This window comes from Betta splendens, chromosome 16, assembly GCF_900634795.4.
Source record: "Betta splendens chromosome 16, fBetSpl5.4, whole genome shotgun sequence".
Classification (NCBI taxonomy): Eukaryota; Metazoa; Chordata; class Actinopteri; order Anabantiformes; family Osphronemidae; genus Betta; species Betta splendens.
In genome coordinates, this window is record NC_040896.2 from 301,378 (window position 1) to 371,378 (window position 70,001).

General features: G+C 40.2%; 6 protein-coding genes, 2 long non-coding RNA genes and 1 pseudogene across 12 annotated transcripts in view; 5 read left to right on the forward strand and 4 right to left on the reverse strand.

Moving 5' to 3' along the window:
* Positions 1 to 7,274: 7,274 nt before the first annotated feature.
* Positions 7,275 to 9,652, forward strand: mibp2 (muscle-specific beta 1 integrin binding protein 2). 3 transcript variants are annotated; one of them, XM_029130261.3, is made up of 8 exons: positions 7,283 to 7,566; positions 8,063 to 8,153; positions 8,328 to 8,376; positions 8,568 to 8,754; positions 8,847 to 8,918; positions 9,023 to 9,129; positions 9,235 to 9,325; positions 9,400 to 9,652. In XM_029130261.3, the coding sequence occupies exons 1-7, from the start codon at positions 7,541 to 7,543 to the stop codon at positions 9,318 to 9,320; spliced, it is 618 nt and encodes a 205-aa protein (XP_028986094.1). In that variant the 5' UTR covers positions 7,283 to 7,540; the 3' UTR covers positions 9,321 to 9,325; positions 9,400 to 9,652. The 3 variants fall into 3 exon arrangements, with proteins under 3 accessions (XP_040923824.1, XP_028986095.1, XP_028986094.1); XM_041067890.2 differs by lacking the exon at positions 9,235 to 9,325 and having other exon boundaries at positions 7,275 to 7,566; XM_029130262.3 differs by lacking the exon at positions 8,328 to 8,376 and having other exon boundaries at positions 7,277 to 7,566.
* Positions 9,653 to 15,849: 6,197 nt separating this feature from the next.
* Positions 15,850 to 19,737, reverse strand: bloc1s6 (biogenesis of lysosomal organelles complex-1, subunit 6, pallidin). Of its 2 annotated transcripts, none has more exons than XM_029129442.3 (6): positions 19,600 to 19,737; positions 18,519 to 18,610; positions 17,478 to 17,634; positions 17,144 to 17,231; positions 16,970 to 17,056; positions 15,850 to 16,882 (listed from the first exon to the last, which is right to left on the reverse strand). In XM_029129442.3, the coding sequence occupies exons 2-6, from the start codon at positions 18,577 to 18,579 to the stop codon at positions 16,763 to 16,765; spliced, it is 513 nt and encodes a 170-aa protein (XP_028985275.1). In that variant the 5' UTR covers positions 18,580 to 18,610; positions 19,600 to 19,737; the 3' UTR covers positions 15,850 to 16,762. The 2 variants fall into 2 exon arrangements, with proteins under 2 accessions (XP_028985275.1, XP_028985274.1); XM_029129441.3 differs by lacking the exon at positions 19,600 to 19,737 and adding an exon at positions 18,833 to 18,987.
* On the forward strand, positions 18,980 to 28,148 carry slc30a4 (solute carrier family 30 member 4). Of its 2 annotated transcripts, XM_029129440.3 has the most exons (9): positions 18,980 to 19,134; positions 19,428 to 19,967; positions 20,267 to 20,413; positions 24,080 to 24,233; positions 24,403 to 24,637; positions 24,997 to 25,102; positions 25,189 to 25,323; positions 26,177 to 26,217; positions 26,396 to 26,535. In XM_029129440.3, exons 2-8 carry the CDS (start codon positions 19,577 to 19,579, stop codon positions 26,185 to 26,187), a joined length of 1,179 nt encoding a protein of 392 aa, XP_028985273.1. In that variant the 5' UTR covers positions 18,980 to 19,134; positions 19,428 to 19,576; the 3' UTR covers positions 26,188 to 26,217; positions 26,396 to 26,535. The 2 variants fall into 2 exon arrangements, with proteins under 2 accessions (XP_028985273.1, XP_028985272.1); XM_029129439.3 differs by lacking the exon at positions 26,177 to 26,217 and having other exon boundaries at positions 18,982 to 19,134; positions 26,396 to 28,148.
* A 4,929-nt stretch (positions 28,149 to 33,077) lies between these two features.
* c16h15orf48 (chromosome 16 C15orf48 homolog) lies at positions 33,078 to 34,668 on the reverse strand. The gene is made up of 5 exons (XM_029129785.3): positions 34,341 to 34,668; positions 34,175 to 34,232; positions 33,963 to 34,051; positions 33,812 to 33,872; positions 33,078 to 33,521 (listed from the first exon to the last, which is right to left on the reverse strand). Exons 2-5 carry the CDS (start codon positions 34,211 to 34,213, stop codon positions 33,453 to 33,455), a joined length of 258 nt encoding a protein of 85 aa, XP_028985618.1. The 5' UTR covers positions 34,214 to 34,232; positions 34,341 to 34,668; the 3' UTR covers positions 33,078 to 33,452.
* Positions 34,636 to 38,562, reverse strand: spata5l1 (spermatogenesis associated 5-like 1). The gene is given in 12 exon segments (XM_041067849.2): positions 34,636 to 34,755; positions 34,757 to 34,851; positions 34,950 to 35,075; positions 35,201 to 35,335; positions 35,434 to 35,661; positions 35,736 to 35,945; positions 36,153 to 36,311; positions 36,540 to 36,725; positions 36,811 to 37,095; positions 37,219 to 37,404; positions 37,479 to 38,078; positions 38,412 to 38,562. Coding segments are annotated over 11 exon segments (2,232 nt in total). The 5' UTR covers positions 38,076 to 38,078; positions 38,412 to 38,562; the 3' UTR covers positions 34,636 to 34,730.
* A 134-nt stretch (positions 38,563 to 38,696) lies between these two features.
* LOC129603101 (uncharacterized) lies at positions 38,697 to 40,667 on the forward strand. The gene is made up of 2 exons (XR_008692711.1): positions 38,697 to 39,163; positions 40,282 to 40,667. It is a non-coding gene; the product is annotated as an uncharacterized LOC129603101 (long non-coding RNA).
* Positions 40,668 to 43,147: 2,480 nt separating this feature from the next.
* LOC114842711 (NAD(P) transhydrogenase, mitochondrial-like) lies at positions 43,148 to 54,644 on the forward strand (annotated as a pseudogene).
* On the reverse strand, positions 54,437 to 57,169 carry dtwd1 (DTW domain containing 1). Its single transcript, XM_029128506.3, has 4 exons — positions 56,912 to 57,169; positions 56,591 to 56,728; positions 55,184 to 55,472; positions 54,437 to 55,043 (listed from the first exon to the last, which is right to left on the reverse strand). Exons 1-4 carry the CDS (start codon positions 57,167 to 57,169, stop codon positions 54,814 to 54,816), a joined length of 915 nt encoding a protein of 304 aa, XP_028984339.1. The 3' UTR covers positions 54,437 to 54,813.
* Positions 57,170 to 68,731: 11,562 nt separating this feature from the next.
* LOC129603103 (uncharacterized) overlaps positions 68,732 to 70,001 on the forward strand; it is a 4,581-nt gene continuing 3,311 nt past the window's right edge. The window contains exon 1 of the long non-coding RNA XR_008692713.1: positions 68,732 to 70,001. This exon is cut by the window's right edge and continues 1,585 nt beyond it. This is a non-coding gene — a long non-coding RNA (uncharacterized LOC129603103).

A 70,001-nucleotide genomic window follows, 5' to 3' on the forward strand; every position in this document is an offset into this window, starting at 1 on the left:
AGACGACCATTATAAAAAAACGACGGAAAACGTTAAATAACGTTAAAAGTTGAAAAGCTGAAAACGTTAAAAGTAATAGCCTGCATCGTCTAACGATGACGCACGTTTAGAACGTTGAACGATGATTCTACGATGAAGCGTTGAGAAGTAGATAGCAGCCAAAAAACAGGGCGAAATAATAAGAATAACTAGAAAAAGTAATTTCTCCAGAAATTACGTGGGAGAGCTGATCTGCTGCCGCAACAATGACAAACGCTGATTAAGCTGCTGACGTCAAAAAGTTGACTACGTCCAAAAGTTGACTACGGCAAAACGATGAAAACGATGGCGATCAAAAAGATGATGATTAAAAAGATGACCATGGTCACACTAAGACAAGATTAAAAATATGACAATGATTCAAAAGTTGACCAAGGTAAAAAGATGTCAAATATTAAAAAGTTGACAATCATAAATTAGCTAACTAGCTTTTAGATTTGAAGAAAGTATTTGTAAATAATTACCTGTGGAATAGTTTAATAACTATTAAAAATTTACCAGTCAGAAACAAAAATCTTGCCATTTAGGGTAATAAATTACATTGGTGCTTTTATTTTGAAAGGATTTAGAGGTTGTGTGTGAGTGATTACTAAACTATAAAATAGTCATTAGATAGTCATAATTTATCATTCACTAGCAAGAATAGCCCTATTAAAGCAAAAAATTTAGATTAAGCCCTTTCAGAATAAAAGCACCCTAATAAGTGTGAGTGGTTATTTGCTGAACTCTAAAATAGTCTCATTAAAAATTGATAAGTATTCAGAACCAGAAATTTTCTAATCAATCTTGCCATTAAAAGGTAAAAAATTGTAATTGGTGCTTTTATTTTGAAAGGATTTAGAGGAAATGTGTGGGGGTAATAGCGTACCTGTTAATTCGTCTTTAAATAATCATAATTAACCATTCAAAGGCAAAAACAGTGCAGCTAAAGCTAATAAATTGCATTGGTGCTTTTACTTTGAAAGGACGTATAGGAAGCATGTGTGGGTAATTACTAAACTGTTAATCTATCTTTAAATAGTCATAATTACCCATCTAAAAGCAGAAATATTGCTATTGAAGCTTATTATTTGGCTTGGTGCTTTTATTTTGAAAGGATATAGAGGAAGCGCGTGCTTAATCACTACACAATCCAATAGTGCGGTTGACTAATCAGTAACAAGCATGGAACCGCTCTGTACACTGAGCATCAGGAGTTTGACCTGTCAGTGAAATCTGCAGCTGCGCCGTCGCCATGGAGACGAAAGGCGGGAAAATCAGGCTCACTCTGCTCTGTAAAAGCAGAGTTTCACCCTGTATAAACAAGCTTGTTCCAGCTAAACCATGATAGTTATCACAAAAATTATTTCATTTTACGAGTCCCAAGGCTTCAATGAGCAAATGGTGTGAATTTTATATTTGAGGATAAAAGCTTGTAGCCACAGTGGCAATTTCAAAATATGTCTCCTCTGTTTTTCTCCCCAGACGTCTGCCGAAAATTATCATTAGAGTCTATGGGAGAATTTCGGGATCTCTCTGCGCTTTGAGGTTGATAGCGACTAAAGTATAGGTCTGAGGATATATCCAGACACATCATTAGAAAGAAGACAAGTATGACTACGATTTAGTGAAGTAATTATGTTGATAGAGTAAAAATTGTGGCTGTAGTGACGAGTTAGAGACAGAAGTTCTGTCTTAAAAAAGCGCACCTTCTCACTGTAGCTGTGACATCACGCACTCTAACTGACCCAATACACACTAATGGAAAAGCTGAAAATGTTTCAAAAACCACCCAATGTTTAAACGCTTAAAAGTTGAAAAGTATAGAAGATACGAAGACGCTGATTTACACGAAGAACGTTGAAAGATGAATGACGCTTTTGACGTTGAAATGACGTTTCTACGCCAAAGTATGACGATGACAGAAGCTGACGAAAAGAGGCAAGTTAACAAAAAGTTGAACGATGATTCCCATAGCCGACCATTATAAAAAAACGACGAAAAACGTTGAATAACGTTAAACGTTGAAAAGCAGAAAACGTGAAAAGTAATAGCCCCCATCTCCTAAAGACGACACATGTTTAGAAAGTTGAACGGCGATTCTACGACAAAGCGTTGAGACGATGAAAGCGACCGAAAAACGGGGCGAAATAATAATAAGAAGAAAAATAAAGAGCGAAGATATCAATAGTGTGAGAGCTGTTCAGCTCTCCCACTAATAAAGCTTAGAAAAACAATACAGTGAATACTTTGCAGCATTCACTGTGATAAAGAGCGAAGATATCAATAGTGTGAGAGCTGTTCAGCTCTCCCACTAATAATAAAGCTTAGAAAAACAATACAGTGAATGCTTTGCAGCATTCACTGTGATGATAAAGCTTAGAAAAACAATACAGTGAATGCTTTGCAGCATTCACTGTGATAATAAAGCTTAGAAAAACAATACAGTGAATGCTTTGCAGCATTCACTGTGATAAAGAGCGAAGATATCAATAGTGTGAGAGCTGTTCAGCTCTCCCACTAATAAAGAGCGAAGATATCAATAGTGTGAGAGCTGTTCAGCTCTCCCACTAATAAAGAGCGAAGATATCAATAGTGTGAGAGCTGTTCAGCTCTCCCACTAATAATAATAAAGCTTAGAAAAACAATACAGTGAATGCTTTGCAGCATTCACTGTGATAATAAAGAGCGAAGATCTCAATAGTGTGAGAGCTGTTCAGCTCTCCCACTAATAATAATAAAGAGCGAAGATCTCAATAGTGTAAGAGCTGTTCAGTTCTCCCACTAATAAAGAGCGAAGATATCAATAGTGTGAGAGCTGTTCAGCTCTCCCACTAATAATTACCTAACTGTGTAATAGTTTAATAACTAGTAGAAATTTACCATTCAGAAACAAAAATCTTGCCATTTAGGGTAATAAATTAAATTGGTGCTTTTATTTTGAAAGGGTTTAGAGGTTGTGTGTGGGCGATTACTAAACTATAAAATAGTCATTAGATAGTCATAATTTATCATTCAATAGCAAGAATAGCCCTATTAAAGCAAAACATTTAGATTAAGCTCTTTCAGAATAAAAGCACCCTAATAAGTGTGAGTGGTTATTTACTGAACTCTAAAGTAGTCTCATTAACTATTGGTTAGTATTCAAAACCACAAATTTTCTAATCAATCTTGCCATTAAAGGTAATAAATTGTAATTGGTGCTTTTATTTTGAAAGGATTTAGAGGAAATGTGTGGGGGTAATAGCGTAACTGTCAATTAGTCTTTAAATAATCATAATTACCCATTAAAAGGCAAAAACAGTGCAGTTAAAGCTAATAATTGGCATTGGTGCTTTTATTTTGAAAGGATGTAGAGGAAGCACGTGTGGGTAATTACTAAACTGTTATTCTATCTTTAAATAGTCATAATTACCCATCTAAAAGTTGAGATATTGCTATTAAAGCTAATTATTTGGCTTGGTGCTTTTATTTTGAAAGGATTAAGAGGAAGTGTGTGCCAGGTGTGGTTGACCTGTCGGACTCCTGAGGCAGCTGATGGGTACAGGCAGGCCAAGCGTGCTGCAGCCCGTGCCGTTGCGGAGGCTAAAACTTGGGCCTGGGAGGAGTTCGGGGAGGCCATGGAGGAGGACTATCGCTCGGCCTCAAAGAGATTCTGCCAAACTCTTCGGCGCCTCAGGAGGGGGAAGCAGTTCTTTAACTCTGTTTTCAGTGGAGGTGGGGAGCTGTTGACCTCAACTGGGGATGTTATTGGACGGTGGAAGGAGTACTTTGAGGATCTCCTCAACCCCTTCGACATGCCTTCTGCTGAGGAAGCAGAGGCAGGGGACTCAGAGGCGGACTCGCCCATCACCCAGGCTGAGGTCACTGAGGTAGTTAGTAAGCTCCTCAGTGGCAGAGCAGCGGGGGTGGATGAGATCCGTCCTGAGTACCTCAAGTCTCTGGATGTTGTGGGGCTGTCTTGGGTGACACGCCTCTGCAAAATCGCGTGGACGAGGGGAACAGTTCCTCTGAACTGGACAACCGGGGTGGTTGTCCCTCTTCACAAAAAGGGGGACAGGAGAGTGTGTTCCAACTATAAGGGGATCACACTTCTCAGCCTCCCTGGGAAAGTCTATGCCAGGGTAGTGGAGAGGAGAATTCGGCCGATAGTCGAACCTCGGATACAGGAGGAACAATGTGGTTTTCGGCCTGGTCGTGGAACGCTGGACCAGCTTTATACGCTCAGCAGGGTGCTTAAGGGTTTGTGGGAGTTTGCCCAACCAGTCTACATGTGCTTTGTGGATCTGGAGAAGGCATTCGACCGCGTCCCTCGTGACTTCCTGTGGTGGTGCTCAGGGAGTATGGAGTCCAGGGCTCTTTGCTAAGGGCTGTTCGGTCTCTGTACAACCGGAGCAGGAGCTTGGTTCGCATTGCCAGCAATAAGTCAGACCTGTTCCCGGTGCATGTTGGACTTCGGCAGGGCTGCCCTTTGTCACCGGTTCTGTTCATTATTTTTATGGACAGAATTTCTAGGCGCAGCCAGGGGCCAGAGGGGGTCTGGTTTGGGGACCACAGGATAGCATCTCTGCTTTTTGCAGATAATGTTGTCCTGTTGGCTTCATCAGGCCAGGACCTCCAGCGTGCGCTGGTGCGGTTTGCAGTGTGAAGTGTGAAGCGACTGGGATGAGAATCAGTTCCTCCAAATCTGAGGCCATGGTTCTCGACCGGAAAAAGGTGGTTTGCTCTCTCCAGGTTGGAGGAGAGTTCCTGCCCCAAGTGGAGGAGTTTAAGTATCTTGGGGTCTTGTTCACGAGTGGGGGAAGAGAGGAGCGTAAGTTTGACAGACGGATCGGTGCGGCGGCTGCAGTAACGCGGTCGTGTATCGGTCCATCGTGGTGAAGAGGGAGCTGAGCCAAAAGGCAAAGCTCTCAATTTACCGGTCAATCTACGTTCCTACCCTCACCTATGGTCATGAGCTTTGGGTCATGACCGAAAGGGCAAGGTCACGGATACAAGCGGCTGAAATGAGCTTCCTCCGCAGGGTGGCTGGGCGCTCCCTTAGAGATACGGTGAGGAGCTCTGTAACCCGGGAGGAGCTCGGAGTAGAGTCGCTGCTCCTCCACATCGAGAGGAGCCAGTTGAGGTGGCTCAGGCATCTGGTTCGGATGCCTCCTGGACGCCTCTCTGGGGTGGTGTTCCGGGCATGTCCCACCGGTAGGAGGCCCCGAGGAAGACCCAGGACTCGCTGGAGAGACTACGTCTCTCAGCTGGCCTGGGAACGTCTTGAGGTCCCATCAGAAGAGCTGGAGGAAGTGTCCGGGAGAGGGAAGTCTGGAACTCTCTGCTCAGACTGCTGCCCAAGCGACCCTGCCCCGGATAAGCAGATGACAATGGATGGATGGATGGAATGACTAAATAGCTTATTGAATTGTTAATTGCAAAATGCATTGCCATTTGAATACAAAAACCATGACAATATGAAATGCAACTGATTAAGTTTCTATTTAAACTTTTAATTAATGAAACTGGTTATTGAATTGCCACTTTTAATATTGAATTGCAAAATGTAAAATGCATTTTCAAATTACATGACCAAATTGCATATTAAATTGCCAAATGCACAATGCATTTTCTAATTGAACGATGATATTGCATATTGACAAATGTATTGCGAATTGAATTTGAGTCTGAAAAACTTCCATAGGTTTGGCCATTACCTTTTTCTATTTGTCCTGTAATTATTTATTATTGTGAGTTTTGTGCATTAAGGACATGGCTATTTGTAACGATTTTGTAATGCATTTAAAGGCTGACATTACAAAGTTGTGATAAAGTACTACAGTACTCTATATACAGTCTTGCTTATTGATAATGTTGGAATGATAATAATAATTTAAGCTTTTTTGATCCCAGCAGGGATGTTTATCAATGTTATTCAATCACTAATTCTAAATGTCAATAGATAGTGTTTAATTTAACTTCTCTTCTACTTCTTCAAATTCTAAAAAAAAATACAGGACATTTTTATTGTTCAGCCGTACTTACTTATGTTCAGACATTACAGCAAAGATTTTATGAAGTCACTCAATAACCTACAGTATATACTGTTTATTATTCCAAAAGTGAAATAAAAAATAAAGACAGGAATGAGCTTAAATTATGTCCAGTAGATGGCAGCCAAATGTCAATGTGTATTACGTTGTGTTGCGGTAATATACGTTATTAAAGCGTTGTGAGAGTGTGTGAGTTATTGTATATGTTATTAACCTGCATTAGCCCTCAGTTTTATTACATATATTGTGCTTTAAATGAAACTTTGTTGCATTTGTGTAATGCATTGATAAACAATCATTTATCATCTGCTTCAAGTGAATAACTGCAGTCATGCATCAAAATTGGCATTCATGGTAATACCATCAGATTAAATGTGAAGAATGCCTGTGACTATCTGGAAAGACATCAAGCATCCATAAAACAAATCATCAGCTCATAAACAAGAACAAGATTATTACTTTCTGTGAATGTCTGAAAAGATGTAACGCTAACCATGAGATGAATTATCATATCACAGGCGTAAATTCGCAGAATAGATCTTCTATGTCACATCTAGTACATGCATTAAAGACATAGTTTTACAGTAGTACACTTAGTTTCTCATTAATCTCTCTCACATTTCTAAAATGACAGTGTGACCATTGCATCACATGCTGATCACGGATCATCTCTTTTGAAACAGTAGTGTTACTCAACTTAGTGTATTTTTGAAAGTGTGGCTGTTTGTTACAGTTTGAACCTTAAAAATCTTAGTTCTAGTTCTTTTAACCTGCAAATGTAAGTTTTTGTTGTGGACCATTTTGTGGACTCTGTCAGGCTCCAAATTGGCAGAATGAAGTCAAAATAGAAATCTGAATACAAATAGACCAGAAAACTGGACTGAATTGTACACTTGGCAATTTCCTCTTCATAGCTGAGGTTCTTGAGGGTGTAAGCCCATAAGTATTATTTTGGAAACCTCTGAAAACTGTCATGGATCCAGCTGGGAGGACTTCAGCTATATTTTTGAGTGACATAAACACCACAACAATATATTTTACAACCATGGTATTTTTGTATTGAGGTAAAACTACTTTTGGTTCCAAGTCTGGTTAATTAATTAGTGTAATAAAAAAATGACGTCTCAAGACGACGTCAATGGGTGGGGTGTGAGGGGTCGAGCTGCGCAAACGCTTATGATTCGTGAATGTGGCTTTCCCTACAGCTCGAGGTCTTTAAATAGCCAATCATTGCCGACTCTGTAGGATCTGTAGTAGTGGCTGTGAGGGCACGTTCTCTCTCAGCGGAAGACAGCACGCGAGCGACAACTCGTCTCTGCTCTTTCTCTCTCACTCAACCATAGTACCATGGAGGAATCGAGTAGTTGACGTTTCCTGCTGCAACCTTCTCTTTTTAAGCTTTCTTCCCGTCAGATCATTGTGCTCTTCAACTGGTTTGTCCACGTTCCGAACCCAGCGACTTTCCCGAGCTTTGATTATACGAGAACATGAAGTACATAATTGGCATCGGCGGGTGAGTCCTGTGGGATGAATGGGCTGGGAGCTAAGCTATGCTAACCATGCTATTAGGCCATAAAGGGCCGACACACGTGGGGTAGAGCGCTCATGACATCCGCCAAACCTCCTTCATTTTTGATCTTCCTGAAACGTATTACTATATAAGCTTCTCTCAAGTTGCATTATTCAGTTAATAAAGTGAGCCAAAGCTAGCGATTACAATCATGTTATAAGAAAGAGGAAACTCTACACAGCGTCAGCTAGACCCACACATTTTTGTAAATGATTTGAGAGATCATGTCTGAAAATCTTGGCGTTTCTATATTTTGTGTTTAAAAAGGAGCTGTAATGTGGTTTTATTGTTAAAAAAACTAGGGTTTAGCTTTCATGCGTAGTTTCTGAATACCAATGCACAGTAAACGTTAATAAATAACTAAAACTGGATGTTAATGTCTTTAAGGTTTTATGTGGGTTGCAATATCCGCCATTCATTGCCTTTTATTGATTTACAGCGTTACAAACGGAGGGAAAACCACCCTCACTAACAGACTGATCAAGAACCTACCCAATTGCTGTGTTGTACATCAGGATGATTTCTTTAAGGTGAGTAACATTCACTATGACATTTTTGTGTAGATCACGCACAGACATTGCACAGGGTAACAGAAGCTGGTAGTGCCTTTTTTACAGTATGATTTTGTTTTTAAAAACGCTGTCAGAGCAGAGTTTAGCACTAGTGGAGTGTACCTGGGTACATCTTATCAATGTATGTTTCAGCCCCAAGATCAGATTGAAGTTGGTGAAGATGGCTTTAAGCAGTACGATGGTAAGCCTGGGCTTTTAGAGTTTGTGTGCATCTGTATAAAGGGTTTGTCATGCATGTGAGTTTTTTTCCACCGTAACTGACTTGTTTGTAATCTGCATGCTATATTTTCAAAGTATAATACATGTTGTAATCTTGCTCACTCTCTACCATTCTACATGTTTCTTTTCCTTCCTCCTCACTTTTGTTTCCAGTCATTACTGCGTTGGAAATGGATGCCATGATGAGTACGATCTATGCATGGCTGGAGAACCCAGTGAAGTTTGAGAAGTCTCATGGTGTTAATAACACCCTTGATTCTGAGATTGTGCCAAAGACTGACCATAAGGAAGAGGAAAATCACATCCTTATTGTGGAGGGCTTTCTGCTTTACACCTACAGGTAAACATGTGTTTTTCTGGTGTTTTCCTTTAGGATGAAATACCAACTTGCTGGACTTCAAGCTTTAAAGTAAATTTGTCTCCACCTTGCAGACCTTTGATTGACATCCTGAACCAACGGTATTTTATTTCCATCCCATATGAAGAATGCAAAAAGAGGAGGTGGTAAGTGCTTCTGAGCTAGAATGTGATTTTTAACTAGTGTTTAACGTTTAAACAGCTGTTTTTACTTAAGCATTTGATGTTTTGTGTGTCACTATAAATTGCAGCTCTAGGAACTACACAGTGCCAGACCCCCCCGGCCTGTTTGATGGTCATGTCTGGCCCATGTATTTGAAACACAAAAACATCATGGAGGCATCAGATGTTGACGTTGGTAAGTGTGTGCATATGTTTTAACTGTAGTTGTACTGTACTGTAACACTATCATTCATAATATAAAAACATGAATGTGTCTAGTATGAGGGGTTTGTCATTACAGTGCAGTTAGATGGAACCTTGTCAAAGGAGCAGCTGTTCAACTTTGTCTATGGCAACATCCTGAATAACATCCAAATGTCTCTTTAATAAAGGTACATGCATCACTTGACTGTGCTATTGCTGTTTTATCCATTTGCATGTTTCTTATGTTTTGTCTTCATTGCAGGCACATGATCAGCTGAAAAGAGGATATACTCCACCTGCAAGCAGAAGACCACATTGCCTTAAGTTCTCACCTGGCAGTTCATTTAGCTGACTGCTACGATTTTTTTATATAACTGGCAGCATCAAATGCTGGCATGATTTTATATCTACCATATTTATTGCTTTGTTACAGCATACACTCATGAAAGTTGATGGATATATTCAGAGGATGGTTGCATTCAGTTGCATATCTCAATAAACAATCCTCCTGCCAATTATGCTCATTTGGTTACTTTAAGGAGCAGCAGATCCATTGCTGCTGCTGTTACACTGACTGAAATATGAAAGAAAGTAAAAACGAACAAGATTTGATTGGAAGTGCTATTTTCCATTATTGAATTGCTTGCAGAGCAAGAGCAATATCTACATTTAATATACTCCATATTAGGTTATTGAGTTACTGAAAACCTTATTTCATTTTTTATTTATTTATTTTGTCTAAAAAATAGGACACTGCTAGTAAATCAATGTAGAATTTACAAGAAATACATACCTATTTTAAGGATAAATCAAACTGGGTCAAATTTAGACTTATTGGGCAGTAAGAAAAGCATCACTGAACATACAAAAAAGGCAAATAGAGTGGCCCAGAGGTGTAAAAGACAATGATTTGAATTTTACACATTTTGAAAAGTTAGCTCTTGGAAAAATCAAGTCAATTTATACTTTTCTGTTTGATTTCTTGGTACTTACAAGCCACATATACTGCACATATGATGCAGAAGAAAAACATATAAATGTCAGATATGTGTTAGCTTTTTACTGTAGCTCAGCTTTCTGAGTTACTTATTTAATTTTAACATTTTCTTTTAGCTAATTAAATCAATGGCTGAGAGCAGAATAATGGTAGAATGGCCTTAAAGAGCAATAAAGAAAACACATATCTAAAAAACATCTAATATCTGAGTGAGTAGGATATCTTACTATACTGTAATCCTATCCATCTTTGGGATTTCCAGTAGCCTACCAAATTTTAGGCTTTGAATATGCTCACTGTTTAATTCTTCCTCTAAACCACACATTCTATGCACTAATTACTCAATATTTCAACATCTTTTGAGTGATTATTTTCTAAAACTGTAAGTCATTTTAATAAAACAGGTGTGTTAGTTCACTAACGGCTCAATCATCCCAATCTAAGTTTTATATAACATTACCAGCAATTGCTAAGGCCTCCCTGACTGTCTGAAGCAACACAGGCATATAACATGCTCTGGTGTGGTTCTAAACCTTTTTTCTGACTTTTGTTAATTTAATTTGAAATTAATTTCAGTAATATGATAGCAGGAAACAGAATAAAGTTAACTCTGCCTGAATATGTTCATGTTTCCTGTCATTACTGTTTTACTCTGGCCTCTCTGGATTACAACACACCCTGCATTTTTTCAAACCACACTAACCTTCCCTCTAGACATCAGAAGGTAAACAGAACTGGCAGTGACTTTCTTTTGTATATGCCTGTGTTAGGTCTCCTTGCGCCGGGTCTCTCCAAACCTCTCCACAGTGCATCCAAAAAGCAAAGGAAGCGACAGTCTGCTGTAGTTACCTCAAATAGAGCATATAAACAGCACCATAAATTCACCATCCAGACCGCTAACTTCATACAGTTAAGGTCTGGATTATTGCGTCTCCAGCTTATACAGGTCAGACAGCCATGCAACCACTAACCATCCTGGCACTAGAGGTGACTGCGCCTCTGTGGCCAGGTTGTCTGAAAAAAATTTCATTTTGACAGTTACAGCTTAGCGATGCATCATTTAATACTCTTCTCTTGTTTTCTTCTGTTACCAAACTAAAGATAACAAAGACAGGAAACATTTAAGCAAATCACCACAACTACCCCACCCTGCAAAGCCTTCTTTCTCAGCCTTCTCTTATATTTTCTACTTTTACTACAATCCAGGCGGGGCCCAAGAAAAGAGCCATTCGTGCCATAAAACCATTTGTGATGGTGGTGTTGTTTTGACTGCAACTCCAACATGGCTCCAAGGTCAGCAGAGTTAATGCTGCACCTGTGGGGCTTGTGAAATGCCAAAGTGTGCTTTTCATCCACCCACTTTGTCTGTGTTTACACTGCAGTAGAGCTGGCTGTTGGAAAATTATATCACAATGCAGACACAAGACATTCTGTAAATTATACATGGTATTTGACATTTTTGTACCACTGCTGTTGTTGCAGCACATAGGTAGTAGAAGAAGTATGAAGTTCCGTCTTCCACGGCGCCCACGGAAGCCCCCCCCCCAAACCAGGGCGGGCGGAGGGTGGTCTCAGGAGGAGGGACCGAATCCCTCCCCGACAAGGACATGAGACAGGGCAGGAAGTTGAGTCCATGATGAGTCCGTATTACACGAAAAACAAGGTCCAGACTGTCCCTTCACGGGGGATGATGACGAGGAGAGGGTAGGTTGCGCGGCCGCCAGGCCGAGACGGCACTCCCCAGGCCCAAGAGCCAGGCTGGCGGAGTCCGGGAGGGCGGAGCCAAGTCCATCCTCCTCCCGATGGAGGCGATCCGAGGACCCCAGAATCGCGGTGGACGATGACGGCAGAGACTGTGCCATCGTCGTGGCAGGAGGGGACGTTCCCCAGGTGAGTGGCCCCGACGACAGCGGAGCCGCGGCGCACGGCGCCGCAGGAGGCAGCGCCACCCAACCGGCAGGAGGTGACGAGGGCGAGGCCACCAGTCCGGCAGACGAACCAGAGACGAGGACAAATGTGGAGACGTGGTCAGCGCCGGCCCACCAGGAACCGATGCAGATGCGGTCAGCGCCGGACCGCCAGGAACCGATGCAGATGCGGCCGGAGCCAAGCCGCCAGGATCCGATGCAGGTGCGGCCGGCGCCGCCTCCTCCTGGGGGTCGGCGGGGGCTGCGGCAGAAACTCCGAGGCTGACAGGAGCGGGCGCTAGAACGGCGTCCTCGCGGGAGCCGACAGGAACGGGAGCTAGAACGGCGTCCTCGCGGAAGCCGACAGGAACGGGAGCTAGAACGGCGTCCTCGCGGGAGCCGACAGGAACGGGAGCTAGAACGGCGTCCTCGCAGGAGCCGACAGGAACAGGAACGACCTCTACGTGGCCGACAGGAACGACCTCTACGTGGCCGACAGGAACGACCGTGGAGACACGGGCAGATGGTGCGCGCAGCGCGCGTGCCAAATCCCTCCGCATCAGCTGGAGCCCGTCAAAGAGTGCCTGCACTCCGGGGTACTCACGCCACCAAAACTCGTCCTCCAGGATTTCAATGGCCAAATTTACAATGCCGAGCCGAACCTTGGAACTGCCGGCTTCCGCGTATTCCTTCGCTAGCCTCTGGAAATCGCCGCGGATGTCCTCCGATAAGCTCGATGGAATAAACTCCATCGCTCCGGTGCGTGGATATGCGCGGAGCCGAATAAACAGAGAAAGGGGGAAAAACAAGGAAAAACTGTAACAGACCTGGGTTCAGGCTGGCGCTGGCTGGGTCCAAGTCTGGCCAGATTGTTCTGTCAGGAACACACGACTGAGGACCCATATGCACAGCGCACCGGAGTATTGAATAGTAAAACAGAGTTTATTGCTCAACGTAGTCAGTCAGTCCAGGTCATACACGGAGAAGCGCGGTCTTAAGCACAGGCAAGGAGCAGGCAATATCAGGTCCAGTAGGCAGCCAGAGGTTCGATACACAGGGGAGCACGGTGACGGTACAGATAAGGGCTAGGCAAAACTCACGGTTCAATAGTCAAGCAAGGTTCGTATCCAGGCGAAGGTACAGGCAAGGGTCAGACAGGATTCAGTGGTCAGGATAATCAGGATCAAACACAAGAGATGATACTAGAACGCTGGATAGAAGTACAAGGACTTGACAATCTGGCAGCTAGAGTGTGTGAGAGGTGAAGACTAAATACTGGTGCTTGATTAACTAATTACTGACAGGTGTGCTAAATGAACCGGGGAGTGAACAACTGAAACGAGAACAGGAAGTACTTCAAAGTAAAACCAGGAAGTGACACGAAACGTGACAAATTCAACTGTTTCAGCTTCTTCTGAAAATATTTAGCTCTTAAACAGCGATTAGCGATTAAACAACTCCTAGTTCTGTTCAGATACATTTATGTGCTTAAGCTACTTTCAGATATGTTTTAAATGCTTCAGTTATTATCAGCAATTCTTCCGCAATACATTCAGCATGGAAGCATTCACTATGCATTTTCCTATGGAAATGTTTTTTCTAGGTTCTCTGCTTCTTTTGATTCCTTTAATATATTTACAATAAATGTTATTCTATTAAGCTACATTTTTTTAAGAAGCATTTACTATTATTGTTTTTTTTAAATTTCTATTCGTTTTAAAAAACGGTATGCAAGGCAAATGTGCTTATACTCCTTTTTATTGTTGTAGCCCATGTGTCATTGAATGCAGCACTATAAAAGACCTCTTTTATACACTGAAATGCCCTTTAGATGGCTGCATTCAAAAGCAGTAGTGCTAGTACTGTATATTTGTAGATAAAGTTTGTATATCCAGAATAAGTAGGCTACTGTAAAAAGTAAAACATCCTCAACACTGTTCCTAAGGTTTCAAACAGTGACTGTAAAAATGCAATGCCTTTTGTCTGGAAAAACATGATGGTCATAGAGTAAACTGTTAGACTTAAATAATTTTTGAATCAGAGAAAACTTAATTACTAACGTTGTCCATGCAGATTTGTTCAGACTTGTGTAAGACTTGTGTATTTAAGTTATATAAGACCTGTTCGGAAAAAAATAACCTCCTTTTCTGTCTTTTTGTCTAAAACACCACAGAAAGTTATCCTCTACTTCACTGCTTCTACTTCTACCACTTGGATATTACCACGCCAACCACATGGCAGAACCTAAGGGGAGTAACAACACAATACAACCATAGGACCATATCCTGTTATAATGGGTCTGGGTGAGGCCTGGTGCTGCCAGTCTGAAGCAGACCACAGGCTTCCACCCCTAACCCTTATGAATCACTGTTTACTCAGACAGGAAGGCTTTAACATCATCAACTGCTGCTGCTCCATGACTCGCTTGTGGCTTTGGTGTGGAAGGGGAGTTGTGTTTTCCCTGACAGGCAAGTTTCTAAAAACAGACACAAGTTAAAACCAAATGCTTGGAGGAAAACAGGGAGCCTTGGAAACCACTGCTTCTCTGAGTTGTCTACTTCTGCAGCCTCACCCTTCATCTGGGACAACAGAGTCCTATTTAGCCAAAAAAAAGTCTGATAGGTATCCAGTTTATGAAACATCACAATTTAAAAGCAAGCCTTGTAAAAAATAGTACATAAACCTACTGTATATTGACAGCTGAAAAATGTCAGTAAAAAGAAAATTTTGAATGTTTGAATTATGAATGTTAGGTGTAGACAATTGATATTTGTGCCAGATTAATTAAATAAATAACTGGAGCCTTTTTTATAAACACTTTTATTTTGTTTTCATAATACACTGACCAAGGTCATCCAAAACATTTTACAGTAGCTTCTCATTCATCCATGCACTCTCATTGTCACACACTAATGCCAGCAGCTGCCATGCCAGGCGCTCGCTTGAAACACCAGGAGCAACTTCAGTGTCTTGCCCAAGGACACGCCGACATATTGACTATTGCAGGGCTATTGACTAATAGCAATTAGTATTGGAGAAGATATTTTTTATGTTTAGTTTTATATGGAGCAACAATATTTTGACAAAACAGAAGTCAACATTAAACCCAGAGACAAGGTTCTGAAAACCACTGCGTCAAGTCTGGGCTTCATGGACACACTGTGGTGCAGTTTCAGCTCCAAGACAGACTAGGCAGGGGCGGACATAGATATGTTGGCTTTGACTGCGTTTCCTGCTATAGTAGGGAGTATAAAATTAGAGTTTTAAAAACTAAAGAGAGGTTGGACAGACACATGGTTGTGTTGACTTAAGAAGGAATGTAACCTACTTTTCTGCCAACAAACTCCTGATTGTATAGCTGGTACATTACAATGGCATTTAAAATGTTTGTTACAAGAAACCATGGTTGTCGAAATTATTTGAGAAATGAAGCCTAATGCAAGAGTGGCTGAAAGTGAATCCTGAGCTAAAGGATCAGTAAATCTGCTGGTGCTCTCCAATATTTATCAAGGTAATAGTCAGTAAAACTGTCATATGCAGAATGCAGGCAAGACAAAGTTCAGCAGGTATTTGTTAAAATTTAATTAATTTACAAAAGCTAAAACATTTAACCAAATTGAAATACACTTAAAAGTCAGTGATGAAAGCTTGTTAAAATGAAATGGCTAGCGCTGACACCTGGTGGACCTAGATATCTAAAGCAGATAATTTATCACAAAGCAATAAACAAGCACTGGCCTAAACATTTATTTTAGACTCATCTTTAAAATATATTACTAAAAACAGAAAAATAACAATGAACATGAACTTAGTGCAAACCAGTTTATTTTGATTTTATTAATATTTATAAAAATAGTGGGGCTCCAGATATACGTATTGCAGAAGACATGATCATCATCATGAAGAATCAAATTTACAGTTTTTGAACAGGTTAAGTTTCATACCTTATTCATCAGATTATCTGGACCCCAGAAATATAGTCAGTAATATTTAGTGCATGCCAAATTAAAATGCAATAACATTTAACACTACCAGCCAATACCCAACAATGCACAAATTCACTTACTCTCCTTTCTGTCATTTCCTCATATAAAATTGTTTGTGTGTCTATTGTGTTTTGAGTGTAATGCATTGAGTTTGTGCTATCATGGGTTGACAATGAGAAAAAACAGCATTTCATGATTGTATACATGTCTTTGGTTTGTGGCAATCATAAGACAAAAAGTTTCTTTTAGCCCATTTACTCAATTGTGTACAGTGTGTAGGAAGAGGACTATTTCCCAAAGAATATTAGAACTGTAGCCAGGTAAGCAAGTCATTATAATAAGGAAACAACATAAGTCAAGTTGCTATGAGCTACAATTCAATACAGTACATATAATCAAATATACTGTATGTTTAGAGCCAAACTACTTTTTTTACTCTATTGTATTCAAAGTCTTTTTATAAGCATTTCAGACTGCTTGTAACAACTGCTGACATATATAGATATAAACATTTCTATTTTTGATGGTAATATGGAGATCATGGTGGGCTCTAAGTTGTTTATTATGTAGCAGGACACTCCAGTTTGGCCTCTAGAACAGAAATTTTTAAATACTTGTGCTTCGAAAAATTGTTATCAGTACTAACACATACAGCTGATCTGTAATAAATAGGCTAAAACATGCAGACCCCATTTACAATCTTTTAATGCAGCAGATGTACATTACTTGAGAATCCTACATTCTTTTAGCAGGTTTGGCAGTAAGTTGCCTTTCTCTCTCAAGCTCCTTCTCTCGTTGTTGCTCCTTCTCTAGCGTCTCCTTTTGCTTCTGTTGCTGCAATTTTAAAGCTCTTTTCTGAAAATAACAAAAGTAGGTAAACATTTAATTGGAGACACTTTAAATTAATGATACTGCAGAAAAACACTCCAGGAGGGAAGATACCTTTAGTTTTGTTGTTTTTTCATGGAGCAGGATCATGTCTTTCCTTACATGCACCAGTTTATTCTGGTAAACCTTTGCCTCTGTAAACTACATATAACAAAGTGGCTGGTGTGCTTGGTACAAACTACCAAACATTTGGTCTATATGTGAGAATATAATTCAGTGCATACTCACCAGTGCACTGAGGTCCAGAAAGGCGTTACATTCTCTAAACTTGGTGACTTCTTGGTCCAGTGTGTCCAACAATATCAGATGATTTTTTCTAGTTTATGAATAAATGACATTGAGGGCACTTCCAACAGCATGGTTATCAACAGGTAAAGAAGGAACATAATTTATACCTTTCATTCAGGCACTGAAAGGAAGCTTATGTGTTGTTTATTTAGGTTTTAGTAGCAACAGGCAACTAGTCCAAGTGCATTTTACATAACCATTACTTACTATGTGTTGAACACCTTGAGTCTGGAAAGCAATAACACTAATTGTGACACACTAAGTGAGTACTCACCTGAGCTCCTGAAGTGCTTGTTTAGAGTTCTGCAGATTTGGCAGGTAGTGAGAGAGCAATCCCTCTGTGAATCTGTCTGTAGCCTTTTCATCTAACACATTCTCTAAAGTAGTTGAGCTCTTCAGAGGAAGTGAGCCATGCTTTGACAACTGAGGATCTGTCAAATGTGTAAAAATGTACAAAGCATTAAAAAATGTCTTTTTGTTGATCTTATAATGACAGTAACTAAAACTTTTTTTTCATTTTATTAACATTTCAGTGTTTCTATTCTCTAGTCTCAGAATATTTGATACGAATAAACCCTGAATATTATATTAAAAAAACACCAACTGGACAATGCTGGTGTATTAAGCAAGTAAGCAACATATTTAAACTACCACACTGAATCTTATGCAGTGTTCAATTGTCTGGGATTTGCCACTATATCTTTTATTCTATCTACTCTTTCATCTTACCTCTCCCACTCCAGCCTAACCTGTTTCAGCCACTGGTTTATGGAAAGATCACTATTGCTGTTAGTAGAAACAACCTAAAAAAATAAGCAGTGATGCCATCTCAAAGCCAAATTATTTATATCTTATTATGGTAATTGGGAACAGTTGTATACTGTAAGTTATTCATACCGGACTATAACATATTGCTGATGATCTAGCCATCTCTGATTTCCTGTAACATGTGTTCAAAGTTCAAACTCATAACATATTCTTGCCATTGCAACACTCAACAAGTCTTGTCACATTTCAACAAAAGGGTAAGGAATGTAATATTCATTGTGATACATTGTGACCTTCTAATTAACATCACAACAACGTTTGTACAATGGAAGCTGGTCATAACCCTGTGAATCTGTTGTCATCTGATATGGACAACCCCCCCAAGGTTATGGTAATTTAACATTACTGTCCTACTCTATGAACATGTCTCTCACTGTGGGGATGAAACTGGAGGTACACCAAAGCTGGATTTGAGTAATGTTTTTATTATATTCAAGTACTGGTATTACTAGGTACAGAAAGCAGAGATCGAGTTAAAGATATGCACCTTCACTATGTGGAAGTGCACTTTGGCATATATGTCCTTCTTCCGCCCCCTCTACTTCCATCTGCACCAACTGTCTTTTTGTCTTCAATAACCTGAAAGAAAGGCGCCAAGCAATCTGAAACATGCATCTCACATCTATACCACACAATAAATAGGTAAATCAGTAGGAACTATGTTAGGTACCCAGCGTATCTTAACAGTACGTATTTACAGTACAGGTTAAGGAGTGTTAGGCTAGCGGAATGAGGTGCTCCGTGAAAATATAGCACGACATGCTACAAAGCAGGCAGTCAATCCGGTCAGCACAATCTTACCCGCGTAACAGTCTGTTTATTAGCATTTGCAGAGGTGAAGGGCTCACTTTTGTTGACCGAAGTCAAGAAACACGACGGTGAGATTTTCGATACTCTTTTGTATCCGAATAACGTCATGTGACTTCTGCGTCATCACATGACAATGCCTACGTCACCATGTGTACGAAACAAACCAAACTGTACTGTGGGGAGTGAGTGCGGATATACTTGGGAACCGATATTCTGGTTTTTATGATTTTACTACGACAGTTTCCAATTTTAAGGCCGAACTAACTCCTTACTATTGAAAGGTCAATCTATTGGTAAGTCCGGGTGAAGATAAATTACAATACAGGAGTTGGCTGTCTCAAACTGACATGGCAAGATAGCTAACCTTTATTAGCTAGCTTGTTACTGTTTAGCCAGGGCAGTTTTGTGGGGCTATAATAGCCAAAGTTTATGAACTCGTGTGAATTTGAGTACTTCGGTGACTTTAACGTCAAATGTTCGAACACTATAATGTAAATAGCATGTCTGAATGTAATTAATGTCAGGGCTGTTCTTGTATAAAATATGAGCTCAATGTGTTTTTCTCACGTTTTCCCTTTTCTAATAGATGCCAAGATGGAGTTGAAATGTGAGCTTAAAGTCGGGCCCCGTAACAGACTTGTGAATGATTACCCCGGACGTTAGTAGCCCACACCAAGTACTCACCTAATCATAACCCCATAAACATAGTTAACATATACGTGTTAGCTATTAAAGATGTCAGGAGGAAGTTTCCTTACAAAGATGCGGTCCGCTTTTAGGAGGGAGCCGACGGACTGGGACCTCAGCGACACGGCGACGTTCGACTTCTCCGACGAACTAGTTGAGGATGAGACGCCTAAATTCAACAAGCTGAAAGTGGTGGTGTCCGGAGAGATGTCTGATTATTCTTCCAGGGCTCCGTCTAACGGAGTGGCGGTGAACACGCTAGTTGTGGATGACGATGATGATTCCCTGCTGGACTCCAACATCGGCAGCCCGGGGTTGCATTTTGACCCCTGTGACAGCTGCACCGAGAAGAGGGAGAGCATCAAGCACAAAAGTGTGATGAAAAGGCTGGCCATTGCAGCTTCGCTGTATTTCCTTTTCATGACAGCGGAAATTATTGGTATACGTGTGCCAATTCTTCTCTTATTATAGTCTTATTATAAGATTTTTTTTTTAGTTTTATAAATTTTGAACCTGCTATTAAATGCTTAGTTTATAAAATGTCTTAAAGTAGTTCAAACTGGATGCAATTGGATAAATCAAACAGATGGTAATTAGGTGCCTTAAAATATCTGTTATTGTCTTATCATTATCAAGCTACAAAAGGTACCTAACTTAACAATTAAACCATATATTCATCTTTGTTTAAAGACACAACCATCTAAGCCTGTGTTTGAGAGCTGTTTCTTGTACTTTCAGGTGGTTATGTATCAAACAGCTTAGCCATTATGACTGATGCCGTGCACATCCTAGCAGATGTGGTGGGAATTTTGTTTTCACTCCTGGCTCTCTGGCTCTCTACCAAGCCTCCCACTAAGAGATATACCTTCGGACTGCATCGTCTTGGTATGTCTCTGATTTCAGTGGCATCATACTTCTTACTTTCATTTCCTGTTTTTCACAGACGTTATGAAGAATGTGTGTTTAGCAATGTTCAAGGAAATTCAAATTACTGGTAGTTAAGGTAGTTTATAAATGATGTTGCAAATTATAATTAGAAATACTGATACATGTATTCAGAGCTTTAATACAGTACCACTTCATGTCTTGTTTTTAATACTAAGTTCTAAACATGATGCAGTAATACACTCATTTGGTATTTAATGTTACAATTCAGTTAGCCTTGCCACAAAGTTTCATTTCAAGCAACATTGCTCTTTGTGTATTAAAAGGGATGTAAGTGCTTGTTGAATTGTGTGGTCATAATAACAGTGTTGCAGGATGTAGTTTGGGGATGCTGTTGAACAGTATAGTTAGTATAGCTTCATAAAAGATCTTTCTAAAGATCCACTATCTAAATTAATATAAGTGAATTTAAATATTAGTAACTTTATGGTTAAACTAAAACTATCTAAAACACCAATGCATAACATGAAGGACACCAACATCTAATAATCCAAGACTTACAGTTGTCTAATAATCCAACACTGAAGTTGTACTTGCTTGAGCAATACAACAGACTAATGAACAACAGAAGATAGGTGTTTAGCTTGTTTTTGAACAACGAGACAATGAAAGTCTGCCAGATTCCACAGGCTGATATTCTCCACTTAGTATAGAGTAATGTGAGCCATTTGAAGCTAGTCTACCAAATCTTTGACTGTTTTGTTTGAACATCTACAAATGTCACCTGTTCACCTGTTAAACAAGGCACTGTTACAACTTACTGTAGAAGAGATAACGTAATGACTGACAAACAATAGGGCTAACTCAAAGCTTCCAAGCCTGCAGAGAAAATGAAAAAATACATGTGTTGTTATAATGTAGTATAGTTTAACAGCATGTCCTTGTCAGGAATTAATAAATCAAAGTTGTTTCAGCTGAGATATTATAACTTCTTAATGAGATGTATTTAGAAGTTTTAGCCAAACTGTCAACTCTGTAGCTGTCTGGATCCTGTGTAGTTTCTGAATTGAGATGTCAGATGTTTTTCCAGGGATCTGTTGTAGCCACTCCTTCAATTTGGGGGTCACTGCCCCCAGTGCTCCAATCACCACAGGCACCACTGTGGCCTTCACCTTCCATGCCTTCTCCAGTTCTTCTCTGAGCCCTTGGTATTTCTCTAGTTTCTCATGTTCCTTTTTCCTTATGTTGCCATCTTTGTCCACCACCACAATGTCTGGTTGGTTTGCCATTACCATTCTGTCTGTCTGTATCTGGAAGTCCCACAGGATCTTGGCTCGCTTGTTCTCTACCACCTTGGGAGGTGTTTCCCACTTTGACCTTGGGGTTTCCAGTCCATACTCTGCGCAGATGTTCCTGTATACTATGCCAGCCACTTGGTTATGGAGTTCCATGTATGCTTTCCCTGCCAGCATCTTACACCCTGCAGTTATGTGCTGGATTGTCTCAGGGGCCTCTTTGCACAGTCTACACCTTGGGTCTTGTCTGGTGTGGTAGATCTGGGCTTCTATGGCTCTGGTGCTCAGGGCCTGCTCCTGTGCAGCCAGGATGAGTGCCTTTGTGCTGTCCTTCAGCCCAGCCCTTTCAAGCCATTGGTAGGATTTGTTGAGATCAGCCACGTCAGTTATGTTCCGGTGGTACATCCCGTGCAAGGGCTTATCCTCCCATGATGGTCCCTCTTCCAGCATCTCATCCTCTGTTCTCCACTGCCTGAGACATTCACTCAGCACGTCATCTGTTAGGGCCTTATCCTTGATGTACTTATGGATCTTGGATGTTTCATCCTGGATAGTGGCTCTCACGCTCACTAGTCCTCAGCCTCCTTCCTTGCGGCTAGCGTACAGTCTAAGGGTGCTGGATTTGTGGTGGAACCCTCCATGCATGGTGAGGAGCTTTCGTGTCATAAAAACAGTGGGGTGTATCTCTTTCTTTGGCCACCTTATTATTCCTGCAGGGTATCTGATCACTGGCAGGGCGTAGCTGTTTATTGCCCGGGATTTGTTCTTGCCATTGAGCTGGCTTCTTAGGACTTGCCTTACTCGTTGGAGGTATTTGGCTGTTGCCGCATTCCTTGTTGCCTGTTCAAGGTTGCCATTCGCCTGTGGTATTTCAAGGTACTTGTAACTGTCCTTAATGTCTGTTATTGTTCCTTCTGGGAGTGAGACCCCTTCTGTGTGGATTACCTTGCCTCTCTTTGTCACCATCCTCCCACATTTCTCAAGTCCGAATGACATCCCGATGTCTGAGCTGTAGATCCTGGTGGTGTGGATCAGCGAGTCAATGTCTCGCTCATTCTTGGCGTACAGCCTAATGTCATCCATGTAGAGGAGGTGACTTATGGTGGCCCCGTTCCGGAGTCGGTATCCATAGCCAGTCTTGTTTATTATTTGGCTGAGAGGGTTCAGACCTATGCAGAACAGCAGTGGGGACAGTGCATCTTCTTGGTATATGCCACATTTGATGGAGACTTGGACAAGTGGCTTCCCATTGGCTTCAAGGGTGGTTCTCCACAACCTCATCGAGTTTGCAATGAAGGCCCTGGTTGACAGAACAGTTGCCCAAGACTGCAGAGTGCGACACACCAACCTGTGCACAGCCTGGATCGACTACAAGAAAGCCTATGACTCAATGCCACACACATGGATCACTGAATGCTTGGAGCTGTACAACATCAACAGAACTCTAAGGGCCTTCATTGAAAACTCGATCACCTCCCAAGGTGGTAGAGAACGAGCGAGCCAAGATCCTGTGGGACTTCCAGATACAGACAGACAGAATGGTAATGGCGAACCAACCAGACATTGTGGTGGTGGACAAAGAACAGAGGAAAGCCGTAGTGGTGGATGTGGCAATACCAAGCGATGGCAACATCAGGAAAAAGGAACCTGAGAAGCTAGAGAAATACCAAGGGCTCAGAGAAGAACTGGAGAAGGCTTGGAAGGTGAAGGCCACAGTGGTGCCTGTGGTGATTGGAGTGACTCCCAAATTGAAGGAGTGGCTACAACAGATCCCTGAAATAATATCCAACATCTCAGTCCAGAAAACTGCGCAGAACCCTCAAGTTTCTTGGCCTCTGGTAGAGGACCCGAGCTTGGAAAAACGGATGAAACCACCCGCGTGTATATATATATATATATATATATATATATATATATATATATATATATAGATATAGATATATATAGATATATAATATATATCTATATATATATATATATATATATTCTCTATATAGTATATCTACTATATATATATATATCTCATATATATCTATATATATATATATATATATCTCATATATAATAATATATATATAGTAATCTACTATATATATATAGTATATCTCATATATATAGTAAGTATATATATATATATATATATATATTATATATATATATATATATATATATATATATATATATATATATATATATATATATATATATATATATATATATATATATATAGTAAAGTAAAATTTATTGTAATAAATAAATAAATATATGACCCTTTTACTTGTTGCATTTTTTGCAAATCTCACATCTTCTCACACCTTACCATGTGTGTCTGTTGTTTTGTTTTATTACTGAATGGGATTTCCTGGTTTAGAGGTGATATCAGCAGTCCTCAGTGTAGTTCTCATCTACATTCTGACAGCCATACTGCTCTATGAGGCAGTTCAGAGAACAATACACCAACACTTCAATATAGATGGAGATATCATGCTCATCACTGCAGCTGGGGGCGTCGCTATAAACCTCATGTAAGTGAAGCGCTCATTTGTGTGAAGTGAGTTGCTTGTTCCCTGTGCCTAATGTTTGACTTAGGTTTTAAGATTAATAAATAAAATAGGTCTATGAATGAATAAATTAATAAAAATATATGAATAAAAAATTAAGTTTGTGCTTTAAATACATTTATTTTCTCTTCAGAATGGGTTTCCTGTTAAACCAGTGTTGTCACCTACACTCTCATGGTCATGGACACACTCACAGCCATGGACATTCTCACAGTTCTGCAGTTGCCTCCAGGACAAATTCAGCAGGGTCTGATCACCAACAGAAGTCTCCTGGTAGCCTGGCGGTCAGAGCTGCCTTCATCCATGCTTTAGGAGACCTCCTTCAGAGTATCGGGGTTCTCATAGCTGCTTACATTGTCCGCTTTAAGGTAATTTAACTAATTTAATAAGTTTTACATATATTTCAGCTAAAATAAATTTTAGACTTCTAAATGATATTCAGTTGTTGAATGCTGCATGCAAATGAATTGTATGTACAGTATATTGTAATTTTATGTATGTATAGTACCATTGTAGTAGTAGTGCAGATTATGATTGCCTGCAGAAGTCAACCACCAGCTCAGTAGAGGCATTTGAAATGAGTCAGCTTAACCTAAAACAATATTATATTAAGATAGTTAATCTTAGTATAATGATAGGCACTTAATGCATATTTGCTTTAATTCCAGTAAATAATTTGGAATAACTTTCATTGTTGTAGATTTGTTGTTATCTTGTGTTTTCACAGCCAGAGCTAAAGTTGGCAGATCCCATTTGTACCTACATCTTCTCTGTTCTGGTTCTCTTCACCACATTCCGCATCTTACGAGACACATTAGTGATTATGCTGGAGGGTAAGTCCCACAGTCCTGTCAGATACTGAGTTACTACATACTTGAGTATGAAGAGTGATGTTAATATCCAGATGGTGTTGTATAAGGTGTTCCCAGGCACCTGGATACTCAGCGAATCAAAGATGACCTTCTGAAGCTGGAGGATGTCCAATCGGTCGATGGGCTGAATGTCTGGGCACTGACAGCTGACAAGACTGTTGCACTAGTGCATCTCCAGCTCAGTGAGTACATTAAATAGGTAATTTGTAGAAATAAAAAAAATGCAGAATTTGCAATATATAAAAATATAGTGTTTTCTACACAAAGTATTATAACAGCATGATAATTAGAATAAATCAACATTTAAAAATATCACGTGATTCTGAATTACAGTTTAAAGTAGTCTTGGGTTGCTCTCTACTCTGTAGCTGACTTCGCAATAAGGAATATTGTTGTTAAGTGTAGCTCTGTAGTGTAGTTATTTTTGCCTTTTATCTATCAGGAAACATTAGTTCTAGTCCTACCCCTGGCCTCCACCTTCTATCCTTCCACTGCTCATTTAATTTTATTCAATATTCACGGTGTGTGTATTTGAGTGACAAATGCAATAATTTTGCAAAATTGTTATGTATTGTCAGAAAAAGCAGAATAATGGGTGTTTAGCCTTTTAGAGGAAAAAACTGCAGTGCATGACACACATTCTCCATCAGGTACTCTTACCTTCTATATATTGATGTATAGATATATTATGTTAATCATTTAGAGTTAACTTTATGTTTAGGAGCTTCCAGTTTCTCTACAAGAAGGAGATATCTGAAAATTGTCAGGGCACATGCAGCTATTTCCAGAAGAAACTGAAGTCACTGCTGCTACAGATTAGACCTTCATATTCTGTACTAACTGCACATCCTACTGTGACTTTACATGTGGGATTTTTTGAGCTGTATTTATAGACTATGACCCTTTAATCCTATATCTTAATCTACTCTATGCCCGAGTTTCATTTTTGGCAGCTATTCTCACTAAACACTTAAAAGCATGATTTAGTATAAGTAGTAAAGACTGCTCTTTATCGTGTTGTGCTTTTCTTCACAGTACTTCAGTAATGTGTTAAAAGAAAAAGAGGAATCTACATGGTTAGTTAAAAGGTTTTACAAACACAGCATACAGATGGATAATCTTCTAATATAGATCACTGTCCTCTTACAAGCTTTTATATTGTTTTATACAAAGCGATTTTAACGTTTATTTTACATTAATGATACATTTTGGACGTAATAGCTAATTACAAACAGATTTGTATTCTGTTCACAGCACCCTCTAGTGCCAGCAGCTGGGAAGATGTCCAGGCCAAGGCCCAACATTTACTACTTCACACTTATGGTCTCTATAGATGCACAGTGCAGGTCCAGACGTACAGGCAGAGACAAGTACATAGTTGTCTACAATGCAACACTTTTAGTGCCTGAAGACGGCCTTATATTTACATCAACCACAATGCATTATGCTAGAGTCAGAGGACATCAAAAACTGTGATCTGAAAGACTGGAAGCCACAGTGCTGTCGAAGCTCAGTGCCATGGCAACAGTCGCTGTATAGTAGTATATAGCTCTCAGAGTGAAGGTTGAATCATTCAGCTAAGAATAATAATGTAAAAATAATTTCTCTTAAATCACCATTAAAGCCTAATTCAACAGGTGAACTTTTCTATTTTACAAACAGTTTCACTTATTACCCCGATATCAGCTAATGAAAGCTAATTTAATTTGTGCATCTGCATTAGTCCTCATCTATGTGAGGCATAAGAGCATGATCATGGTTCCACTTTTATAGAAATTACTGATTATTAAATTAATTAATTTATTGATTCATTGTCTGCAGCCAAAGCCTTTTGTAGCTTGTGGTAACATAAACACCTGACAACCTTAGTTATATTTGAAATAGTCAGTACTGACTCTGCTGACCAATACATAAAAGTTATTTGGACAATGATACTTACTCTAGCATGAGTTTTAATTGCTGATCGTGAAACTGACAATCACAGTGTTATTAATAGTAAGTACCACATTGATTGGACTGTTCACCAGTGTGATTCTACTTTGTACTTGGTATTTTAATAAAGATTAATAACTGGCAACAAAATAAGTAATGCAGACAATTTTATTAATCCTCAGTGTTGCAGTGTTGTGAGGGAGAAATGTGAGGTACTATTGAACAATAATAGAGTTGTGAGCTTTTATGTTATAAAAGCCCCTTTTTACTTTCTCTTTACTTCTTTCCAATATAGTTGCAGTCTTTAACCCATCCCTATTTATATTTGACTTATTTTTGCGATCGCATAATTAAAATTATAATTAAACGATTGTAATGTAAATGTAATGTAATGTAAATACTAAAGCATTTAAACACCATTTGTATCTACCAGTGTCTACAAAAATGTTTGGTCTCTCAACACTAGGTGGTGTTAAGTGAAAACAGTCCCAGCTTTATGAATGTCATGATGATATTGCATAAACTTTACAACTAAAAAAGTATTTGGCCATCGTTGACAGAAAATGTGTGCATTAACTTGAGCTACTAAGATGACTAATCATCAGGAGAAGTCAGGATCTGGATTACATTTTTGGTTTTTAATAAAGTATTTAATCCTTTTAGTCTTGTTCTTAAGCCCCTTGTTACTTTCTCTTTACTTCTTTGTAATATAGTTGCAGTCTTTAACCAATCTCCATTTATATTTGAATTATTTCTTGCGATTGCATAATAATTATAATAATACTATTGTAATGCAATGTAACGTAAATACTGAAACATTTTAACGCCATTTGTATCTACCAGTGTCCACATAAATGTTTGTTCTCTCAACACTAGGTGGTGTTAAGTAAAAACAGTCCCACCTTTATGAATGTCATGATATTGCATAACAATGCATTTACAACAAAAAAAAGTATTTGGCCATCATTGACAGAAAATGTGTGCATTATCCTGAGCCACTAAGATGACTAATCATCAAGAGAAATCAGGATCTGGATTACTTTTTTGGTTTTTAATAAAGTATTTAATCTTTTTAGTCTTGTTCTTAAGCTCCTTGTTTCTTTCTCTTTACTTCTTTCTAATATAGTTGCAGTCTTTAAACCAATCTCCATTTATATTTGACTTATTTCTTGCGATTGCATAATAATTATAATAATACTATTGTAATGTAATGTAACGTAAATACTGAAGCATTTTAACACCATTTGTATCTACCAGTGTCCACATAAATGTTTGTTACAGTCCCAGCTTTATGAATGTCATGATATTGCATAACAATGCATTTACAAATAAAATAAGTATTTGGCCATTGTTGACAGAAAATGTGTGCATTCTCCTGAGCTATGACTAATATTACATTCATATAGCTGGGACTGTTTTTTTTATACTTTTCCTGCTTTCTAAAAAGTAGTAAACAGGTTCTACTGATACTTAAGATGTCCACCAACAAAACATACATGGTTATACTGATGTATGGACAGTGACTGGATGGCTGCTGAGTTGAAATTGAAATTGGGGCTAGAGAGGGAGCAGAGAGCAGATACATGCAAAGGGTTAGTCATAACTTAGCTCAGTTTATGTAGCTTGTTGATTACAACCCTATTTTTGCACCTTAATCTCTGCTGTCTGCTCCATTTTGAATTCTTATTTATATACCTTTTAAAAATTTAATTGCATATGGTAGAAACAGTTTTGACTGAATAGATCCATCAGTTGGCCCATGAGGCATTGTTTTGTTAGTAACATGACTCTGACGAGATGTCATATTGTATGAATGATTTTGTATGTCTTCCACTTCTTTATTTACTATGTATAGCACTTTATATGATACTCATTGTCTGAAGAGACATTAAACATTTTTGTGTTTAAACAGGTCATGACACTGTTTAGCTGTTAGCTGTTTCTTTGCTACATACAGTACATGTGGATCAGCAGTCAATGTCTATTGCAGTTTAACTAAGAGATGGTTCCTGTGACTAACAATCATTGCCAGTGACCTGAACCATCTCTAACTATAAGCTTTATCAAAAAGGAAGGTTTTAAGCCTAATCTTAAAGGTGGAGAGTGTGTCAGCTTCTCAAACCTGAAGAGGGAGCTGGTTCCAGAGGAGAGGAGCTTGGTAGCTAAAAGCTCTGCCCCCTGTTCTACATTTAAACACTTTAGGAACCACAAGTAGCCCAGCGCTCTGAGAACGAAGCGTTCTGCTGGGAGCATAAGGAACTATGAGGTCTTTAAGATAAGAAGGAGCTCTATCATTGAGTACTTTGTATGTGAGTAGGAGAATTTTAAATTTTAAATTCTATCCTACATTTTACAGACAGCCAGTGCAGAGAAGCTAATGTAGGAAAAATGTGATCTCTCTTTCTAAGTCCTGTCAGAACTCTGGCTGCAGCATTTTGAATGAGCTGTAGGCTTTTTAAGGAGCTGTTAGGACATCCTATGAGTAAGCAGTTACAGTAGTCCAGCCTAGAGATAACAAATGATGAATCAGTTTCCCTGCATCGCTCTGAGAGAGGATGCTTCTGATTTTAGCTATATTTCTAAGATGGAAGTAGGCAGTTCTGGAGATTTGTTTAATGTATGATGTAAAAGAGAGATCCTGGTCAAAGATAACACCAAGGTTCCTCACAGTAGAATCTGAAGCTAATGTTATGGCATCCAGAGTGGCTATCTGACTCAATAGTGTCTCTCTCAGATTTTTAGGCCCATCAATAAGAATTTCAGTTTTATCTAAATTTAGTTGAATGAAGTTTTGGGACATCCAGGATTTGACGTCTTTTAAACAACCCTGAATTTTCACTAGTTGATCTGTTTCATTGTTCAAGAATCTTGGAAATAAAGGGTAAATTTGAAGCCACAGCCACCTTAAAAGGCTGTGGTACATAGCCTAAATGTAAAGATTGGTTGATTTGATTTAACATAGACGAGCTGATTAAAGGTAGAACCAGAATAATCTGGTTAGGATTGGATCTAAAAGACAAGTGGACGACTTGGAAGAGTTGATTATTGAGGTTAACTCCATATGAGTTATGGGGAAGAAGCTGTCTAGGTAAGACAGAGGATTTGGTAAATTTAAAGTTGATGGATCTAGTGCTTTCTGTCATTTGGAAGAGGTCGCTGCTGAATGTTTTTTCTAATGATAGAATCATCTGCTTGAATCTGGCAACAGCGTTGTCAGATAAACATCTGCTATAGTAACATTTCTTTCCAGCTATTGTAAGGTCAATTATGCTAAATTCAAAAGTTAATAAGAAATGGTCAGATAACAGAGAGTTTTGGGGAAGAAAAATTAAATTATCAATTTCAACCCCATATGTCAGGACAAGATCGAGGGTATGGTTAAAACGATGAGTGGGTTCATTTACATGCTGTGTAAAACGAATAGTGTCTATTAAGGACTTACAAGCAGTGCTGACACAGTTACTGTCAACATCTACATGAATGTTAAAGTCTCCCACTACAATGACTTTATCTGTGCTAAGAACTAGGTCAGATAAGAATTCAGAGAATTCAGTTAAGAACTCCGAATATGGAGCAGGAGGACTGTAAATAATACAAAACACAACTGGCTTCTGAGTTTTAGAGTTTGGGTGAGAAAGGCTCAGAGTGAGGCTCTCAAATGAGGTATAACTATGTTTAGGTTTAGGAATAATTAATAAATCTGATTTATAAATGGCTGCTACTCCTCCACCTCTACCTGTACTTCTTGGAACATGATAGTTGATGTGACTCATTGGAGTCGACTCATTTAAAGTAACATATTCATCCTGCTGCAGCCAGGTTTCAGTGAGACAGAACAGATCTATGTGATGGTCACTTATCAAGTCATTTATCAACAAGGATTTAGATGAGAGAGATCTGATATTTAATAAACCACACTTTATTAACTTACTGTTACTTTGTTCTGTAAGAGGAACTGTTTTGATGTTTATTAAATTCTGGTAAGTCACTCCTCTTTGATTTGTTATCTTGTATAGTTTAGGTGGTCGGGGAGCAGGCACAGTCTCTATGCGATAACTAAGACTAAGAGTGCGTGGCGGCTGTAGAGAACATGCAGAGAGGCGTGTAAGACTGCGATTCTGCGTCCTGGGCTCTACTCTGGGTTGTCCGAGTGTGAGTGGTAGTATCTCTGTTTCCAGGTAACAGCCACATTAAAATGAAGCCACTTAACCAAAGGCATAACATTTCTGTGTTTGTCTTACAACTTGTAATTTTTATTCAGTGTATGTGATTCAGACACTCTCTAAACCGACTTTGCTCTAAGTGTTTTGCCTTGTTTCTACTTGTTAAAGATGCTGAGTGCCACTTATTACTTATCTTGCCTGGAGCTCCAACAATTGCAAACAGATGTATTGTAAGTGGCCAAATATTCCCACAATTATGTAACATAGTTGAACCTAAACTGCATTAAGTCAGGTCTAATGGTTGTAATGCACAGAGGTCAATGAAGAGGACAACATAATACAACGTAGTCTAAATCTAACTTTTCATGCTTTTCAAGTAATACTTGCCTCTCTTAGTCACATGGTCTGTGGTATCATCATGTCTGCGATCCAGTCACGTAAACAAATTCCATAATCACAAATAATATATCCTTCCTTCTAGTGCTGTGTAAATAGTCCTTTGCTTTTACAAACTGTCACTTTTTAGGTATTACAGTATTAATGTCTAACAGTAGTGTGCACCTATCTGCCCATATTTGACATCTCACAGTGCCATGGCCTCCAGTCAACATGCCACTAATCATCTATATTTGCTATTCACATTAAGTAGATTATTGAATTGTGTCTAAGGAGCATGTTGCATGCTAAAAGAGAAAAATATATACACATACAATATAAAGAGGAAGTGTGGAATGTCTTGCTGACTTATGGCTTTCATACAACATATACATAGGTGAAACCAAAAGAGAAAACTATTTCCTGATAAACAGGCAACCTGAACAGATCAGGAAATATAAGGCATGTCTCTCTGTCTGTCTCTCTCTTCTCAGCTTTTGTATGGTGTTTAATAATTCAGCAGAGGTCCATCCAGGCCAGCAGGCTTTGACATAGAGCCCCTGATGTAAATGCAATAGAAGGACGCTAAGTGGCTTGCCCACACTATAGTAACCATAAGCATGAGTGCATTTTCTTATTGCTTGGATGACAGCAATTATTTTAATGCTGGCAACACATCACCTTTTCTTACACAGAGAAAAATGTAGATTAAATAATGAGAAAAAATGGTGGAGTTTTAAACATTAATGTTGACCTTGTAAACGTCTCTCCTTTGTTACATCTCCTGGATTATTTTAATTGTCACATAAACTCACTTAGTCTATCAAAAAGCTTAACATCCACTTAGCTTTAAGCTATTGCATGTGATGAGCAGGAGGACAGTGCTAAAAAATGGAGCCATAAAGTGCAAATGAATTAAGAAACTAACATTCATAAACACAGTGACAGGTGAAATGTGCAACCCTGAAGTAATCTCACTGACTTTACACAGCAGCTATTTTGTGACTTGTTGTAGATGCGAATGAGGATCAACTAACTAGGTGTGGCTGTTTTACGAAACTGGTATTGTGCACGCTGGCATAATGATGTGTTTACATGCCAATATGAAGCCATCTGCTGTGAAATGAACCAATTCAAAAAAAGAAAACATCAATGTTTTATCAATTCATCAATATTATAATAATTTTCATTAATGTTAGAATGTTACTAAAGCAAAGTATATGATGATATTACAAGCTGGTATCAGTTAATCATTTGCCTTTTTTTTTTATTATAACTACTCAAACACAGAACTTCACCATTTCTCTTATTACATACTACATACACACAAAGATGGCATGCAGGTGCTGCATTAATAGATTACTGATCAGACTAAGAATATCTGTTTAAATAAACAAACATGTATTCTTATATTAAAAAGATTTTTTACATTTAGGAACCAAAAACACAAAAAAACAAACAAAGAATACTTTGAGATTGTACAGTCCGTCATTTGCATTTTATTTCTTTAAATTTATTTAGTAAACATACATTCAAATACACTTTGAAAAAAATCTGGTTTGCCATGACCATCAACTATACTATGAAATAAAACCCCAGAGATATGAAAATGTCTCATTTTTATCATAGAAGCCTGTTCGATTTCCCTAATTTGACCTGATTGCAGGGTATTGCCGTTGCGGCTATCTTTCCGTGGTCACTACAGAGTGAAACCCCACCAGAGGAGCAGAAGCATTTACGCACACAGAGTGTCAAAGCGTCCTAGTTTGTGCAGAAATAATTCTGCTAGACTGATGGGGGGGCTGGCAGGTTGACAAAATTCGAAGCAGGTTCCCGCCATTTTACTTGGTGATTTTCCTCACCAGCTCCAGTTCCTCCACTGGTTTCCATTGCTGATTGATGGTGATGAGCTGCAGCAAAACACACAAAGAAAAAATAAAACAAAGGCCTAACCTGGCATAATTTCACCCTGCACAACAACTCTTAACACCTGACTGTTTGTTTTGGGGCATGTCTAGGCTTGTGTGGTAACAATAGATGTGTGTTGCCTGACATGTCTTCCTCAATGACTAAGCAGAATGTCAAAAGCACATTAGCAAAGTCTTTTGCATTATTTTTTTTTATTTCATTTTAAAGGCTTTTTACCAAATCACCTGGTTGCTATATAAAATATTGGTAAGCTAAGAATCTAAGAAATCACCTTTTGGGATTTTGATGGGTCGAGCCTTTCCCATGGCTCGGGGTTACGTGTCTTATTCAAACTGAATCAAAACAATAAATGTTATACAATCAAGTATTTTACAATCCAAAATAGCATTAAAAAATTAGTTACAGTTTACAGTAACACTCACATAACATCAGGTTTAGTAAATAGAAAATAGAGTGCGGCAGTGGTGGCTCCTGTTGCAGCAAAAGCCATAAAGCCAATCAGTGGTATCAGCTACAACAAACATGCACATCACAAATATTTAAGACAGATAATTTTCTACAAATTCAATATTCACAATTGGTAATAAATTATAAATTGCTTTTACATTTTATTGTGGTTGAAATGTCAACTAACCTCCTTTTTCTTTCTCAGCATCTGGAAAAATGCATTCATTTTCAAGTTGGTGAAATACCTACAAAGTTAAAACAAATTATATTCACACAGGAATGAGGCAGTATATTCTTAGTGAATAAAAAAATCAAGAGATAAAGTAGAGTTAGCTGCATGTGCCAAGTCTCACCTTTTGCTGATCAGAAGTGGTAGAAGTTTGTCGACAGAACCAGCTGATGTAGGCTGGATGAGAGGTGGTACGAGGAGAAAGGCACGTAGACAGACAAAGCTTCCGGCACAGAAATGCACTACTGGAATCTTGTTCAACAGCTGAACCACTTTCCTTATCAATACATTTTCTAATGGTGCAGCACACTCTTGTGGCCAGAGTTGAGAAGTGAAAGTAAATGGCTTGCAGATTGTTTAAAAAGCCAAAGCTCCAATGTTGCAAATTTGTTAATAAACAAGAAGAAACACCAAACAAATAAACAATCAAACTTTACTTATTTTAACAGTATATATACGGTGTAGTAGTAGTAGTTTAACTACACATGTCAATGATTTGACATCTAAATGGTGTTTAATATGTCTGGATCTGCTGGGTAGAGAGAGGGGCTCATTTTTCTGAGGGCCTGAAGGAAGTACATGTGTTTTATGGTGGAAGGCTCCATGTTCTCCTCCTGCAGTACCAACAAAGCAGCCTGGAAAACAAAAAGACTTTTAAATGTTGCCAGGGGATTGCATCATGTCACATTTCCAGATGTGACAAAATAAAGCCTTTGATTTAGCTTTACATTACCTCTTTACACAGGTTTTCCAGGTCAGCTCCAGAGAAATGCTCAGTCCTTGCAGCTATCTCCTCCAGACATATATCATCTCCCATGGGCATCGATGTTGTAAACCTCTTTAGGATAGCAAGTCGGGACTAGACACAGAAAATATAAATATAAGCTTGGCTACTCTTAATTCATCACTGAAAACTTTTCAGTACAGCTGGTTTTCTAGGTTATGAGGATTTCTATATTTTTTTATTTTGGAGATTTAATTGACCTGCTTGTCAGGTGGTGGGACATATATAATGTGATCCAGTCTCCCAGGCCTGAGGAGGGCACAGTCTAAGATATCCACTCTGTTTGTGGTAGCAACAACCATCACATCTTTGTTGCAGATTTCGAGGCAGTCCATCTTTTGGAAAACACAAACATCTTATTACAACATGCCCTCCTAACAACTTTATTGTAATTAGATATTGTAAAGTACAAATAAAAGCCTCCGAACCTAACCTTTTGCTGTGTGTGACTCTCCACCTCTCCATCTGCCTGAAGAATCAGCTCTGACCTCCTCCTCTCTAGTCTCTTCAGGCCTACCCCATCCATCTCGTTCAGGAGCACCGAAAGGAGACGTGTCTGTACACTGTTAGGCTTCTGCATGTTTGACCGTGACCCAAACAGAGTGTCAATCTCATCCAGGAACAAGATACAGGGAGCACAGGCTCGTGCCTGTTGAAACAGCTACAGACAGGGGCAGGTGTTAAAGAATGAAGCAGGCAGGAAAACATGAACACGGCGATCACGAAAAAAAGTACCTGCATTAATGCCTTCTCTGAGTCCCCAACATAGGGAGAGTAGAGGTCAGCACCATTGACAGACAGAAAGGAACAGTAGGCGAAAGTTGCTGCAGCTCTGACAAGCTTTGTCTTTGCACATCCTGGAGGTCCATAGAGTAGAATGCCACGAGGTCGGCAAAGACCCAGACGAACAAATGCCTCAGGGTATCTCATAGGCCACTCAATGCTCTTTGATGTTCAAACACAGGACAAAAGGTTAAAAGATAAAAGTACTACCAATCAACTTTGTCAAAGTAGTCCCTAAACTCCACTCGCAACCAGTTGATGCAAATAAACCCCAAACTCTAACCCTAGTTTTCCTCCCTCACCTTGTGTTTTCTCTTAACCATATTGTTAATTGTAATACTGCCCTAAAATAAAATTAGGTTAAATTACCTGTCTTAGTTTAAGTTTAACCTCGTCCAGACCTCCAATTTGATCCCAATAAACTGGAGAGAGGTCTGTCCTGCCTAGGCTGCTCTGCAGGCTGGAGGGACACACTGACTTCAAGGCCTCCTGGAAGTGCTTCATGTCCACTAACTGTTTTCCTGAAACCTGTGAATACCAGCACAACATAAGCAAAAGCCTGCTTTTTGCAGCTGACAAATTCTGTTTCCATCTGTGCAATAGGGCATTTGACCCACAAAACAAATAGTTAAAAGATCAATCTAGCTGCGTGCATTAGTATGCATGCGAATGAGAAGCAATCTTATTCAATCCTTAGAATAAACACAATTTGCAGTGTTTTCTTCTATATAAACAATGCTTGACTGCTGTACTTACCTGTGAGTTCTCCCGTATAGCATGCATAGCGGCCTCCCTGCACAGAGCACAAAGATCTGCTCCTACATAACCTGTAGATCTCTGTGAAAGCTCTTCCATATTCACACCGGGACTTACAGGCATCTTTGAACACAGAACAGACAAGATGGCCTTTCTCTGCTGCAAGGTGGGAACCCCAATGATAACCTGAAAAAATATGTAAGATTCAGAAGTTCACAAATATACATTTGCATGTTATTCTATGTGGGGTTGATATCTTTCTTCTTTGTACCTCTCTGTCAAACCTTCCAGGCCTGCGAAGTGCTGGGTCCAAGCTGTCGGGCTGGTTGGTGGCTCCAACAATGAGGAAGCGATCAGATTGATTCATCCCATCCATAAGCATGAGAAGCTGGGCAACCAGGCGATTCTCTGGTGCAGATGAGCCTGTTCTCCGGGGACACAGAGAGTCCAATTCATCTAAGAACAGCACACATGGACCCTCTTCGGCTGCAGCTCGAGCTCTCTTAAACACACCCCGCAATGTCTCCTCACTCTCACCAGGCTGTGATCCCACCACCTGAAATAGAACTTGTTTTAATGTGCTATGTTTTAATTTTCTGACAAGTGAAATGTAATGAAATACATTACCCAGTACCTATGGAGACATTAGAAAAGACCTCTCTATGATATATTTTGTTACCTCTGGCCCTTGAACCACCATCAGGGTGGCCCTCACTTCCCCTGCTACACTGTGTATCAGCTGGGTCTTGCCAACACCAGGAGGTCCAACCAGAAGCACACCTCTGGGACATGACACACCCACAGACCTCAGGGTACGTGGATAGATCAGTGGCAGCTCCAACATTTCTCTCAATACAGCATTTACCTAGAATTGAAAAAAAGAGTCAGATATTTGGAAAACCCACTGTAACTGAACAACAATTTAGGTTAAATACACACCTCCTCCAAACCACCCAGTGACACCATGTGCTCGTCCTGCTGCTTTTTCATGTAACACTGGACTGTCTGAATCTCCACTATCTCCACACCAGTTTTTGAGGTGATGAATCCACCAATGGCAGAATCTGGTAGAACAGCTTTAATAACAACATATCTAATCTCTGTATCAAAGTCCTCTAAATTCACCACATACTTCTCATGGACATAAAGCCCTTTTAGCATGTCTTTCCCAAGCACATGAACAAGCTGCTGAGATGCATATTTCTTAAAGTCAACGCTCTGGACTACAACTGTTATCTTAACACTTTTCAGCTTGAGGCAGGACACAGGCTTGAGCTGCACGGGGTCCAGGTTTAGGTGAGGTGAGAGAGAATGAGAGATTAAACTGGGAGAGCAACATTTCAGGTTTATCTGCAGAAAGCCCTCTGCCAGGTCAGACCGGGGCCAGGTGGTACACAGACAGCTTCCCCCAGGAACAGTCACAAGCAAAGGGGAGCCCAGACTCAGGCCAAGAGCCGACATCAAGTCCGGTCCCAGCCTACATCTCTGAGAGCCTCGATCTGATGGGTCCACTGACAGCAGCCTCACGTAATTCATCAGCTACAGATGACAGGGAAATACAGAAAGCAAGGCGAACAAGGTTAGTTCGTAAATATTTGATACCCAGGATCAGTTTGGTTATTTGTATTCAAAGTTCATTCTCCAGTGTGAAAAATGTGCGTTAACTTATCAACATATATTTACGTAATTTCCCTATATAAGGGGACAATATCAATGAACAAGCTTTACATTATTTAGTTAGTCATACAACACTTCACTTATAAAGTGATTTTAAACACACACATGAACTGCAGCGGTAGCTAGGCTAAATGCTGCTAGCCGTAATCAACCTGCGTTACATAGCTCTGAGTCTGGGGCACAAGAATTACATACCAGTCACGAGAGTAGCGAATTAATTGCAATCGACGTTGACAGAGCTGTGTTAATAATAACCGTGACTTTGTACAAAATCCATGTGGCGTTAAAATGAGATGGCCAAACAGAACCTTGTCCGGTGACAGCGCGTCTGCTTCCGCTTTGCTAACGTCACTATCAATTGACGTTGACAAGACTTTAAAGGGGTCATATCGTGCAAAATCCACTTTTTAGACATTTTGGAGCATTCCTATGACTCCATGGGTCACATATGCACACACTGAGAAAGGTAGAAAGGCATTTCCTCCTTTTTTCACATTTTGAAAACGTACATTTTCTCATCCAATGGAGAGAGACCTAGTCCTACTCTGTGACCGTTCCCCAGTTGACGTCACATTGGTAGGAAGTTCTCCCTGCAAATACTGAACCACCACCCCCACAATGATCCCGAACCAAAACTGGACTTCCGCCATTTCCCCCCTCACTCACCATGAACAGACGAGCACGGCAGCGCCCAAGTCCTCCCATAGAAATAGTTTGGTTCTTAGGTGTTCTAACCAACACCGAAGTCTATTCACTTTACCAAGGGATCAACAAGTGAGGACTTTGTGGGTCACTTTTATTTTTAACGGACCGGTGCCAGAAACACTGCCTCAGCATTTATACGCATGTGCATTTCAAACGAGGGTGCGTACAATGCTGGATTTGTTTCACGGCCCCTGTTGGGAAAAAAAGGATCTATTCCTACAGTCCGTCATCCACTCACTGAAGTAAGTACATGCTTAATACTTATAATGTTTTTAAATGTTAGTTTGTCTTTTAAAAATGTAGTAACCTATGTGTGAGGCAAGTTAGTAGCGAGCTATGCTAACGGCTACAGCCAGTCGACCGAGCCTTTGTCCCCTTCAAATGTGCTCATGTGGGCTCCTGCAGCCACACACCTGTGTGGAGAAAAGCTAATGGCTATCGGCATAGAGCGGCTACAGGCAGGGAGCGGCTACAGGCGGTGGGTCCAGCTCGCTGTAGTAAGTACGTGCTTGACACTTAATATGTTGGTTGGTCTGTTTAAAATGTAGTAACCCACATGTGACACAAGCTAATGGCTATCGGCATCAAGCGGCTACAGGCAGGAAGCGGTGGGTCTAGTGTTTGTCCTTTTTCTATAATCGCATACACCTGCGGGGAACAGCTGATGGTTATAGCCCTTCGAGCTGCGACAGGGAGGGAGCGGTGGATCTAGCTCGCTGTAGTAAGTTTGTGCTTGATACTTGTGATGTCTTAATATGTTAGTTGGTCCTTTTAAAATGTGGTAACCCACATGTGAGACAAGCTAATTGCTAGCGTTGCTAACGGCTACAGCGAGTCATCCGAAACCTTGTCCCTTTCAAATGTGCTACTCTGAGTTGGTGCAATTACACACCTGTGTGGGGAACAGTTAATAGCGATGGGCCTTCGATCTGCGACAGGCAGGGAGCGGTGGATTGAGCTTTTGTCCTGTTGACGTGCTGCCGCTCCTATTTGTGTGTTGCGTTAGCCATTAGCATGCTGACAGGCCTTTGCACTTTAGAGCTACAGCTGGTCGATCGCTACAAAAAGAAACTGCAGATGAACGCGATTATGTTTGTTATTACCCCATCCTGTGTCACAGCCTAAATCAACTTGTGATTTGGGTTTATGTCATTGTTCTATCAAATTCTAACATGATTAGTTGGAATGACTTACTGTGTTGTGTTGCAAGCTTAGTTGCTAATTAGTCACACCTAATAATTAATTTAATTTAATTTAATTTAATTTAATTTTTTTGTCTGGTATTGTGTATTCTTACATTAGAGAAGGTTTTGACCTACATAATAATGAACATTTCACTAATCTACAATTCTGATTGCAGTACCTTTTGTTTTGATGAGGTGATGGTGAGGACAGCCACAGCTTCCATCTGGTAGAGGACTGCTTCTGCTCAGTCTTCCAAATAGTGATGAGAACAAGGATCACCACATCTCCCTGGTCATCTATTTACAACTATACCTGTCCTGCTGCAGAAACAAATCTCCAACATAACCAAGTGTACCCCCTACCCAGGACATGGACTGTTTACCCTACTTCCATGTATTTTGTCTGCAAGGCCTTGCAAAAGCTTCTGTTCTCAAACCCCCAGACTTCTTAATTAACTCAGTAACCTATACATTGCACATTGGAGTTGAAGGTAACAGTTTGTTCTAGCTTTGGAGTTGTGGTGCATTTTTTTGGTTGACAATAAAGTTGGCTTTACTATTACGTATTTCACTGAACTCTGTTTCTGAAGGGAAAACACTTTTATTAAGGAAATCATAGTATTGAAATTACATGTTTTTTTTTCCCAATATGGTAAGCTATAAAGTTGAACCGGCCATAAATAAAAAGCATATAAATTACATATAAATTAAAAAAAAATCTTAATGAGTATTGCACTCAATAAAACACATTTTTACTCAAATGGTAAAGGAGTTATTCTACAGGTGGTCCACATCCATCATACAATAAGTGTTTTAGTGTTTTATCCATCAGGAAACTCGGCCTTCATTTACAACCCAAGCATGAAGAGATGGCAACTCAGATTCTTCAACCAAGGAATCCCCAGCACCAGCTCACTAGCCTCTGTAGACTAGATACCTGTAACAACTTCAGATACAGAGACATATTACTTTCAGATTCATCAAGAATGATCAAAAAACATAATTAAAAGCAGAAAAAATACATTAGGTCAATATATAATTTTAACCAATGCTTTTTGATCCCAGGTAGGTCATGCAGTGATTGCTCTGAATATTAATGTGTATTTTTTAAATAAAATTATGCCAGAGAAGCAGCACAATTTAGACAAAACTGTGAAATGTGTAAATGTAAAATGTATTTATATTATTTCAGCTATGCTCTCAAACTTTTATTTATTTGTATAATGTAAGCTAAAGTAGTGTTTTCTATTAACGAGCGTTTCCAGGTAAGTCGCGTTGAGAATATTCAAGCTGCACAGGCCATTTAGCATACGCATTAGCAAGAAGTGTGCTATTACTTTTCTCATTCATGTTTCATATTTTTCAAGTTATTAAGCTTTTTTCAACTTTTTTTCCCCATTGAAATGAATGGAAGAAGGATTTCAAATCCTCTTCAGCTTTGTCTGCTTTCAGCTTTAACTACTTCAACACACTTTAAGCTACAGACACCATTTAAACTACAAAACAATCTTCAACGATTCAACTATTAATGTATTGTTCAACTTGTTAATATCTTTAACAGATTCTGAGTTATAGCAGTTTAAGCATAGGGTGGTTTTTGAGGAATTCTCAGCTTTTCCATTAGTGTGTGTTCCGTCTGATTGAGTGAGGGATGTCACAGCTAGAGTGTAGATAGGCGCTGTCTTATGCCAGAACTTTTCTCTTTAACTCGTCACTACAGCCACAGTTTTCACTCTATGAATTTTCTTCACTCGTTTGTAGTCATACTTGTCTTCTTTCCAATGATGTGCCTGGCTAAGCCATCAAAACTATACTTTAGGCTGTATCTGCCCCAAAGCACAGAGAGTTCCAGAAATCCTCCCATTCACTCCAATGGAAAATACTCTCTGACATCTGGGTAAAATCACAGAGGGACAGGCATTTTTAAATCGCAATTGTGGCCACAATTTTCAATCCTCAAGCATAAAACGCACACCATTTGCTCATTGAAGCCTTGGGATTCATAAAGTGAAGTTATTTTTGTGAAAACCTGTATGGTTTTGAAGTAACACGCCTATTAAGCTGGGGTGGAAATCAGCCTCACTCCAGCTCTTTGTGCTGATCAGTGGAGGTTCCTTTCTGTGGAGCCCCGTCCCCATGACAACAAGCAGCTGCAGCAGACAAGGGATTGAGCTCATTAGCACTTTGACTTACAAGTCACACTCTCTTTGCTCAGTGAACTGATGAGTTCATTGCATTGTTGATTCCCCATAAGAACAGTTGTAGACACATAAGCTTTTTTAAACTACCTGGTCTTTCATATAGTTGAGGGGGTGTTATTTAGGAATTATTTCAACATTACAGCATTCAACAATATATGCAAATTTATAGCACAATGCATTGTGGGTAATGCACCATTACAGGAACTGATGGTAATAGGGGTGGCCATTGCAATGATTAATAAACAATTATTGCATTAGACTCTTCATATTGACGCAAAAGACCAATCTTTATGTTTAATTACAATATTTTAGGCATTTCAATATTATAAAAAAGTTAATAAAATAGTTTTTTAGTCACACAATGCTCCTCAGTTTTGTCCTTCTGCTTATACAGCAGAAAAATCACTGATGCAGGATTTTGTATTAAACTATTCACAATAGACTTAGCTAACACGTTCTAGACTACAGCAACATTGAACAAATTAATGTATGAGTCCTTCTTCTCAAACAAGAAGCACGACCAATTAACTGATTGTCCAGTTAATTCCTACACTTATTCTACAGGGGGAAACATTCATTTCTGAGTTGCTCAGATTGGACTGTGCAGACAAAGAGACTTGAAATAACCTTTATTTACTAAAATTATTTACTAAAGTAAAATAACTGGTTAATTATGACTACTTAATGAGACTACTCTATAGTTCAGTAATATTATTTGCATGTTCCGTCCATATCCTTTCAAAATAAGACAACCAATCTAAATCTGGTTTATTGAGAGTAGTTAATGAGTCTTTTATACAATTTAGCAATTACCCACACTGTGCTCACGCGCGTTTTTTGAGTGTAGGACGTTTTACAGGTAGAGATGGCGAAATCGAAGCCTTATGAATCACTGAGCAACTATGACACAGTTGGGCTGAAATCGACACATTGCTCGACACCATCATGACACAGTCAGAACAACGACATCTGCTGGTTGTGCGTGAGAACTGCTTGAACAGACTGACCATCAAACCCTCTCTGATACGTGGTTGTTCAGGATCACAGTCTATGTTTTATTGTCAAATAAAACTTATTTAATTAAAGGTGTGTAATTGTGTTTCTCTCTGGATAATAATGTATAAGTAGCCTTGATGTTGCAAACATGTTTGATGTCCGATGTTATTAGAGCTGTATTTGTTCTTCTGCAACTCTGTTTATTACTACATTGAGGAGACATGTTTGTCATTTAGTTAAATCAAAGACTTTTATTTCGTTTTATTTTTCCACAGAACATGACTTTAATCAATATCTCACCACCTCTCCAGCTTTGGAGAAGAGCCGTTTGCACGGCACTGATGTCTGACTAATAAAGATATTTGTATTGGAATTGCGACTTGTCAAAATGTAGATTTAGTCTTTAATTACATTTTGAACTTGTCATAAATACATTACAGATGTCTGTAATGTGAAACCTGTCTATCTTATAGATCATCTATCATCTTATAGATCATCTCCGGACCGCTTGCCACGTTTATAAAGCTCTGACATATTAAAACAACTGTCTGTTCAAACTGCACTTAAGCCGCTTGGCAGTCACGTGACGTATCGACACCTCTCGCGCTCATTGGTCACGTGATTCAGAACGCGCTCGAGATTCTGCTTGACGACACTTCCGCTTCAAAAGATCGACGCTGAGTCGAGTGGGAGGTCTCGAGTTGAACATCTCTATTTACAGGTGACTCTGCTGCTGACGGGGAGTTGACCCATTACCCAGCTCTGGTTCTGGAAATCTGAAAGGCAAGTCTGATACTGATAGTGCGATCAGAACAATCTACGAACGAGTTAATGAACGATTTAATGAATTAATCAACCCATGGAAACATTAACAAGTGACGTTAAACAACTGAGTTATGTCAGACACAGAATAATAGAACCACACACTGCTTGTGTTCTATTTAAATAATTGCGTTTATGTGCATGTACCTTCTGAAAGGTCAGAGTTGCAAACACCATATTTATTTACAATTTTCTACTATATATGTACGTGCTTGAGTTTTCCCCTCCAGCTACACATTTTATGGCTTCTTATTTCTCTAGTCCTGCCCACATTCTCCAGGCCCGGCTTGGCGCAGGTTCCCCTTTGTGCCTTCATAATTTCAACTCAAACCTGTAGTGTCATCATCTCTGGGCTCTGTGTGTGTCCTGCAGAGCTGTCTCTGGCCACGCAGCACAGGCCTCTGTGTGACTGTGTGAGGGGATCTTGACTGTCCTAGAGAGGAAGATTATACTGTTCTTGACTGTTTTACAGCAGATGTAGTGTTAGTATTTCGCCTCCCTCTGCATGTTTCTGTTCATATTAACACTAGAGCCAGAGGGAGCTTCTGAGTGGACGATCAGTGAACATGTCAACAATCCTTTGCTGCATCTCCAGCTCTTCTGTCATTTTGATCCAGTGAGGAGTCTGCCAGAAGACTCCTGGAAGGACAAACTTTAGGACTTTCTCTGTGTTGTGGGACCAAAAGGCCTCCAGAGGTAGGCTACGTATGTACAGCTCTCTAAACCCAAATGCTTTAGTTCAGTGTGTCTCACACAGGATGGACTGAGTCTACATGTTGGGACTTTAAGGACGTTCTAAGTCTGCTCGGCAAAAAAGCAACAGCTTTGCTAGCATGGCTGTTGGTATCGCTAATTCATGAAAACACAAGAGGTCAGATAAAGGTGACATGCAAACTTGAAGTCTGACACCTTTGTTTCCTAAACATTGTGGCCTGAGTGAGTACCCTCCCAGGGGGCATGTGTCACTGTGTACGTGAAAGTATGGAAAGTTAATTGCATTGTGCATTTATTTTGAACTTTGAGTGTGGCTAGGTAGCAGTGCAGGCCCAGTCTGTGTGTGCTGGCCCAGATCCAATCTCCTGCTAATAATGTCTCTATGGTGGCATGTTCACTCTTCCAAATATGGAGAGGAATGTGTAACCTGATGCTGTTCTCCACCACACAACCTCAGCTGTGCATTAATACCCTTCTGTGTTGCTGCACAAAAACACAGCTACGCAAGAGTCACAGTTTTATCCAGTAGAAATTAAGGATATTTTATTTAGTTGGAATATTTATTTAAAAGATTCTATGCTGCAGGTTTGACTATCAGGTAGTTTGTGTTTTCAGGTGTGCTCTACAAGGATGTGGTGGTTGGCGTGCTCAAGGAGACACTACAGAATGAGTGTCGCGTGGCCTTGTCACCTGTGGGTGTGCAGACATTGGTTAAACAAGGCTTCAAGGTGCATGTGGAGAGTGGAGCTGGTGAAGAATCTAAATTATCTGACCAGCAGTACATAGATGCTGGAGCCAGGATAACCGATGGCAAGTCGGCCTTTGGCTCAGACTTGGTCCTCAAGGTTTGTCTATGTTTAGGTTAATTTCTAATTCCTAATTTCTAATTTTGGTTTGTAACATTCTGTTTCTTCTTCAGGTCCGTGCTCCCAGTTTGAATGAGGTAGACCTTCTGAATCCTAAGTCCACTTTGGTGAGCTTTATCTATCCAGCACAGAACCCGGAACTGATGAGAAGGCTCTAAGACAGACAGAGGACTGTGCTGGCAATGGACCAAGTGCCCAGAGTCACTATCGCACAGGGCTACGATGCCCTCAGTTCCATGGCTAACATCGCTGTGTAAATAAACAGGCACATTTATATGTTGATAAATGCTTGTAGCTGATCAGGAAGTTCCTCATTCCAATTACTACTATACATTTTGGGTTTCTTTTAGGTACAAGGCTGTTGTTCTAGCTGCAAATCACTTTGGCAGGTTCTTCACTGGTCAGATTACAGCTGCAGGAAAAGTACCCCCGGCTAAGGTACCTTAAAGGGTCTTTTTTCTCAAAAGTAAATTGGGGGACTGGCTAATTTCTCTGTAATCTATGTGGATGATTCTGCTGCACACAGGTCCTGGTGATTGGAGGTGAAGTCGCTGGTTTAGTAGCAGCAGGGGCAGCCAAATCAATGGGAGCCATAGTTAGAGGATTTGACACCAGGTACTACATGAATTGGGCGGGAGGAAAGACAGAACAAGGATAATGGTTCAAATGATAATGATTTTGACAACTGTTTCTTGACTGTCAGGCCCGCAGCCCTGGAGCAGTTCAAGTTCTTTGGGGCAGAGCCTTTAGAAGTAGACACCAAAGAGTCTGGCGAAGGTGTTGGAGGTTATGCCAAAGAGATGTCTAAGGAGTTCATTGAAGCTGAGATGGCACTTTTTGCCAAGAAGTGTAAAGAGGTTGATATTGTCATCAGCACAGCCCTAATTCCAGGTCCATTGCGCTGATAATTCCTCTCTTTGAAATCTGTTGTTACTTAGGATTTTTTTCCATAGTAGCTTAGAATTTTGAATCCCCCTATAGATAAAATGTATCTACAGTACTCTGACCTGTTGCTTGGTGTAATCATCAGCTTCTGCAGGGAAGCGGGCTCCCATTCTAATCAAGAGAGAGTTTGTGGAATCAATGAAATATAATGTGGTGGTGGATTTGGCTGCAGAGGCAGGGGGCAATAAGACCATCTTGCCTGGCGAGCTGTATGTTTACAGGGTGAGCTTTCTGCTTGAGGATATCCTGCCTTTACATTTTTGACATTTATATGTACACTTCTATCTAACACTGCATATGCTGTTTAATAAACAGGGAGTAACTCACATTGGCTATACAGACCTGCCAAGTCGAATGGCCTCACAGGCCAGTACTCTGTATTCAAATAACATATAAAAGCTGCTGAAGGCCATTAGCCCTCACAAGGAGTACTTCCACTTTGAGCCCGTAGATGAGTTTGAGTATGGAACAATTGACCATGTCTGACTGACTGTGGTCCAAAAGGTAAGCTTCTATTGGCAGCATTTAATGTCTTTTGGCATATATTTTCCCATTCTCCGTACTGTATGAGCTATCAGATCAACAAAGGGGGACTAAAAATTCAACCCCATCAGGGAATAGCTCATGCTGGATCCCAGAAAGGATGTTGTGAACGTTTAAAAAATTTTATTTTTTAGGAATGTGTAGTCTGCACACGTTGTGTACGACAGATGCAGTAAAGCCTAAAACTTTAATAGGACGTATCAGTTTACTCTGCGTTATTCAGGCTGATTAAAAGACAGTTTACCTTTCATAACCACTAGTTACTGGTTTATGTTCATGTTTGTCCTTAAACTTTGTTCAGATCTTTGCCACTGTAAGACTTGCGATATTTATCTTATCTTGTCTTGTCCTGTCCTTGCAAACTGATTCTCTAATGTGTTTCCTGATGCATGCAGGAAGGCAAGAACATGTTCCCAGCCCCACTTCCTAAAACAGCCCCACCAGCAGCAGTGAAACAGAAGACAGTCGCAGAGTTGGACGCTGAGAATGCGGCAGCCATCTCCCCTTTCAATCGCACCCTGACCTCTGCCAGTATTTACACTGGAGGTCAGACATCAACATACAACTTTGGGAAATATCTTTTTGACTTTTGTTGCCAACCTGGTTTGCATTATATTCGGTAATACATTGATACCTTATGTATATGTATATTAGAGTAATCCTCAAGGTAAGTACATCAGTAATGAAATGGAGATCATGAGGAATCGTCACTCATGCATAAACTAGTTCACGCAATTTGGTGTTTACCTTTCCTATTCAAATATATCAGTACTTTACTGAAGGGGAAAATTTGAAACTGCACACACTCACTACAGGAAAGAATGGTACTCAGAAAAACATAATGACAACCTTGCTCTGTCTCTCTCTATGGGCCTGTCAACCTGTCTAGCTCTGGGTATCATCTCCCCAAATGCAGCTTTCACTCTGATGGTCACGACCTTTGGCTTGGCTGGGATTGTTGGATACCACACGGTGTGGGGCGTAACCCCTGCTCTGCATTCACCCCTTATGTCCGTAACCAATGCAATCTCAGGTCAGTAATTGGTATAGAATAGAATAGAATAGAATAGAATAGAATAGAATAGAATAGAATAGAATAGAATAGAATAGAATGCCCTTAATATTCCCACAGCGGTGAAATTTCATCAGCAGCCAGCTTGACCGACGTCGATTCCGACAGTGGAAGCAAGTTGCAGTACAAAACAATACAAAACAAAAACACACACACACACAGTGGCACACAGTACAAGTGGAGACCTTGTCGGAGAGCAGACGGTGAGACTGTAAGGTCTGTGGGGGGGGTATATCTGCATCAGTATAGTGAAGTGTTGTTTATAGATGTATGACCGAGGCCCACCAAGATGTTTACAAGCCAGGACACCAGTTGTCCTAGAAGGGAGACACAATAAGGGAAAGGCTCAGCTGGCGAGCTAGATCGGACCCAGGGGAATAGGAGAAAGCATTGAATAATTCACAGCCAATTCTAGTACATTTTAACAATCCATGACTAATTTGTCTAGATCAATAGTCCAGTCGGTCAGAGCTCAGGGCTTCATCGCCTCTTGTGGGACCATGGGGTACCCGCGACATCTCCTCAAGCCTGTCAGACAAGGCTGTCACCATATTCACCAAGTGTTTAGTCTGTCTGCAGATGTTATCCATCTGTCTCTTGTCTTCCTCCGAACAGGCAGAGATCTTACTGGTCAGTCCTGCAATCTGGCCATCCAAGCAGGCTGAGATGTTACTGATCAATCCCTTAATCCGGGTCATCCTCTGATGTAAATCATCTGAACCATCTGCGATGTTACTTGTTATTCCATCAATCCAGGCCATCCTCTGATGTAATTCCGTCAGCAGAGTAACCATGGCCCCCAGGGGTGTTTGTAACTCCACGGCCGGTGGACATGGCAATGAACCTGCCGCAGATTTTCCAATCTTCCGATAAAGCAGGGCACCACCAAAGTCAACTATGATTAGCCCTGTTATCAAAGTCCAAAATATGAATAGATCCTCCGGATCCTCGATGAACAGTGGCTCCAGACACACGGGGCACCAGGAATTCCAAGTGTCCCACACGTAACAGTCCCTGAAGGACAGAGTGGTTGGTTGGAGTGAGCAGTTGAATAGCTCCATGTTCCAAAAAAGTCATTCCAGAATAGCAGATCAGGGTGCCCAGAAGAGACATAAGTTTTATATTTACGAACTTTGTGTTTGTAATTTATTTTTCATGTGTTTTCTGTCAAGGCTAACTGCAGTAGGAGGGCTGGTGCTGATGGGTGGAGGTCTCAAACCCTCCTCCCTACCTCAAAGTCTCGCTCTGGCTGTTGCATTTGTTTCATCCATCAACATCGCTGGTCCTACATTCAGCATATAAACATAGTTAACAGTTAAGAGAATTTGCCTAATGTAACAAATAAAACAAATGTGCGTGTGTAATCTCAGGGGGCTTTTTGCATTTATTGGAGGATATGGAGCCTCAGTAGTAGCTGGATACAGCACTGAGCAGGTAACAGAATACTCACTTCATCAATACATACACAGATTAATAAAGGTTTTTTTTTTGTTTTTTTATATTTCAGATGATGTATCTGGGCTCAGGCTTGTGTTGCATTGGAGCACTGGCAGGTCTTTCTGCCCAGGGCACCAGTCGCTTAGGAAACGCTTTGGGAATGATGGGAGTGGCAGGGGGCATTGCTGCCACCCTTGGTGCCCTTAAACCCTCACCAGAGCTGCTGTCTCAAATGTCTCTGGCCATGGCCACTGGAGGAACTCTGGGTAGGTAACTTCATGTCCATGTGGAGTCTAAACTAAAGAATAATTAAGATACAAGTGATGCGTTATTGAAGATGTAACAGTATAGTTTGTTGTTTGTGTAGTGTTTGTTTTAAAGACTAAAGCACCATAATGAATGAGATGCATAGCACACAACCCCTGGTGTTTGAACAGTATGTTTTTTTTAAATTCGTAACAGAACATCAATCATCCTGTCACGTGTTGGTTCCATTGTGTGTAAATATTGCACTTGTTAACAGAAATTGAGAAAAGCAGATTGATAAATGATGTTGCAGTCAATACACACACACAGTAGAGCGAAGGATTCACTTGCTGGTAAATTACTGTCTTAGTGGTTTCAAGTTAAGCCACAACACAGCCAATGTAAGTGATAAGTTTGGAATTTGGAGTTTGGACGTCACCAAAGGCAATACTGTAACTCATTCAGATTTATTGACTTTAGCCTCTTTCCTGGTCTTGGGGTTGGTTTTGCATATGTTCTCTGCAGGACTGACTGTTGCCAAGCGCATTGAAATCTCAGATTTACCACAGCTCGTGGCAGCCTTCCACAGTCTTGTGGGCCTGGCAGCTGTTCTCACCTGCGTTGCGGAGTTCATGATTGAGTATCCTCACCTTGACACTCACCCAGCTGCCAGTGTACTGAAGACAGTGGCTTATCTGGGCACCTACATTGGAGGCGTCACCTTCAGTGGCTCTTTGGTGGCCTTTGGCAAACTCCAAGGTCACTTTACTTTGTATTTTTGCAGCATAGGGTGTGTGTATACAGATATATGAAGTGGGTTTATATTCTTTATCTGGGTGTCCACATTTTTCTTAAGAACTCTCTCACTATAGGCATACTGAACTCTGCCCCTCTCCTGTTACCGGGACGACACATGTTGAATGCCAGTCTGATGGCGGCATGAGTTGGAGGCATGGTGCCCTTCATGCTTAGTTCCAGCTATGGTACTGGCATGGGGTGTCTCTTGGGAGTGTCTGGGCTTTCTACCATTATGGTATGTAAGTTAACATGATGACATTAAAGATTTAGAAAAGCATTATGGCTTTATATTGTAATGAAGTTTTATACCTTCCAATCTTTCCATAGGGTGTCACCCTGACTGCAGCCATTGGAGGCGCTGACATGCCAGTGGTCATCACAGTGTTGAACAGCTATCCTGGGTGTGCTCTCTGTGCTGAAGGCTTTCTACTTGACAACAATCTCATGACAATCGTTGGAGCTCTAATTGGCTCTTCTAGTGCCATACTCTCCTACATCATGTGTGTGGTAGGTAGATGGATGTAAGGAGATACAGTACATAGTGGACTCCCTCAACATTGATAACTTGAGACTGACATTTTGTTCTTCTGCAAGGCTTTGAACCGCTCTTTGCCCAATGTTATCCTGGGTGGGTATGGCACCACCTCTACAGCGGGTGGTAAACCTATGGAGATTGTGGGTACTCACACAGAGGTCAATGTTGACCAGACCATTGACATAATAAAAGAAGCCAACAATGTCATCATCACGCCAGGTACAGCAACAAAAGACATTTGTGAGCTGAGGTTTTACATACATTTTTAAATCAACAAGAACAAATGCCAAACTATTAGCTGCATGTCCGTCCAAAATGATAGAGAAGTACTTCAAAACACAATTTTCATCATTTAATTTAAATTGTGCTACAGGTATGCATCAAATGCTATGGCAGCAGTGACTATATTCAGGTCTTTATAGGCTCATACATTCTTTTAAATCCTGTAGTTGATTGAAGTCTTCGTGTCTACGAAGTCTGACTCAGTACTGTAGCGGATTCCATTCGGCTGACCACAACTTCTCAAGTCTCAAATTGTGGCATAAATCACAAGCAAGTTACTTTTAAAGGGGTAAATCCCTACCACCTTTTTTATGTATTTGTATATTACTTTCTCGTGCTCAGCTAGGTGGGATGGGCTCCAGCACCCCCCGCGACCCCCAACGGGAATAAGCGGTAGAAGATGGATGGATGAATGTGCATTACTTTGTAGAGACCTAGAGAGAGAGACAGGTGTAGAAAGATGTTTGGATTGATATAAGGGACATAGATGGAGCACATTATCAGTATCATTCCTCTCATTACTGGACAGTAAGAATGATACTCTGATCTCCAGCTGTAGCTATTTAGAATGTCTTGATCAATAACAACACTCAACAATGAGTGCTCATGAGTGAGTCATCTGATTACTGTAAGTTCACCTGACAAATAGACTAAAGCTAACAACTCTGCCAAAATGTTTGCAAGTTTTTCCAGAGTTGCTGTACAAGTGTTGGGAAATGGTTTGATTGATAAAGCTGTAGTTAATTCTACACAGAATTTAGAAACCACAAGAGAGAGGGATTTGTCCACTAATATCCCACCACATGGCCTCCAGTGACAAACAATACAAATTATGTGTCAGTGCTTGTGTGTTGGCAAAGGATTGTGGGCTATTATTTTTGAGTGTGAGGTGATGACCACATCTTTAGTTATTAGGTAAAAAAAGCCAGACTTGGCTGACAACTGAGTTCTTTTTAAAGCTTTTTTCCAGTGGATCCAAATCATAGCAAGGACAGCTGTGTGGTCCAGCATGTTGGTTCGATTAGAGAAACTGTGAAAAGTCATGAGAGCTATTGAGGTCAAATTCAAGACCTCTCCATGTGCTGTCAACAACAAAGCAAGGCAGTGAGGAAACAGAAGGCTACAGTTGTCTGGGGAATTACAATATAGCGGTTACCGGCAATTGGCTTAGAAAAATTCTTAGTTTTAATATTGAACTGTGTAAAGTATTAATCAGAAGGGTTATACAGAGGTGATGCAGACACAGGGAAAGAGATCTTTGCACGCATGGGACACAAACGCACACATCCAAAACTTGTCCATCCATTGCGCTATCCATATCCATTTTCCATACCGCTTAATTCCATATGTGGGGTCGCGGGGGTGCTAGAGCCTATCCCTGCTGGCTATGGGCGAGATAACCCATCGCAGGCAACACAGAGACAAACAACCATTCACAGCCCCACTCACACCTACAGGCAATGGAGAGAAGCCAATCAACCTAATGCATGTTTTTGGACTGTGGGAGGAAGTCGTAGAACCCGTAGAGAGCCCATGCGAACACGGGGAGAACATGCAAACTCCACACAGACGGGACCTTCGTCAGGACCTTCTCGCTGTGAGGCGACGGTGCTACCCACTGCTCATTCCTAGTAAAATGTGCATCAGGCCGAAGAACCATTGGTTTTGTGGTGTAGGAAAAAACAGAACAAAGGTTCCAAAAATAACTAGTTTGTGGTTGAATATATTTATATAAAACAAAATGTAACCATCGATGTACGTATTTATGAAGGAATTGCAAAAATTTTTATTAAACAGCTTTTTATATAACATTAAACCTTCTAATGTTTTAGGTTGGGGTCTGTGTGCAGCCAAAGCCCAATACCCCATTGCAGACATGGTAAAGATGCTGACAGACCAGGGCAAGACTGTGAGGGGAATCTCTACACGCCTGCTTGTCACCTCTTTATGACCATCTGTCTTCTGCTGGGTGGTAATTAGGCATCCCCTTTTAGGAAAACAATGTGGACATAAGAGTCAAGTAGTTATTCAGCATTGGCTTAAGAGTAAATTTCAAACACGGTGCATAATTTATTAGGGGTGTAGTGACCGTTAAAAAAAAGCAGTGATGTTATACTTAACAGGTTTGGTATCCACCCAGTGGCTGGTCGCATGCCTGGCCAACTCAAAGTGCTCTTGGCGGAGGCTGGCGTTCCTTTATGATATTGTTGTTATGACATTGGCAGCATAATTACGGACATTATTAAGACATTTGGTTAGTCAGGGGATGGCAATAGTGCAGTTGTTACGGAGGTCGTCCTCTAACCGCAAGGTTGTGGCCCCGCCATAGTCGATATGTTGAAGTCCTTGGGCAAGACACTAAACCCCAAGTTCCAGAGGTCCTTGCTCTGAGCGAGTGCCTGGGTAGGTGAGAAGCTTGTGTGAAGCACTTTGGATCCTGGAATGGGTGTTTAAATGCGCTAAATAAATGTGGACCACTTACCATAGTTACCCCTCATCATTAACCCATACTCAAGCCACCTCATATTGTCTTAACACAATGACAGTAGTTAAGCCAATCCGGACATGGTGGTCATCGGAGCCAATGACACTGTGAATTCTGCAGCACAAGAAGATTCCAACTCTATAATTGCTGGTATGCCTGTCCTGGAGGAGTGGAAGTCTAAACAGGTTGGATTGTCATTTAATTAAAAAATGTATAGATGTAGCAATATCATTATACAAAGACTTTTCAAACATTGTTGCAGGTGATTGTGATGAAGCTACTCTGGGTGTGGGCTATGCTGCAGTAGCTAACCCCATTTTTGTATAAGCCCAACACATTGATGCTGCAGGGAGACTCCAAGAAGACATGTGACACACTGCAAGCCAAGATCAGAGAGGCCTTCTACTAGATGCTATTTATTACATTGGCATATATTCATCAAAGAGGCAGGTTGACAATACTGTATTTCCAGCATTGGCAGGGTATATGGAATTTATTGGTACAGCAACTAATGATATTCTACTATAGAGAAGCACAAAACTAATTCAGTTGAAAAAAACAAACTTATACTGATTTGTAAATAAATATTTAAACTAATCTGAAATTGTTTTCCTTGTACATGTAAGAGTTAGTCAAAATCACTAACTTTTTTTTATATCTAACTGCTATTGTACGTACATTATAAGCTTCATATTAGGCATTCATATCACAAACTTTACAATCTGGGACATAGCTTGCAGCTGATTTCAATGTCTCTTTACACAGTTCAACATTTTCCAGCCAAGGTCTTGGCTTTGGTTACAACTGAGTGCAGGTAGGAGTAGAAGAAGAGGAGGTTATCATATTCTCCATGGTAGTCCTGTACAAGGCAGTGCTCATGAAAGTCTTTTAGAAAATAAAAAATAGCCTCAATAGTAGATAGGTAAGTGTCTGGTTTGCCTTTCTGGTGGCGCCAGAAACAGGTTTTCCTCATCTTCAGTTCTACCTGGACCAAATCTGAAAGAGAACATGTTTGAGTCAGAAAGAATAAAGTATGATCGTGTTAATACAACAATGCTGGGGAAGCAAATGCCCCCCAGTAATCACAACCAGTCAGGGCTCTGAAAAAAGCAGCACACGTAAATGTTCATGATTACCTTGCAGTCTCTCATCTGTGCTGATCTTGCTGGTCTGGTTCCATGTGCTGTCAATGAAGACCACCTGCTGTAGGGGAAACACCCTCGACTTTGAGATCTCTTTTTCATCTCTAGGCCCTGACTTAGAACTGTTTTCATTGTGTGTAGCATCTGTAACGTCCTCCCTTTTTAGCCTCTTTACACAGGGTTCACTGAAGCGATTGTGTGGCCCACTGTCAATCTTGTTACGCAAACACTGTACCATTTCCTGAATGGAGACTGCCTGTGGACCAGGAAATACTAACACCACCTGACAACATAGAGACAACACAGGAGTAGCACACTGGTCAAAATGATGGAAATGGCATTTTACTCAACGTAAAAACTTAATGTACTCTAGGAATAGGAAAACTGAATACCTTCTGAGTGAAGGTTATTGAAATTGAATTGAAAATGTAAAGCTAGTAAGGTGTCACACAGTGGAGAGTTTGATAAGTAATATGTAAAGAAGTATGAAGACAAGTAGACTAAGTTGTTGTTATTAATTACAGCTAAGTATAACAAAATGTTTACACGTTAATAAACGCCATTAGGGCAATGACAGAAATTGATCAATAATGATTTGCCGTTATTGATTAGTCGGGCTGCTCATTTTACGGCGCAGCAAGTGGCAGCAGGAGAAAGGCTGCGCCCTAATCTCTTCATTTGAGCATTAAATATTATAATAGGCAAGGTTAACCCGCAAGTTCTACAATGTTCAGCTCGTGGTTTGTAAATACTACAGCAACACAGGAGAACGTACAGTAAGAATGAAACACTGGTGTCCTGGATGTATTAGTGGTAACAAACGCTGTTTATCCATCACGTGAAGACTCTTCACTAAGTGCCGCTGTTATTTTGTTACTTAATCTGTTCTGCCGCGAGCCATCTGCCGTCAGCTGGCTGCGCAATCATCTTGTTTGCTACACAGTAATGAACGTCGCCGCCACAGAACAGCGCAGCTTCAATGGTGCAGACACTAAATGTAACAGCAGCATTAAAATATGACGACATGTTTTTAGTGGTTGTAACTGTTGCCCCACAGCCAGAAGGGGCCCAGGAGTCTCAGTGTGGAGTTTACATGTTCTCCCGTGTCTTCCTGGGTTTTCTACCACAGTCAGGAAAACTCTATGCTTACTTTCTTTAATTATATTTTGTATGTTGAAATTTTATTACTCAAACGCTGGATTTTGTATTTTGTTTGAGATTTAAAGAGTCAAAATCAAAATTTAGTTAAAAAAAAAACCCTCATAAGAAATTTCCAATAAGCATATATATATTTTTTTAATTTTTTTATCCGATAAATCAGATTAATTGAAAAAGTAATCGACAGATTAATCAATTATCAAAATAAGAGTTAGTTTTTCGTTTCGTTTAAATTCAACTGACCTTATGTTTGTTGAGCTCAGGTATGCAGGGGTAAGTGTATATGGTGACATCACTGGGTGCAAGAAGCTTGGCGTGGATTGCAGTACTCTTGCCATCAGTCTCATTTGGATGCTTGATTATATCTATCTTTATGGGAAGCTAAAGACCATATACATCATGTAGAGTCTTATCCAGAAAACATTTGCATTACAGTGTACATATATGATAGCCCCACTATTAAAAACTGGATTTAACATATACTGCAGTAACTTCTTCACTGGATTCACTTTACTGAAATCTCCCTTTTAAAGAAATTCAAGTGAATCCTAACCTCTTACTGACCTTGACTGATGGAATTTCTTGCAGGCTGACACCCACTAATGAGCAGCATGTGTAGCAAAAGAACATCCTTGATCCTCCACATTTGGAGCACTTCAGCCTGCCCCTCTGCTGTGCTTTCTCTAAAACTGCATGGGATGCCAATTTCAGACCATGGAGAGGTTGCTTGGCAGGCTCACAAGTCTCAGATGAATCGTTTGCGACTGTTGTTTTGTCACGGCAACCACGATGGACACGCTGGTCTTGATCCAGGCCGCTCATGCTTGCTCTTTAAACGTTGACAGACCAGCGGAGAAGTGAGTTGGACCTACATTCACAACAGGATTACAATTACAGAACAAATGATGCAAATATTAGCATACAGATGAAATCCAATGTTTATATAACTTTAAAAAGAAGGGTAAGTTATTAAACAAACTACGTCTGTTATTAAAAAGACATGGTTATTGTATAACTTAAAAAAAGGAAACATCATTAAACAGCTAGAGTCAAGCTAAGAGTTGCCAAGAGTTGGTAGATGAGTAGTACAAAACACAATATCCTAATGACAAAATCATGTTTCTGAATGCTGTATCAGTACGATTTGGACCAAATTATACATTAAACCCCACACAGCACTATATTTCTACAGTTTAAGTTTACAATATGTACCTGCACATTTTTAAGAAATGTTCATCTTGCATTTCAATATTAGTACAAAAAGTGCAAAATCTTTAATGCACATGCTCTCAAATACACTTCAAGTAATAAAGTATAACATGTATTTTCAATTTAACATTGTTGATAAAAGATATGCGTAACCTAATCCAGACTGAATCAATAAACTAAACTAACTATTTAGCAACTGGTGTCGAGCTGATTTTAACCACATTGTGCACTGACTGATGGGCAATCTATAATAAAACTCATTTCAACAAACAGATAAACTTCCTGTGTGACTGACTTCAACACTGTTAAGATTATACATTGCTTTGCTTCCTGGCTTCTTCATAGTGAATTGGGGATGGGATTTAGGACTTAATTAGTACAAATCTAATGTACTTCTCACACACACACACACACACACACACATTAAGATCCTCACATTATGAGGACCTTTAGCTAAACCTACCCAACAGTACATCAAGGTACCTCTAATAGCGAATAATACATACATGAAAGGTCCATACGGCCCGGATACTTTGCACATGCATCATAATATAAATAAATAAATAGAAACAAGACCAAAGGGAGGATTCTGTGGGTTTTCCTGACGATGCTCTCAAACGCTATGTAAAAGTGCCAGACAACGTCTGCAATTTTACCGTAACGCTAGGTAGACGAATAGATTATCCAGCTCCATCTAAGCAGTAGCTCAAATAAAACAATGTAAAATTAATCAAACACGACAGGACACTAGGCAATTACAGTTAACGACATACAGTAGACATAACGCTAAGATCAACTGACAACGCACTAAACGCTTCGAAGTTACGGTCAATAAATCTACCTGAGCTAAAAGTGTAGCTAACACTACATCATTTAACTGATTTATGCACGCGTTAGCAAACTCGCTAGACACCATCTGCAATTTCGACTTCCAGCTGACACAAACCTCTGTGACTGTGACTTAACAAAGTAGAGGGAGAGACTAAAGGTGAACAGGCGTTAGCTCATATTAGACGACTTAGACGTAACTACAAAGTAATCACGAAGCACAGTTACGACTGCACGTTTTTTCTGCAGGGGAAAACTTCTTCTTCTACGCCGGAAGTGACATTTGAAACGTTATTTTGAAGTTTATTTTGAAACTACAAAATAAACGTCTAGAAATGTGTTTTATTTGCATTTTTATTTTATTACTTAGTGTCTTTTAGTTGCTTTTAATAAAAAGCAGTCCCACTTTTTTCTATATTTGTAGATGCCTGTAGATGACATCTGCCTAGTAACCATTTAGCTGTGACTCAAAACAAAATCCTCTCATGCAAGCCTGATAATAATATGACTATTATTCTCCCTACCAGGACTGTCAAAGCCTTCTGGCATACAGTGCATGTCTGGCAGGTTTGTGATAGTTAGGAATCTAATGTCACAGGCACTGAAAGGGCTCATTCGATGCACATCTGTTTGCCATGCAAGCTTGTTTCATAAAAACTGTGACAGACTACATTTTTTCTTACATTTTACAAATGCACGTGCATTCTGGGGAGTGACTGCTTCTGATGAACTCCCTCTAGGAATTCCTTTAGCTGCTGCTTTCCAGTGTTCAGGCTAAGGGCCATCTCCTTTGCATGCTTCAGTGGTGGTGGTGTAGGTCCTCCGCCAGTTGCTCTAGCCTCTACCTTGTTTCTGTTGGCTGAGTAGAAGTCAAATGATTTAACTGTGTGAAAACATTACAGCCATGTTGAAAATGCTGCTGCACTGCTATACTCTGCATTCTTTTTACAGATGGAGTGATTCGTTTTCGCTGATTTCAGTCGAATGTCAGAGCCCTTTCCGGCGCTGATCACACACTCCTCACACCCTCATGAGCCGATTGTAAGCAGCCCCCCTCCTTGGTCTGTCTGGGGAAGGTGTTAAAAATGGTAATGAGGCCACCCCTATTTTTAGCACCAAAGACGCAATTCCAGGGTAAAACCAAAAGGTGGAGCATTAGTATCTGACCTTTAGAGTTAGGGTCAAATACCAAGTATAGACACAGTTCAGGACATAGATCTGATAATGTCAGTTCTACACTGTTTGCTAGGGCAGTCAACTAAAAAGTTAAGAAAATTTGAAAAGTTTACTTCATGTCAGAGCTGAATGTTGTGCTTTCTCATTCTCGTTATAATTTATAATTCTTATTCTATATATTCGGCCATATTCACTTGGATGTAGTGTGTGTCAGTCTGCCTGCTTCAGGAGCTGTTTTAAATTAAAAAAAGAGCAATTAAATCTTCTAATCAAGCTTAGATGAACATAAGCAAGCAACACATTTGCTTGCTGTATGTGGGATTTGTTGGGTTTAGATGTGTGAGGTCTTAAACCTTACTTTGTAAAGTGCCTTAAGATAACCTTGTTGTGATTTGGCGCTATATAAATAAAATTGAATAACAATAAAGAGCCTCTTTTCAAACAGAACAACCAATCCACAGCACTAGTTAGACTGGTTTCACATAACCCCTTCCTCCCAAAGCAGTGTCCTGCAGTGTTGTTACCTGATGTGATGTAACCAGATACATTTGTGAACTACCTAAACAGAATATTCTTCAGAAATCCATGACTTCAAAGAGCCTAGTGGTTAAAGCACCCACCCAGTTTTTTAAACAAACCATTTTTGTTAGTTGGTGGTTTAATACAAGAAACCTTTATATTCTGAAGCCATAAACGTAATGCTTTCTTTTTAACAAGTTTTATTTAAAGATTTTATAAACATCCAGTTCAATTGACCATTTTCTAAACCACGTTGTAGGGAAAGTTGGGCCATTGCACCTACATTCTTTTAGAGCAGAAATGTTTCTCAAGGAGCTTCATTATATGTCCTTCATGAGCGACGTGGTCTTCACACCTTCTCACAGTCCTTAGTTCAACTGATGAGCCAGTTCTTTACAGGTGTGAAGTGAAGCCTATTGTAAATGGAGGATAATGTGTACTGTAACTTTACTCAGACTAAAGGTTCCTGCACTTTTGGTAAGGTTTCTACTTTAAGAAAAGTCTGTGAGTTAACTTAAAAATTATTGAGCCGTCCCAATCAGCCGATTGTGGTGACATTTGGCAGTAAAAGGTAACTGAAATGACACAGAACTTAAAGAATATCAGCTGGCATAACTCTGGTAACACATATATGTATTCAGTTGTCCTTTTATTACCGGATATGGTGGATGATGATTTCCTGCTGTACAACCAGGCCTAATGTCTGTCCATTCTTGAGGCACTGATATGCTTTGCCTTGTCTGATTCTTGTCAACAGAAAATGGGGTGCGCAGATCTCTGTATTTTGTGTCACCTGAATTTGTGTGGTAAACAAAAGACACCAGAGGCATTATGTTAACAAAGCCTTGATTTGAGCGGATCCTTTAAAGTTATGGATCCATGAAAAATTTTCTTGTTAAGCAGTTTACATATATATCTGGTTTTCATGGCCCAGGTGAAGTTGTGTGAAAGTTGAGTCATGTCAACTCTTTCAGTCGGGAGCAGGAAGAAGCTTCTACAATTTGTTGTCACAACCTCAGTCATTTACATGAGTGTTTTGTTCATTTCCGGTTTTATGTTCTCAGTACTTCCTGTTTCCAGTCACTGTTAGTTTCAGCCAGCTTGACTTCCAGTTTCAATTAACTCACCTGCAACCTATCTAGCCATCATCAGCCCAGTACTTAAGCACCACCCTTAGCCTTGTTACAGTACCTTGCCAGATTGTCTGCGTTCATTCCATGACTAGCATTCCAGCGTTGTTGATTCTCAAGTTCCAGTGCATGGCCCTGTTTGGTATATCCGTCTTAAATCTAGTCCAGTCTCTGATAGCCCAGTCTAGTGTGTTTGACCTCTGCCTGTTTTTTGACCACGTCTATGCCTACTCCTTGTCGGACTGTGTTTTTGCCAACTTGTGTATGACCATTGCCTGCCTGACTACGTTCTTATTAAAACACTCGTTTATCCAAGTCACGCTGTGCATTTGGGTCCTTCCACCATTGTGCCATTGTGACATTTGTATCCTTCTTGGGGGAGTGTTCGTCACCCCTACTAACTTTTGTGTCTTTTGTTTACATAACGAGCCAGTTTTTTGCAAGTGTGAAGTGAAGCTAAACTGGAGGATAATATGGAACTTCCCTAAGACTGAAGAAGCTTTTGGTCTTTGTCTGTTGCCTTTATTTCCTGGCTGGTTGAAACAAATTGCCAGTAAATTTAGTGCTAATCAGTGCAATACAGTAATACATAGGATAATTAGAACAAATAAAATATCCATGTGGATCTTGACTGAATGTTTGACTAAAGGGCACTGTATTCAAAACTGCTGTAATTTTCTGCTTACTTAGACATGAAATAACTTTAAGTTCAGTTATAAACTACTTTACATTTAGGACAGTCATGAGACTGCTTCCAAGCCTTCTCCAGTTCTTCTCTGAGCCCTTGGTATTTCTCTAGTTTCTCATGCTCCTTTTTCCTGATGTTGCCATCGCTTGGTATTGCCACATCCACCACCACGGCTTTCCTCTGCTCTTTACTTGATGCTTCTGCCAGCACCTTACACCCTGCAGTAATGTGCTGGACCATCTCAGGGGCCTCTTTGCACAGTCTACACCTTGGGTCTTGTCTGGTGTGGTAGATCTGGGCCTCTATGGCTCTGGTGCTCAGGGCCTGCTCCTGTGCAGCCAGGGTGAGTGCCTCTGAGCTGTCATTCAGCCCAGCCCTTTCAAGCCATTGGTAGGGTTTGTTGAGATCAGCCACGTCAGTTATATTCCGGTGGTACATCTCGTGTAAGGGCTTGTCTTCCCATGATGGTCCCTCCCTCCAGCATCTCATCCTTTGTTCTCCACTGCCTGAGACATTTACTCAGCACGCCATCTGTTGGGGCCTTATTCTTGATGTACTTATGGATCTAGGATGTTTTATCCTGGATAGTGGCTCTCACGCTCACTAGTCATCGGCCTCCTTCCTTGCGGCTAGCATTAGCACTGATGTGCAATGACCCAACTTTCAGACAATCTGGTTTAGAAAATCAAATTAACTGGATGTTTTACAAAATCTGTAAATAAAACTTGTTAAAAAAAAGCATTAGGTTTATGGCTTCAGGATTTAAATGTTTCTTATACCACCAACTAACAAAAACGGTTTGTTTAAAAATCTGTGGGAGGTTGTGTGCTTTAAAGGTCCATGCACACGCTTCTTTCATGCTCCACAATGCTAAAGAATTGGACCTTGATGTCTCAGTAAGGTGTCTGTAACTTTTCATGCCAAAAAACTCTGCAGATTGCCCACACGGCCTGTCTGAAAATGTGTGTTTTAAGCTCTCCTCCACAACGCCCTGTTTTAGGGCTGTGTCGCAAGCGAAGTTGATCGCCACACCTCTTTCAGGAAGCGCATACCTGTGATCTGCCGCGGGGATCAAAAGTCACGGTCACTGAATCCACCGTAACAGCGAAACTGGCTACCTTGTCCTTGTAGTGGAGTTCAACCATATGTTTGATCCAAAATCTGACTCGGAACTCGAATGGGAGGCTGTTAAAGTGGTTAAACTTCGTCAGGCGCAAGGTACGTCTAATTGGCAATTTCCGTTTAATTTATTGATTTATAAATTATATTGTTCTTGATTAGCTGCTAACGCTAATAATAATGGTTGCCAATAAGCAGACTGAATTAATACAACAGAATATTCATAACACGACTACAGCTTGTTTAGGAGCATAGCTCGATACACTAATATAAACTCATTTTTACTTTTTTGTTTTTTTCTTTTTTGTGCTGCTGCTATGTCAAAATATTTTTTTCCATAATGGGGTCTAAGCTATATATATATATATATATATATATATATATATATATATATATATATATATATATATATATATATATATATATATATATATTCTATTCTCACCCTCCGCGGGTCGTCTCATCCACCACCAGAGGCCAGGGAGCTTGAGGGTTCTGCGCAGTATCCTTGCTGTTCCTAGGACTGCACTTTTCTGGACTGAGATGTGTTGGTTATTATTTGGCTGAGGGGGTTCAGACCTATGCAGAACAGCAGTGGGGACAGTGCATCTCCTTGGTATATGCCACATTTGATGGATACTTGGGCAAGTGGCTTCCCATTGGCTTCAAGTGTGGTTCTCCACAACCTCATCGAGTTTTCAATGAAGGCCCGTGAGCGCCTGGCAGCACAAATGAACCAGCTGCTAAGGGATGGGACTCACCCTGAATGGCTAACCGAAGGGCGAACAATCTTGATAATGAAGGATCCCTCAAAGGGTACAGTCCCATCCAACTACCGGCCAATAACCTGCCTCTCCACAACATCGAAGCTCATGTCAGGCATCATCGCAAGATAAGTGGGCACATGGGTCAATACATGAGTGAAGCACAGAAGGGCATTGGTAAGGACACCAGAGGAGCCAAACACCAACTCCTGGTAGACAGAACAGTTGCCCAAAACTGCAGAATGCGACACAACAACCTGTGCACAGCCTGGATTGACAACAAGAAAGCCTATGACTCAATGCCACACACATGGATCACTAAATGCTTGGAGCTGTACAACATCAATAGAACTCTAAGGGCCTTCATTGCAAACATGAGGTTGTGGAGAACCACCCTTGAAGCCAATGGGAAGCCACTTGTCCAAGTCTCCATCAAATGTGGCATATACCAAGAAGATGCACTGTCCCCACTGCTGTTCTGCATAGGTCTGAACCCCCTCAGCCAAATAATAAACAAGACTGGCTATTGATACCGACTTCGGAACGGGGCCACCATAAGTCACCTCCTCTACATGGATGACATCAGGCTGTACGCCAAGAATGAGCGAGACATTGACTCGCTGATCCACACCACCAGGATCTACAGCTCAGACATCGGGATGTCATTCGGACTTGAGAAATGTGGGAGGATGGTGACAAAGAGAGGCAAGGTAATCCACACAGAAGGGGTCTCAGTCCCAGAAGGAACAATAGCAGACATTAAGGACAGTTACAAGTACCTTGAAATACCACAGGCGAATGGCAACCTTGAACAGGCAACAAGGAATGCGGCAACAGCCAAATACCTCCAACGAGTAAGGCAAGTCCTAAGAAGCCAGCTCAATGGCAAGAACAAATCCCGGGCAATAAACAGCTACGCCCTGCCAGTGATCAGATACCCTGCAGGAATAATAAGGTGGCCAAAGAAAGAGATACACCCCACTGTTTTTACGACACGAAAGCTCCTCACCATGCATGGAGGGTTCCACCACAAATCCAGCACCCTGAGACTGTATGCTAGCCGCAAGGAAGGAGGCTGAGGACTAGTGAGCGTGAGAGCCACTATCCAGGATGAAACATCCAAGATCCATAAGTACATCAAGGATAAGGCCCCGACAGATGATGTGCTGAGTGAATGTCTCAGGCAGTGGAGAACAGAGGATGAGATGCTGGAAGAGGGACCATCATTGGAGGACAAGCCTTTGCACGGGATGTACCATCGGAACATAACTGAAGTGGCTGATCTCAACAAATCCTACCAATGGCTTGAAATGGTTGGGCTGAAGGGCAGCACAGATGCACTCATCCTGGCTGCACAGGAGCGGGCCCTGAGCACCAGAGCCATAGAAGCCCAGTTCTACCACATCAGACAAGACCCAAGGTTTAGACTGTGCAAAGAGGACCCTGAGACAATCCAGCACATAACTGCAGGGTGTAAGGTGCTGGCAGGGAAAGCATACATGGAACGCCATAACCAAGTGGCTGGCATAGTATACAGGAACATCTGTGCAGAGTATGAACTGGAAACCCCAAGGTCAAAGTGGGAAACACCTCCCAAGGTGGTAGAGAACGAGCGAGCCAAGATCCTGTGGGACTTCCAGATACAGACAGACAGAATGGTAATGGCGAACCAAACAGACATTGTGGTGGTGGACAAAGAACAGAGGAAAGCCGTAGTGGTGGATGTGGCAATACCAAGTGATGGCAACATCAGGAAAAAGGAACATGAGAAACTAGAGAAATACCAAGGGCTCAGAGAAGAACTGGAGAAGGCTTGGAAGGTGAAGGCCACAGTGGTGCCGGTGGTGATCGGAGCACTGGGGGCAGTGACTGGAGCCAGTATGATTGAATGTCTATTCTTTATAGAGCCCATTTAATATACAGTGTATTAGACAATTACACATGCATGGAATAAATCAGTATCTCAGAAATTCATAAACAATTTTAGAACATTTTACTATTTACAAATGAATCAAACGTACCTGGGAACGTCTAAATACATATTGACCTAATATATATTTAATTGCTTTTAGTAAGGTGTATAATATATAAAGTGCTAAAATATACCTTATTGAAATGTAGTTATTGTTTTTTTCTTCATTAATTTGACAGTACTATGTGTGTATGTCTCAAGTTGTTGCAGGTATCTAGCCTAGAAGTCTTGTTAGCTGGTGCTGGGGACTTCTAGGTTGAAAAGTCCAAGTTGTCATCCCATCTTTCCTGGTCTGGATCAGGACAGTGTTTCCTGAGGGACAAGGCATCTATGTTGGACTTAGACCACCTGTGAAATACCTAAATTATTGTTTTTGTGGCAATATCTCAATAAAAGTTGAAATATTATAAGAACATTTGTCTGTTTTCCATATTTTTGTATATAGTATATTGTATATACATAGTTCAGTGAAACAGCAATAGTCAAAGCCAACTTTATTGTCAACCAATGCACCAGCACTTTAATGCTGGATAAGTTACCTTCACAGTTCAATTTGCAGACCACAAAATGAACGGGTAGTGTTGGAGAAAATATATTTTCATTTATTATTCATCTCATTTATTATATTCATCTAATCATTTATATGTATCATTTACCTTTTTACATTTTCCATTTATGGTTTGCATTTGCTGTGCCTTATAACCCCATTGACAGATGCACATACTTCTAACCACAGGTTTTCAAGTATTGTCATATACGAAGAACAATTTTGTCACATTTGCCATTTGCTCTGTGCTCCTACGCAGGCGTAGGGGTTCAAAACCACAAGAGGGGCTGCAGGAGTACTGCTATGCCTAATGTGTGTGTTTCTGCATGTTCAGCAATGATGTGATGATGTGATGATGAAGGCGTGTACAAGCTTTAATAAAATGTTGTGCTTTGGGGAAGTTCGTTGGAGTTGGTTGGTCTCTGAGTGAAGCGCTTACAACGCTAAGATCTCAGGCGAACTCCCCTTGGCCAAGTAAAATCTCTGGTTGGCTCTCAGTGTGCTATATTGTTCTCGTCTCTGTGTGTATCAGTGCTGTTGTGGTATTTTCAGACCCAACAGGTAGGATTCATAGTTATGTTGAAAGCATACTTTCTGGAGTGGAACAGGTACAGTCATAGGCATTTGGCTGGGGAGATGTGAGGATCTTTTTTGTCTTCATCACGTTTTGGAAGACATTGCAAGCAGTGCAGCTGCTGTAATGATTGAGGATGCAGCTGTTTTCCTTGACACCACTCTAAAAGGTATAGTGAATAGAACAGCAGATTAATGAAATGCCCAGTATTTCCTATGTATCTCACAACCTTTACAAATGTAAACAATATATAGAGGTAGTTAGATCAGTTTTAATGGTATTTGGCGCAAACACGTTTTCAACTTGGCTTTAATAGTGCTGGCTTGTTAAATCTTGGCATGACATTAATGACCTCCTTTATGTCAGGTTGCTCTTTTTCCACCGGCCGGTGGGACAGGGTTGTTAATAGGGTCCTCCATATAACAACCTGAGTCCAGCAGGACTTTATTGAAGATGGTCTCCATCACGTTTTTCCACATAATCTGCACCATAACACTAGAATTACAAATTACCCGTCAACAGACTAAAATATCAAAATAAGTTGACCAAATGCATACAGAGTAAATATATAGACAATAATATAGATCAGATTATGAATACACTAATAATGAATAATGAATACTACAACTACTGAAATGTGAAATCTAAAATCGCTGTCAAATAAAACTGCATATTGGCCAACAAATTTTCATACTACTGTTAAATGTTAAATGTTGCTCCTGAGGTGAGCAACAACTATTCTACAAGGTAGCCGTGTGTCCACAGCCTGCAGTGGAGTCAGTTTGAGAAGCAACCTCCTCGCGTTTCAGTAGCTGGCATGTGTCAGCCTGTATAAGATAATAAAAAAAAAACATTGTCACATTTACAGCTACAGTAGCTGACTAGATAAGCAACACATATGAGAAGACAGCAACGAAATACATGTTAGACTTGCCATAACCCAAATTCACAGGTCTACTTGGGCTACGACATACACACGATAGGCTCGGTAGTAATTAGAAACACAGCTGACTCTCACAACTTACTATTGCAGCCAAACCCAAGCTGTACTGAACGTCATGTGGAGGCTGCTAACGCTAGCCGCTAACATCTCGCTAGCGGCTAACATGACACTAGTAGCTACAATGTGAGCTGGGTGAATGACCTCAGTACCATATATCACACGATTCGAACCGGACAAATGCTGGAGAGGCTTGGACTCATCCAAATTGCATGGCAGCATCATGCAACACTGTCTCTCTCTGTCGCTGTAGCTGTAATTCAACATCACATTGCAACATCACATCAGGTAACAGCACTGCAGGACTCTGGTGCTTTGGGTAGAAAGGGGGTAGTGTGAAACCAGTCTAACTAATGCTGTGGATTGGCCGTTCTGTCTGAAAAGACTATTGTTATGTTCAACTAAGCTTGATTAGAAAATTCAAATGCTCTTTTTTTAATTTAAAACAGCTCATGGAGCAGGCAGACTGACACACACTACAGTACATCCAAGTGAATATGTTCGAATATATAGAATGAGAATTTAAGAATTTCATTACTGTAGGTACATTTGTAAAGTCCAATTCAACCTAATACAGCCAGTAACTGATAAACCTCCAGAAGGTAGTTTGGCAGCTGTGGCAGGGTGACCTGCCGATGCTTATCTATGATTAAAAAAAGTAAGTTCAACATTTAACTCTGACATGAAGTCAACTTTTCAAGTTTTCTTAACTTTTTAGTTGACTGTTTAGACAGACTAGTGTCTGCCTGTCAGTCTGCCCTAGCAAACAGTGTAGAACTAACATTGTCAGATCTATGTCCTGCTCTTAGACCTGTGCCTATACTTGGTGTTTGACCCTAACTCTACAAGTCAGATAGTAAAGCTCCACCTTTTGGTTTAACCCTGGAATTGCGTCTTTGGTACTAAAAATGGGGGCAGCCTCATTAACATTTTTAACACCTTCCCCAGACAGACAGGAGGGGGGCTGCTGACATTCGGGTCATGAGGGTGTGATAAGTATGTGATCATCGCTGGAAAGGGCACTGACAGTCGACTAAAATCAGCGAAAATGAACCGCTCCATTTGTATAATGATAACATCAACAGGAAAGCCTTTAAACTATGGTAATTTATTTAAAAAAATGTTAAAAGCAGTACAAAGACCAGCAAAAATAGTCATTTGCTAATGCACTGGTCATACTAATGCTAAAGACAGAGTGTTAAAAGTAAGTGCTAAAACAGATGAAGAAGCCGAAGGAGCTGCACTCTCCTACAACAAATGCAAGACAGCACTCCCAAAAGTGAAAAAGATAAATGGAGCCTTAAAGGAGCAACTGTTAATCCACAGGGTTCTTATGTTTGACAGGAGGGGAAACCTATTCTACCAGAATCCCTCTATAAATGGGCATGATAAACCATGGGCCATACCATGTCTCAACAGGGGGGGTGGTAAGAATATAAACAAATACTATACTACGTATGAATTTACAAATGATTCTAAAAATTTTGTTCTCGATACATAACCCTCAAGGAAATATTTGACAAACGAGAGGAACATTACCTAAAGCAAAATATCTGTTCGAATATTTTCAAATGGATTTCTGCGAATTAATTAGGTGTCAGGGTAAAAAGTATTGTTTGACAATTATTGATGCTTTTTCTAAATGCGTAGAAGTGTTCCCCACAAACACTAATGATTCACTAGCTGTAGTAAAAATTCTAGTACGAGACTTAATACCCCGATTTGGGATATGGGAAAGAATTTATAGTGATAACAGTCCACACAGATCTTTCCTCCCTGCTGCTATCACACCATATAAGCAGAACTGTTAACTACCTCTGGCTACATTAACTCACCCCCTGCATCAGTGGTTTATGTAATAATCTTCTTATAATCTCTATTTGTGCAGACTCTGTGCAATACTTATATATTTATACAATATGCAGTAACTCGTCTGCACAATATTTGTGCCAATCAGTGCAATATTTATAAACCTTCCAATGCCTTCAATATGTAAAAGGTGTTAAATAATCACCAGAAATGTTTTTCTGAAAATGCTTCTCAATATGTACCTTGCCTACTGATTACCTTAACCAGGTGTGTTTAGTCAATGACAAGCTGGAAAAGCACACTGAGACAACGGATCAAG

Coding starts and splice junctions, on each gene's coding strand:
- mibp2 (XM_029130261.3), top strand. CDS start 7,541: ATGAAGTACATAATTGGCATCGGCGG. Junction 8,154..8,327: donor ATCAGGATGATTTCTTTAAG/GTGAGTAACATT, acceptor TGTATGTTTCAG/CCCCAAGATCAGATTGAAGT. Junction 8,919..9,022: donor GAATGCAAAAAGAGGAGGTG/GTAAGTGCTTCT, acceptor TATAAATTGCAG/CTCTAGGAACTACACAGTGC.
- bloc1s6 (XM_029129441.3), bottom strand. CDS start 18,858: ATGCTAATAAACAGACTGTTACGCGG. Junction 17,232..17,477: donor CAAGCACTTCAGGAGCTCAG/GTGAGTACTCAC, acceptor TTCATAAACTAG/AAAAAATCATCTGATATTGT. Junction 17,057..17,143: donor TTCTGGACCTCAGTGCACTG/GTGAGTATGCAC, acceptor TGTTATATGTAG/TTTACAGAGGCAAAGGTTTA.
- slc30a4 (XM_029129439.3), top strand. CDS start 19,577: ATGTCAGGAGGAAGTTTCCTTACAAAGATGCGGTCCGCTTTTAGGAGG. Junction 24,234..24,402: donor GGCGTCGCTATAAACCTCAT/GTAAGTGAAGCG, acceptor TTTTCTCTTCAG/AATGGGTTTCCTGTTAAACC. Junction 25,324..26,395: donor ACTAGTGCATCTCCAGCTCA/GTGAGTACATTA, acceptor TTCTGTTCACAG/CACCCTCTAGTGCCAGCAGC.
- c16h15orf48 (XM_029129785.3), bottom strand. CDS start 34,213: ATGAATGCATTTTTCCAGATGCTGAGAAAGAAAAAGGAG. Junction 34,052..34,174: donor TGCTGAGAAAGAAAAAGGAG/GTTAGTTGACAT, acceptor TGTTTGTTGTAG/CTGATACCACTGATTGGCTT. Junction 33,873..33,962: donor TTTACTAAACCTGATGTTAT/GTGAGTGTTACT, acceptor GTTTTGATTCAG/TTTGAATAAGACACGTAACC.
- dtwd1 (XM_029128506.3), bottom strand. CDS start 57,169: ATGAGCGGCCTGGATCAAGACCAGCGTGTCCATCGTGGTTGCCGTGAC. Junction 55,473..56,590: donor CTGAGCTCAACAAACATAAG/GTCAGTTGAATT, acceptor CTATGTTGTCAG/GTGGTGTTAGTATTTCCTGG. Junction 55,044..55,183: donor CACAGATGAGAGACTGCAAG/GTAATCATGAAC, acceptor GTTCTCTTTCAG/ATTTGGTCCAGGTAGAACTG.